The 60,948-nt window shown below is 37.8% G+C and overlaps 1 protein-coding gene across 1 annotated transcript; it reads left to right on the top strand.

Moving 5' to 3' along the window:
• Positions 1 to 2,291: 2,291 nt before the first annotated feature.
• Fhl5 (four and a half LIM domains 5) lies at positions 2,292 to 36,998 on the top strand. The gene is made up of 7 exons (XM_051198653.1): positions 2,292 to 2,497; positions 3,075 to 3,158; positions 23,772 to 23,942; positions 25,151 to 25,325; positions 27,121 to 27,290; positions 32,495 to 32,681; positions 36,763 to 36,998. Exons 3-7 carry the CDS (start codon positions 23,778 to 23,780, stop codon positions 36,924 to 36,926), a joined length of 861 nt encoding a protein of 286 aa, XP_051054610.1. The 5' UTR covers positions 2,292 to 2,497; positions 3,075 to 3,158; positions 23,772 to 23,777; the 3' UTR covers positions 36,927 to 36,998.
• The last annotated feature ends 23,950 nt before the right edge of the window (positions 36,999 to 60,948 follow it).

The raw sequence follows: 60,948 nt of genomic DNA, 5'->3' as shown, positions 1-60,948 counted from the left end.
GAAACACCATCTCATTGTAAGTGTTATTGCAGCCATTATTCACTGCTGCTTTACAGATAATATTTTATTGATTCTGAAAGTCTCAGTATACTAAGGAAAACCTACAGGGCTAGAAGAGTATAGATAATCATGGCTTTCTGCTACATGTTCTCTGTTTTCCTACCCCTAACACCCTGCTCCCTCCCTGTCCAATTATAATTCACAGCTAAACATTCTTCAACAAACTTAGGCAAAAAAAAAAAAAAATTATTTGACTTTTTGAGACTATGAAATTTCCAGGTCAACTAAAAAATGAATTTGTATGTGGGGGTTTGGGGATTATTTTTGGTGGGGGGATTGAGACAGGGTTTGTGGTGTCCGGGAACTCACTTTGTAGGCCTCAAACTCACAAACATTCACCTGCCTCTGCTTTCCAAGTGCTGAGATTAAAGATTTGTGCCACCACCACCCAGTTGCAGTGTTGGTTTTTAGAAGAATGCCCCCCCATAGGCTCCGTTTGATGTTTGAATCCTTGCTTCCCATTTAGTAGCACTTTTTGGGTAGGTTTGGGATTTGTGCACTTAATAGCAAAAATACGTCAGTGAGGGCAGGCTTTGAGGTTTCAAGAGCTGTATGCAATTTCGAGGCTCTCCATTTCTCGCTGGGTTTCGCAAGGTGAGGTCTCAGCTTGCTGCTTCAGTTACCATCCCTCCTGCTGTCTGCCATGCTTGTCTGCCATGATAGTGATGAACTCCTATCCCTCTGTAACTGTAAGTCCTTCCCTTTATAAGTTGCCTTGGCCATGATGATTTATTATAGCAATATAAAAGTAACTAATACATAAATGCTTTTCTCTTCTAACTTGCCTTTATCAGTGAACCTAGAAATGGGAATATTTCCATCATTATGCATAATGTAGTTGGTCTTTTCGACTAAAGTCTGTTGTGTAAACATATAATTTATGAAGCTATATGTAAACATTTATACAAATACCTAAATATTGCCTTATACAGTTAACATATCCACACAAAATTCTAGCAGATAAGTTAAATATTTAGGTTGTGCTAGAAAGTAATTTTAAATTCTATATTTTCAATTCTTCCAGGATTTAGGCAACATGCATTTTTATAGTTCAATAGAACACTTTAAAGTAAACTTTATAATAATATAAAGAGAAGATAAGAGGGAACCACACTGAGGCAGCGGCAACTGTGGTTGATAAAGCGATTTATGTAGTTATATTAAATCTAGAATGAAAGGATAATGATATGCCTAAGAATGTCATTTAATAAAGTAGATCCAAGAGAATCTGTAAAAATAGAGGCTGGTGGAGACTAAGTGAGGGAACCTAAGATTTAAGATGACAGGTGGTTGCCAGCACCATGCCCTAAAAGAACATAGGAAGAAGATAAAGAGCTTCATTCAGGACTGAGATGGCAAAAACAAAATCTCAAAATCACAAAGACTCCAGTAGATCACAGGTACTACAGCAACCCAGCAACCTAGTACAGCCACAAAATATTTTCTAGTTGTAGCATGTAATTGTAAAGTGGCTCATACGGAACACCATGGAGAAACAGTAGATTGAAAGTGTAACTACAGGGGAGAGGGGAAGGGAAAAACCAGGAGAGTAACTTAGTGCAAGTAAGCAAACCAATTCAAGATTAGGCCTTACCAGAGGAAATTCCAATAAAAATATGACGCACTGCTGTTGGAAATTCTAGTCAACATATGTTATGATCCTAGAAACTTATTCTTTCTGGTGGAGAAATTAAAGCAAAAGACAAATTGAGGGAGTCAATGAAGCTGAATTCATGAGTATAAACCATCCTCATGAAAAGTATGTATGTAAACCAAGGGGGCAGTGGCCTCATAACTTAATGAGGACATAGGTGCTGTGACATCACCGAGACTGCTTCCTTTCTTGTAGGTGGAAGAAAATGCCTATTTAGCAAGTACTCAATTCTATCACTAAGAAAGATATAGTTTTGCTGATTGGATCTTGTTGCTAATCATAATGTTCCAACGTCATGCCCCACTTATCAAAACTGAGTGAATTAAAAAAGCAGTTAATTGGCTCTGTTTCCTAACCCTAGTTATTTGGTTGTATTTAGCTGAGTTTAACTTCCAGAAATATTAACATGTGCCCTATGGCTTAAAACAAGAACAGTGTAAGTTTGGTCAGGAAATAAATCAAATTATCACAGAATATTTCTTCTCTTATCCCACCTTCTGAACTGAAGGAATGATCTCAAATGGAAATTCTAAGAACAAATGCCATTTGTTATACAGGCCAGTGTGACCCACTGAGAATTCTCTAGATGGATTACTTCAAAACCAAGCCTGTCTTCTGATACAGTCAGCTTCTCGAGCCACTTTTCATAGTTTGAGGTTTTCAAAAGACCAGATGAGATTGAGCCCAAATGAAGTCACACAGTGTGGATAATGACATAACAATTGGTGCCGGCATCTGTGGACACAGACAGAAGTCCATCCACATTGCAAGTGCAGAAAGCAGGTTACTATCCTGAGTTAGTTTATTCAAGTCCAACACTCAAAAGTTACTCAATTTCCCAAGAAATAAGTGACAGAGGCAACAAGCAACATCTCAGCTGCTCTACAAAGGTGAGAGTCCTCATCTCTCCCACACAGATCAACAGGAAAGATCTGCCCTTCAGATGTTTCCTGCTCATAGGAGGATTCTGGTAGCTACCAGGAAACAAAACCAAAAATGGATTGAGTAAGGAAATATACCACCTTTCAGAGAACTTTTTTTTTTTCAATTATGATCTTAATTGAGATTAGTCAGTGGAAATTCTCAAGTGTGTGTGGCTGCAAAAATGTTCTAGATTTTAAACTTTGGGGCTTAGCCAGATACTTCAGCTTCTAATACTGGTCAAATTTCCCTTTAAGGAGATTCTGAAGGGAAGTTTTTCCTTGTGGTTTTGAATAGAAATTGACAAGGAGTGGTTTTTGGCTGAGTAGGAGTCTTGTGTGTATGTCACAGAGTTGGAGGAAAGTGCCTATTTTTGCCTACAAAGGCTTGGGTAGGGATGCTGAGATAATGCTGATGATCCCTTCTGTTCCTTTTGGAGTTGACATGCCTGTGATTGAGAGGGGAATCCACCACCTGTTTTTCCAGACTCTGTAGACCAAAGGAAGAAGCAGCTGAAGAAAAAGTGAGTTTTCTCCCTAATGCTTCCTTTGTGTTTGTTCATGTGGCATTCTGAATTCTTAAAATTTTTAAAGATGAGATTATTTATAAACTTTCCAGGAAATGCTTGGAGGGTGGGTAAACATTTGCCTGGAGGGTGGGCATATAGCATGAAGCCTTAGCAATGGTTACTTGATTTTTTTTCTTCCCTGAGTTTTACAGATTTCTCATTTTGATGACACTCATGGAGGCAACACAGTAGCAGATAACTGGAATTGCCTCCTGGGTTTGTAATTGTCTTAATACAGGGACATTTTCATTTTCATAAAAGGAGAAGAGATATTCAGGGTTTTTTTTCCTTCTTAATTTATTTTAGTGAATAACATTATCATTGGGGATATTTCATGATATTTATACAGAAAACATTACAGTCTTAGCCTTTAAGTAAAGGGGATAATCAGAACCTCCTATTTTCTAGGAAAATCTTGCTACTTTCTAGAAGTAGGCAAAGAGCAATTCTTAATCTATTTCCAGTAGTAAAATGCTCCTATACCCCACCCACACAAATATATGATACAGTAATCTAAAGTACTTTCCTTTGAAATGGAGATGCCATTATTTAGGCAAAAAGTACTCATCTGTTTCCCCTTTCTAGTCACCCTCTCTTTGATAACTGTCAACCATCAAAAACCAAAGTCGGCATGTTAGCTGTTTGGGAGTATAGAAATGTGGGAGCATAAAATATGAATTAAATATGTAATTCTTGTATCTATAATGAGAGAAAATATTTGAGCCACTTTGGCCACTATTTCTGACTGACAATACTGTCATGTATAAATACTGGCAAATTTTTAGCTCAAAGATGTATGTCACAGAAGATAATTCTAAGCATATGTATTAAGATCTATGCGTGAAGCTGTAAGCCAAGTTGGAAAATGAGGAAGGTAAACAGATATCTGCTTTCTGCTTCTAAAGATTCCCATGTTGACCTAGCTGAGCGCCAACTTTCTGTCTAAAGTAATGTCACCTCCCAACAAGTTTTCTCTCTTCCCTAATGTGCTTGCCCACAATGGTATTTTAAGTAAAGACTTGATAATTTGGATTAGGCAAGGGTAAAATATTTTCTGCTTATTGTACTTATATTGTCTACTTATAATGAAAATGAGTTTTATAGAACACTTTAGAGAAACTGATTTGTTCGATGGTTTTCAATATAGAAACCATGATCTCTTTAGGAATGCAAACTAATAACAGTTTGAATCAGTTGTCAGTTGAAATTTGTATTTTATTACTCTTGTAAATAACATCTTCCTGTCTGTTCTTGGATAACCACTGGTACCATAAAAGGGCCTTTGAGGATAAAGAGTGGGTAAGGGATGTTTCCCTCAAAACCACAACTGCTTTCAAAATGATCAGCTTGAAAATGTACCTGCCTCTACGTCAGACTACAGTGTGCTCATGTGTGACCAACAGATGATTCTCAGGGTACTAATAATAAAACAGTGAATGTAGTTGCAGGGCAGGGGACACTCAGGGCAAAGCAGCTGGGATCTGACAGGGACAGCACTGGGATCCCTTCCAGAATGACCTAGTAATTTATGTATTTCCCTCCACTGCCTCTTTGGTCCTGGGTACATCTCTCTCTGGTTGTCTGACACATTCTCAAACCTCACACAATCCAGCTAGGTACTTCCTTCTGCTTCATATTGTATTTCCATCAGGTATACTCTTGTACAATCAAAGACACCATGATCCAACCTGTGACTCAGCCCAAACACAGGGTAAAATAACTTCTTTCCTTCTCTTACTCCCATCTTCTGTCACTTGATTGACATTAGCCCTTTACCTGACTCCCTGCCCCTAGCAGAAGGAATAGCTCCCCTCTGCCCACCTCTTGTTGTGGCTTCATGAGCCCAACCTCCATTGGTAACAATTTTGCATTCTGAGTAAATTCTGGGGATGCTAACAGTCTACAAACCTCACTGAAAGGCAAGGAGAACTCTTGGACTGGATGGGCTGGTTCTCAAATAACATGTAGCAGCATCTCTGGTTGTCATTGCACTAGACATAAAAACATTTGAACACCTTAACCATTTTTTTCTGTAGTATTAAACTTGCTTAATCCAGTTGATGAGTAAATGAACTAATAATAGACAGATGTTCAGATTGTAAGCAGGCATAAGTTCCTAGTTCTGTAAAAAGAAAGTGTTTGTACTCTTAAAAATATTAAGTCCTATGACTATAACGTGTAATTAAGTTGGGGCTCCTATAGGGAAAGGGTTTCTATCCTAAATTTTGATTAAATTCCTGCCAGTGTGGAACTAACAGTGTTACTAATGTGTGTAAGTTCTCTTCATGTGAAAGTTAATACTTCTTTAGTAGCTATGTGGACATAACTGTCATTTCGGGAAATGTCAATGCAGCTGACATGAAGCTGCCATGTAATCTAAATTAAGATTCTGTTTTAAAAGTGATTTCTAATCCTACAATTATATCTACTTGCTTATTCCAGGAATATTGTTATAATTATGCTATAACAGAAACCCCTAACCTTTGACCAATAACTTTTCTAAATTTAACAGCTGTATTCTAATTTTATCTGATATTTCTCTTATTGTCAAAGTGATACTTTTCAGTATATGATTTCTTGACATCAGTCAAGAGACTTAGCATCTGGAAAAGTTTTCTTCCTTTGTTTACTTTTAAAAAAATATTGCTATAATTGATATTTAATTAATGCTATTTGATTTTCACTTAAAGCAATATACACATTTTGCCATTCTGTTAAATACCTTTACAAACTTTATGTTGATGATGTCTAATATTAATATTACAATTCAAATTCTAGTCAAACTTAAGCTTATTTTAACAATAGTTCAGCAGGCTATAATTCAAAGCACAAAATATATTTTGAAAATGTTAACCATTGGTCAGCAAATGTTTTATGTAAAGAGCCATTTGGACCATTAAAAAACTACTGCCCCTAGTGCTGCAGGTGCCAGGTGGCCAGTACAAGCCTTCAGTGCCTGAGCATAATTGCATCCCACTGCAGCTAGCCAGTGTGTTGTGCACAAGTGTGGCTTCAGCCCACTGTAATTAGACATATGGGCAGGGTTATTTCCACCAGCACTAGACAGTGTGCAAATGTATGTGTATGGGTACACTGCAACTATACAGTGTGATAAGGCACATGCATGGCTGCCTTCCACTGTAGTCAGTGTGATAATATAGTGTGTGTGATAATATAGATAATATACAGTGTGATAATACATGGATGTGGATGTGGATGAATTTGAATGCAACTTTCTTTATGAAACAAATTTGAGCTTTATATAACAAAAATGTTCCTTTGCTATGATTTCTGTCATTTAAAACTATCCTCAGAGCTTCCAAATAAGAGAAATTTGTGCAACAAAAGAGAGGGGGATAAAGCTTTTCTCATAGAATCTTTGATTCAAAAAATGCATTGTGGGTCTGTCTTCAATATTAATTACATATGAAAAGTGTTCAAACATGAGCAACATAAAAAACTTTAGTTAACCTGTCATTGACCTACTTTTTCAGAATGTCTAAAATTGGACAAGAAGAAAATTGTGGCCTAGACTGTAATTGTGGCTCTGTGAAGCTGATATTTTAAGGTTCAAACAGTGGAAACAGCTTTATTTGTAACCATCTGTTATCTGGGCCGGGCAAGGAGACTACCAAAAGCACTTCTGTGGCTCCACTCGAGTCATTGTGACCTACATTCACCCACCCCACCCCTCTTTTCCACAGTCTGTACTGTAGCTGCCCTGGGCATAGCAAACTCAGTTTTTCCAAGTCTTTCTACTGTTCACCTTCTAAGACATAATTCTGAATTTTACCTGGAGTTTTTTAAAAAAATTGTTGTGACTTCCCTGACCACACTGAAAGTATTTTCAAAGAGTTGCCTTCCTTTTTTTTTTTTTTTTTTCTCACTCCCTTTCATCCACAGATACCAATCAGGCTCTTTGTGAGCTGATAAGACAACAGTCACCAAGAACCTGGCTGAAATAGGTTTTACTCTGCATTTTCAGCAGAATGGGAAAGGCTATTAACTGGAGGTGATGAGAGCTATGGGTGGTAACATATGGAGAACTTTGGGCACATACGGCCAGAGTCGACTCTAAAAGATGCTGTATCTCCATTCCCCATGGAGGGATACTCCCTTAACCTAGAGACAGGAGAGAAGTCGTAGTCCCTACTTCAACTGACTTGACAGATTTACATGACCCCACCTGGATAGCATAGCCCTACATGTGGAATGGGGGTGGAGGGATGGGAGGGGAGGGTGGTCAGGGTGCATGTGAAAGGAAAGAAAGGGTAAGTGGGAAGGAGGAAGGGAGGTAGGGGGGAGGGGGAACTGGGATCAACATGTAAAATTAAAAAAAAAAAAAAAAGAAAGAAAGAAAAAAAAAGATGCTGTGTCTCTATCCAGGTTTGGTTCCTATTTGCTCTGATAAACACAGTGACCAATGCTGACTCCAACTTCATCTAAATTGTTGAGAGCTAGAACAGATAAAGCATAAAGCTGCATTTTAAATATTGTTCTGCATTTACTATCATCTTTATAATCAACAAAATTTAAATGATCTAAAAAGAATTTGCAACTATCAGTATTATCAGCACTATCAGCACTGTACAGGCTATAGTTGGATTATTTTTAAACATATTCTGGTGGGAAGTAGAGTAGGCACCTCATATACATATGTCACAGCCATGTTACTTCAGGTTATGAGCCAGAAGTTAACACAAAATCCATTTTTGTGTCTTATTTAGCCATAGTAATTATCACAATAAGCAAAAACAAATATTAATTTTCATTGGATATTGTATGGGACTTGTGTTTCCTTTTGAAGATAATTGCTCCACTTTGTACAGCTGCCAGGTTGATTTCAGGTTGAAAACCTCTGCATTTATCCTGTTACCTGGCAGCAACTAAGACCTGGAGAGGGACACAAATAACAGCTTTTTTCTTTTTTTCCATCTTTTTCCTATTTACAGAAGACACATCTGTAATGCAACCCATCATTAAAAAATAAAAAATATTTAATGTAAGAAACATGTAATAAAAACAACACAAAATAAATTATATTTATTAAGTCTATTAAGTGCCAGGAACCTGAACTATACTGAAATATTATTGCTAAATACTATGTCAGTGTAAAAAAACAAAACAAATCAGTGTGTTTCTCCAAACCCAGTTTCTCCTTTTGTTAGATGAGAGAAACAAAGCAGAGAACAAACCAAGGACTTCAAAGCCTTCTGGGCCCCCAAACTTAGTGGTTTTGTGAAAGTAAGATCACAGGGACACAGGCAGGCATGCTTTAAGGGGTACTAAGAAGCTGTGTCTCTGCCATCCAGAGTCCTCCCATCAAGTGTCTAAGTGCTCCCCTAGCCTACTCTCCCCTTTCGTCCCATTTCTCCTTCTCATCCACTTAGCTATGAGTTTGATTTTTTTTTAACATGGTATTGCATAGAATATTAATTAGCTATAAAGCTGATTTGTTGCAGAGTGGAAATTCTTTCCTAGGGATATAATGTCACACAAGAGATGAAATAACCATTTGTTTAAAGTGATCAAAACAGTAACAAGTGTTAAGACACTCTTTAGCATCTAATTTGAGCTGATCTTAGGAAACCCCTCCCATTCTTAGCTACTCAGTTAACCAAGCTTGGCCCTCAATACATCACATATGGGAAATTTCTAATGTAAAGCAAGGCCTGTTTAAATAAATTTGAAGTAACAATATGAAGCTGTCCTATTGAATGTTTGCAAAATTTGATTTAGAGGTGCATTCAAATTTCCTGCATGCCCCTGGAAAGAGGTCTGAAGGCAGGGTAAATGCCTTCTTTTTAAGTTAGTTCCCATATGGAACACAATGATGTTAAAATGAACTGAGCTTTTCCATTCCACTTTCAATACCAAGAGACTGTGTACAGATATGTGTTGAGATTTAATTGAAAATTTTGATGCAGGCAATTCCTGAGCATGATATTAAGTTCCAAAGCTATGAACTGTACTACTGCAAATGAAAACCCTGTGTCTCCCTGTTTTGTTTTCACACTGTTCCTTGTGGTTTCAATAATTACTCCATTTTTAAGTAAATTATGGATTGACTGGACTAGAAACCAATGTAGATTTTGAGCAATATCCAATGTTAAAGAACAATTGTGGTAACATAGCACACACATACTTAAATGTTTCCTGTCTAATCATGCTGTATTCTGATATGCTTTCCCCCTCAACAATTTTTACATTCTATAATTACTGGTAGTTTTTAAGATAACCTGATACATGTTATCTAATTTGTTCCATTAGTGTATTATAAAAATTCAGCATGTTTTGGCATGTATGTATTTACTTTTGTCAATACACATATCAGTGTCAAAATATATGATACAATGCTGATCATGCATTTTGTATAGTATTGCTGTGAGCCATCACCCCTCCCCATGCCATGAAAACTGTCAGCTGAGATTAAAAGTTTGGAAGTTGATTTGAAAGTTCATGACTATAACAAGGATTTTATGTGGCATAAGATAAGCCCTTCCTGGTGGCTTGTCTCTCTTCTCAGAGGTGCCTAAAGCTGGGACTTCCTCGGGTCTGTGAAGAGCTCTAGTTACCAAAACTTAGCCCTGTGCTGCTCAGTCCCCTGCAGACTCAGAAGAGTCTGAAGACTTCAGTGGCCAACATTTCTGAAGAAGAATGAAAAGGTGTACAACGTGAATCTGTAGTTCACACCTATGCCCATCAGCAAAACCTCTGCCAGACTTGAACAAAGGCAAGGTTTTACATCCTGTGACTTAGAATATCCATCCCCAGGAAGAGAAGCAAGGTATCTGCAGGCTTCTTGAGGATGGGAGAGAGGGGAAGAGGAAGGGAGGGAGGGAACAAGGAGGAAGGGAGGGAAGGGAGGGAGAGAGTAAGGAGGAAGGGAGGGAGGGAGGGAGAGAGAGGGAGCTGGGATCGATATGTAAAATAAAAATAAAAAAAATAAATTAAAAAAAATCAAGGAGAATGTACCTACCGAACCAACAGAAGAGCTTCTTCATACATGAAGGGAACATAATGGCATCCTTCATAGAACATTCCAAAGCTGGAGGTACCATATCCTATTTTGTGGTCCTTGATAAATCTGATAATGTAGGAATCCTTCAAAAACTGCCATCACTTTTGTCTAAGACATTTTAAATTACCTTGCTGCAGGGATGCTCTGTCTGGCTGCAGTCTAAAGGCCAAAGTGTAACTTGCTTATCCTGAGCTTAAGCTTTGGTTATAAGAGATATAACCCATGCTGAGATATGTACAATACAAGGCATACATTTAATGTTTCTAAGAGAATCATAAATAACTGTAATTAAACAGATCTCAAATCACATAATTTCTGAATTTGCTCTCATAAACCTTTTAATTGAAAAATGTTAGTTTTCCTTAGAAGGACCAGAAATTATTTCTTTTATTCTTGTGTTTATAAGATCTCAAGCCAGAATGATCTACTGTACACACCAATGCCAGGAAATGTTATTTGCCTAGTGTGCTACAAGGTCAGAAAAGAATATGTGATTGGCTATAAAAGCTTATGTTGCTTTTTGTTGATTATTTGAAAGTTCTTCCACGATTTTTTTTAACCTGGAGTTCTTGTTTCAGTGAATTATGAATTTAAAAAACTATTCTGTGGAGACTATTAAGTAAATATATATAAACTATCATTAAAAATTATTACAGACTATATTCTTCACTTAACTACATAGCTTCCCAATACTATCCATATCTTAAAGAAGTAAAAATTATTTCTTATATTTAAAGGCATTTATTTTTTTAAAAATCATACAAGATAATTTTTCTTTGATCTATATTATGAGATTTTTTAAAGCTTTGTAAAGATTATTTGGTGTTAGGATAAACCAACTACAACATAGTAATTAGAGCCCTGACTCCCTGGAATAGGAATTATTAACTGGTCTGCTCTGAAGCAATGGCTAAGATGAGTACATTTGTCATCTTGTTCACGGTGACTTAATGGAATGAGAATTGACTTTTCTCATTACTCACTAGTGACTGAAATTATTTCAAAATATTGGGGAAATGAAAAATCAGTTTATTTTCTAGTACTCACATCTTTATGAGTTATAATTGATATCACTGATGGAAAGTTCATGGAAAGGCCATAGCTTCTGTTTCTGATCCTGTTTCCACAGACCATGGTAACTTCCTATGACCCACACACCCAATTGCCAGTCTTGGTGAGGGTGGTCCAGTGGCTTGCTCCTTCCTCAGTAGTCTTAATTCCTATAATGCCAGATGAAACTTTTTGCTGAGCAACTTGCATTTGTCATTGAGTGCAAGGGAAGACATTAAGAACAGTGTGGAGTGGGCAGATTGATGACTGTCCAGCACTTCTAACTAACTAACCAGCTGCAGTTAGGAATACGATGAAGCAATTTCAAGCTAAAAAGAATGACCAGAAACAAAATAAAAATTAAAGACCTGACATGATTAACAGCTTTCTGGAATTTTACAGATTCCTTGCTGACTATCCAAGGAGCATACAGAGATTAAGGACACTTGCTAGTATGTATTAGATTTGCCCTGATAGACTCTATCACTGGGAAACAGAGTTGCATTGACCCCTATAGACTCTGAGCTTGTGTGATACTATTAGATAAACCAGCTCTTTAAATAGTTCCTTGTCTTTAACAAGGCCTGATGCTAAGATTTACAAATAGGCCTCAGAGAGACTAAGACAACCCAGGAAATGGTTTTGCTTTTCTAAAACATCTTTTCCAGGAATGACCAAGCAAGAACACAGGGAGTAGAAGGAAAGGTTCCAATCAAATCTTGTGAAATGTCCATTATTCCTTTTGTAATGATGGGTTAAAAGAAAGCTGGGACATGGGTAGTATGTGGAGATCTAGTTAGCTTAAGGGCAAGATTCTACTTGTCTAGAGAGTTGCTTATACACCAGCGGATTAGAACTCAAGGGAATTATGAGGCCTATGAATTGTTAGAGTCATTTGCTCTGAAAGAGTGAAATGTCTGAAAAGTGTTATTTCATTGCCTTCATGAGAATGATGCTTTAACTGTTTGTTAATGGGTATCATCACAGCACCATCCTAAAAATAATTTCTCTCTGAAACCACACAAAGTGCCTTTTTTTATTTGTTCATCTCCACAGAATAAACTAACAGATGGAAAAGTCTAGTCAGCTTCTCTCTTTCATGGGAGAGTACATCATTGGCTCTTGGGAGAATTCAAGTTTGAACTCTTCACACAAAACATCGAGCTTCCAACAATCTGGACTTGCAAGGATTCCCTGGAGACTAATATCAAACATTCCAGCAAAATTCTTTGTTGCTTGTTTTAGATTATTTTTGATTGATGCCCCAGAGTTATGGCTTTGGTTATTTTAAGATTGTTGAGTTGTTTTTTCAGTAGAATTTTGAGGAGGAAAAAATAGTTACTCCTTTGAAATTGTGAAGTAGTTCTAGCTATAGGTTCTCTATTAAGTGAAGCAACCTGCAGCTGACTTAATATGACATTGCTGTTTTTATATCTACTTCAGGTATGTCCACAGGCAGCCAACAGGATTCTCATTTTGTGGTTAAAAAAAATAGGGGCTGATGGGGATTGCATAACTGTCAAATGACTACTGCAATAGCAAATTAAAAGCTTGCACTCAAGTAAGTGATATGAGAATCTTTAGATTCTGATTTCCAAGCCAGCATTCTTCTTATGTCTTAGTTACAAGCAAAAAAAAAAAAAAAAAAAAAAAAAAAGAAAGAAAGAAAAAAAGAAAGAAAGAAAACAGAAAAAAGAAAAAGGAACTTCTTATAGATTTGCCCATTCTCCAAACCAGTTAAAATTGTGAAAGAAAAACTTAAAAGCAGAACATACTTACTAGTCTTTCTAACTCTTTCATGGGTTTTGTGTGTGTGTGTGTGTGTGTGTGTGTGTGTGTGTGTGTGTATGTATATGATGGGTGTGGGTACTGGCAAGCCACCTGAGGACATCAGAGAACACCTTTGTGGAAGTGATTCTGTCCTTGCATAGCCTTTTACTGTGGAGGCCCCTGCACAGCTGCAAACAGCATATATGTGAACTGTTCTGCTTAAGAGCACATATTTGTTTCTCTGCCCTGATGTGGAGGAATAATAACTTTGAATCTCATTTAACTCTCCTAAATCTTGTCAAATTAAATAGCTCATCAAAATTAACAACACTAGCACTAACTATATTGGACCTGGTGGCAATCATGTTGAAATTCTGGCATAGTCATGGAGTCTCCAAAGTCAAATGTGAAGGACTCTTAACAGAGAACTAAAATATAAATATTTGCAAACTTTTTCACTGGACCTCATCTATGCCCCTAAGTTTAGAGGGAAAAGTCTTTGAAATGTAGTGGCCATGCTTCTGCTATTTTATTAAAATAAATTTATCAGCCAGTGTTCAAGGACACTTGAGAAGATTTCTTAGCCAGCCTTGTAGGAACAGCAGAAAAACCGTCCCTGCCCTTCTAGATTCTGAGCCCCTTGCCTTCTACTCTGTAGTCTTCATTGTTATTATCTGTCACACATACCTGTGTATGAGTTATGAATCAAATAGAATCCTCTTTACACTTGTGCTTTTGTCACCACTTGTCCTAGACCCCAGCTTTGACATTCATTTATTCAGTTGTACTGTTTTTGCTGAGACCCTACAGTGCCTTCTGAGATGCACAGTTGATGTGAAATGTCTTGCATTTGAGGAGCTAACAACTCAGGGAGACACACTAGAAGGAGGAGGAGGAGAAATGAGCAAAACGTGGGGAAAGAAGTGTAACTATGACCCCAAGAGAGAAATTTCTGACCTAAGAGATTAAAAGTGCTTCACACAGAGTGGGTTTTTTATTGAACCATGATTAAGGAGGAGAATCGTTATGTTGGACAAATCAAGGATTTGTATGCTGTTGTTTTACAAGGAGAGAAGCACATCACAGAGAGTCATGTTCAAAGGCCTGAGAACATAGTTTATCTGGAGAGGAGAAAATCATGACATTATTTCAAGATAATGAGAAAATAATACATGGTAGTAGAGAATTTCTGTGATGAGTGGATTTGGGCTTTATAATAAAGAAAATCTTTGAAAATAAAATTTAACTTGAGAAAGAAGACAGTAAGTCTGAGCCAGCTTCCTTGAGCATTGTAGAAGGTATTCTTAAACTCTTTGGAGAAACTGCAGTAGAGAGGAAACACATATTTAAATTGTGTGGCTTTATTCAGGAAAGTACATGTATAGAGGGTGCTGAGAAGATATTAGAGCACCTGAAACATCCACCTCAGCAAGCACTGTGTGTCCTTAATTATGCAGTATAGATGGTTTCTATGCTTTGTAACGAGTAGTGCACACTGTATGCTGATCAGTGAAGTCTCAGCATGCTCTTGGCTGCTCATTTACTCCTGCCTGCCCTTACAGCAAGTTTTCAAAATTAAAACTCTAAATGAGAATATGACAAGTCAATTAAATGAAGCACAGTTTAAATTCAGAATCTTCTTCTCCAAGCATCATACATAAATCACATTTCATAGTTCAAAAATTTTTACTAACATTTTCCAAGAGCATTTTAATATTGTTTACACTGTTCTTATTTGAATAATGTTTATGCCTAAATAAATCTAATAAAACAAATGAATCCATGAAAGACCTTGAGTGCGCAATCAGAATAGTTCAGCATCAGCCCCAGAAACTGTTCTGAAAAAAAAAATGAAACTTAAGCCAGAAGTCCCAGCATAATCTAAAGAGTGCATATGTTATGAGAAACTTACAGATTATGCATTAGAGAAGAAAGTCATCTTAAAGGCCATTTTCTATACATTCCCCATATAATGTAATTGCTGTAATTATTTTAAAACAGCATTACTACTTCCACAGTGAATTGGAAGATACAATCAAATCAATGGGGTTAACTTATAATTTAGTTTAAAATAGAGGATGTAGTAGTTCATTCTTCTGTTCAGTCAACAAACTTCTCCCCATCTTCCCTGTTAGTGTGCCCCCTCCACCAAGTACCATTAGCATGCAAAGCCCTTCCCAAAATATGCTCCATTCATCTGAATTATTGCCACTGTCAATATAAAGAATAGACTAGATGGATAGTTTAGTAATCTTATTCCCTTTGATTTATCATCTGCTGTTTTAAAGAAAAGTAAAGATTACACATACTGAAAGGAATATATGTGTAAAATATAAAAATGACAAATCAGCTTTATAAAGTAGAATCCATTGTATATTCAGAGTATTTTATCTAACTTATCCTCTTTCAATACCAAAAGTTAAATTTAAAGTGAACTCTGATGTTGTATATTTATCATGACCATACTGTTAAAACGTTATTTTATCATATTGTATGTGCATCCATTCATTTTATTCTTGTGAGTGTGCACATGCACGTGGTGTGTGTGTGTGTGTGTGTGTGTGTGTGTGTGTGTGTGTGTGTGTATTAGGTATTAATTTCCTGATGACTTCATTTGGCTGATTGGAACTTATGTGAGTGACACAGATTTTATGGAATCTTTTGTTAAAGCCCACTTCACAGAATGTGAAGTTTGTTATTTTATTACCATATGGTGAGGTGGCATAGGACCATATTTTTATTTATGTGTCCTTTTGTGCTTCATGGACACTCAGACTGTGTCTTTATATGTGGATAGTCTATTGTTCTAAGCATGCATATATAATTGTTATAATTTACCTGTTAGTATGGTAGAACTTGCATAACTCATTCAGTAACTATGGATTAAACTAATAGTAGCATTTTGGCTCTCCTCTAATCTTTTTCTTGGGTCTTCCTTCAGCTGCCCACCTTTTCTCCATTATGAATTTATTGGGCTCCTTTACATTCTCAGTGGTTAAGCAACTTGAAAGACTTTCTTTGACCCTTTGGCTTATTTTTACTAATTTGGTTTCTTGACAAACAAAAGTTCTTACATGTAACTTAACATGAATTCCACGTAGCTAGTACTTTTTTTGTCTTAGGAGCTTTTTCATATCGACATGCTCAGATAGTCTGTATAGTCAGTTTCTGTTTACCCTGCCTTATAATCTGGCAAAAACAATATGCTCATATGAAGGGAAATAGTACCTATCTAATGTAATGCTTATTCACCCAGAAATTAAATTGTGCCCGGGCTGTTTGCTGAAAAGACTATTTTGTTCCTCATCACTCATCTTGATCAAAAGACCTTTCCAATTTGTTACATGCAACACTGTTTCTTCGGTCACTCCTCTATATGGTTTAGTCTCTGAGCCCCATTATGTCCCAAGGAATCTATGTGGCTAAAGCTGGGTTTATGCCACAAGTGTGTTGCAGTAGCCCTGCATGGACCTTACATCTGACTCTGGGAGCATTCTTGTTCTTGTTTTTGTTCTTGATTGAATGTAATTCTATTATTCTCGGGCTTTGTGTTCCTATGTAGGCTTTAGAACAAATTCATAAATGCCTCCCAAATTAGCCCAACACTGTTTTTGTCTGATCTGCTGAACAAGTAGAGAAAAAACAACACATTCAGAACAAAGAGTCTTCTACTCCATAGATATTTTGTATCTCTCCACTGGGGTTTCTCTGTTCCCTCAAAGTTTGTATAACTTTTTATGTAATGACTGCATTACGCAGTAACTGAGCAGTTATGACATTTCAAGATCACTTTTGATAATTTTGCTCTCTGATTATTGAATGATAATAGGATGGATTTTTTTCACCTATGCATTTTATCCATTCTAATAATCTGAAGACAGAATACCTGATTCCACAGTAAGATTACCAATAAACAATACATTTGTTTCTTTCCATTCTTGTTTTTGTTGTTGTTACTGTTTTTCATTTTCTTTGGTGCAGTTTATGACTTAGGGTGAAACTCAATAGAAATAGCTGCCTCAGGCATGCTTTGCTAGTTTCTGTTCTCTTCTCAAAGCTGTTTTCCCAAGCTCCCAGGGTCCCTTTTTATTTTCACAGTTTCTGTTCTTCCTCTAGTTTATATACTCACACCTGAAGATTTAGAACTAAGAACCACAAGAAGCAATAAACAGTACTTTTCTTATCAAACGAATTCCAGTGAGATTGTGTTCTCAATGCTTTTAAATCAAACTTTTAATACCAATGACTATTACTTTGTTGTGTAGAACCAATGCTGTTTATTTGTGACTGCATTATCAGCCAATATTTTTCTTTTCTGTTCTCTCTTTGACCTTCTTTTTATTGTGGGATTTTTTAGGCCTGGAATGACAAAGAAATCCTCATAAAGTGTGTGTGTGTGTGTGTGTGTGTGTGTGTGTGTGTGTGTGTGTGTTTAAGCCAGGTCCTGGGCACTACCAACCAAATTCATGTTGAGTTAGTCTTTTTTATATTTTTCTTTTTTAAGGTTTTTGTTTTGTTTTGCTTTGCTTTCTTATTTTACATATTGATCCCAGTTCCCTCTCCCTCCCTCCCATACCCTCTGACCTCACTCCCATACCTCCTGTTTCCCCTCCCACCCACCCCCACTCCACAGGAAGAGTGATGCCTTTCAGGAGGGATCATCAAAATCTGTCAAGTCATTTGGAATAGATACTAGGCCCTCCCTCCTGCCTCTAGGCTAAGGGAATATCCCTCCATGGGGAATATGCCCCCAAAGTCCTTTCATGCACCAGGGATACATCCTGGTTATACTGTCAGAGGTCCCTTAGACTACCCAGGCCTTCTAACTGAGACCCACATTCAGGGGGTCTCAGTTGGTCCAATGCTGGTTTCCCAGCTATCAGTTTGGGGATCCATAAGCTCTCCCTTGTTCAGGTCAGCTTGTCTCTGTGGGTTTCTGTAGCCAGGTCTTGAACCCATTTTCTTATCACTCCTCCCTCTCTGCAACTGGATTCGAAAATTTCGGCTCAGTGTTTAGCTGTGGGTGTCTACTTCTGTTTCTATCAGCTACTAGAGGAGGGCTCTATGATAGCATATATGTTAGTTATCAATCCCATTATCAGGGAAAGGAATTTAAGGTAGCCTTTCCACTATTGCTCAGATTGTTAGTTGGGTTCATCCTTGTAGGTCTCTGGACATTTCTCTAGAGTCAGTTTTCTCTTCAAACGTATAATGGCTCCCTCTATTATAATATCTCTCTCTTTCTCTCTCTCTCTCTCTCTCTCTCTCTCTCTCTCTCTCTCTCTCTCTCATCTATTCATCCCCCAACTCAATCTTCCTAGTCCCACATGTTCTCCTCTCCTCCCCTTCTCTCTCTTAACTCCCTCTCCACTCACTGTCCCCCCTCACCCACTCCCAATTTGCTTAGAAGATCTAAGCAAATTTCCTTTCCACTTCTGTGAGGGACCTTGTATGAATCTCTTAGGTTCCTCCTTGTATCTTAGTTTATCTGGCAGTGTGAATTATAGGCTGGTGATTCTTTGCTTTTTGTCTAAAATCTATATAAGAGGGAGTGCATACCATGCTCCTCCTTTTGTGACTGGGTTACTTCACTCAGGATGGTTTCTTCAAGTTTCATCCATTTGCCTGTGAATTTCAAGATTCTACAAAACTCTAAGTAGAGAAAGAAGGAGGTACCCTTGAACAAATTGGTATATGAGACCGTTTCCAGAACATAATACCAGTAACACAGACACTGAGATCGAAATAAATGGGACCACCTCGAACTGAGAAGCTTCTGTAAGGCAAAAGACATAGTCGACAAGACCAAAAGGCAGCCCACAGACTGGGAAATAATCTTTACCAACCCCATATCTGACAGAGGCCTGATCTCCAAAACATACAGTGAACTCAAGAAACTAGTCAACAAAACAACAAATAACCCTATTTAAAAATGGGGTAAAGAAATGAAGAGTGAATTCTCAATAGAGGAATCCAAAATGGCTGAAAGACATTTAAGAAAGTGTTCAACATCCTTCACCATCAAGGAAATACAAATCAAAACAACTTCTGCCAGAATGGCTAAAATTAGAAACACCAATGATAGCTTATGCTGGAGAAGATGTGGAGAAAGGGGAACCTTCCTCCACTGCTGGTGGGAGTGCAACCTCGTACAGCCATTTTGGATATCAGAATGGCAGTTCCTCAGGAAATTGGGAATCAGTCTACCACAGGACCCGGCAATCCCACTCTACCCAAATGATCCATATCCATGCAACAAAGACATCTTTTCAACTATGTTCATAGCAGCATTATTTGTAATAACAAGAACCTGGAAGCAACTTAGATGCCCCTCAATTGAAGAATGGATAAAGAAGATGTGGCACATTTACCAATGGAGTACTACTCAGTGGGGGAAAAAAAAACAATGAAATCTTGTTTTTTTATTCTTAGAAGAACATTTTTGTGCATGTAATTTTCCAAACTTACAGAAATAGTCACCTTTGTAATTAAAATTTATCACTGAAATCTGGCATCAACTAATATATGAAAAATACCTATTTTGAAATTTTCTTTTGCCCATATTGAACTTGTCCTTAACTTGCACTAATATATTCCCTTTTAATGTTCTTATTTCCTTTGTCTACCACAACACAATGGCCCTTTCCTGATTCTGCTTTTTTTCCTTCACACTGCCCAGCTTGTTTATCCATAAGCCCTTTACCTTTTCTCCTTTTCGGTACTGCAACTTTCTCTGACATCATCCAATATCTTAGTGTCAGTTTCCCCTGCAATTTATTGACCATCAAATGGCTCAGCTATAACAAAAGCTAAACTTGCTTTAATGCAACACTCTACTCGAAGCATGTGGACAGACAGCCTGATGCTTCTCATGTCCAGAGTTCTTCAACATCAGTGCACGTAAATTTGAATTGAATCTTGCCTCTCAATTAGTTTTCTTCCATGCCAATCTTCTGTGACACAGTACTCCTACCTAGATAGAATGCAGATGTGAAATCTCAGGATGACTCTTTCTGACTCCTAAATACATTCAGTTAGGTCCTACTGCATCTTGATTCACCTTCACATGGCTCACATTATCCTCTTCTAAGATGGACATCACTTCCAGACTGAGTACTTCAAACACTCTTTCTTTCCCTCCCTAACTGTCCATCTCCCATGCTTCTCACAGTCTCTAAAACCTGGCTCACTCTCTCCTGTTCTCCATTTTATCAGAGTACACAGTTGGCAGGATATAGTACACAGCCTGTGTGTTTGATAGACTGTACCATCTATACTTGTGTAAACAAGCTCTAGCCATTACTACAATAATGGAATTGATTAATGACACATTTCTCAGAACATATCCCTGGTTGTAAGAAGATATGGTTGTATAAATCATATGTACTATTTTTGCCACGTGGCATAAATTTCTTGTACTTGTCTATGAATGCCTCATGTGTACAAGTATGATAGCCCCTAGTAAATGCCTTTCCCCATAACTTCAAAGACAGAGAGGTTTATGCAGATACTGGGATCCAGTTTCTGAAAGGTACAGATATGAGTTTCTAGATTTTGCATTTCATCATACAAATGATCTTGGCTCCAGAAAATAAGTTTCTTCACCTGCCAAATGAAAAACAATAATAGGCTTTGGGAGATTTCAGGGAAGATGAAAATCTATGCACATTTGTTAAAATAATATCCAGCTTTCAGGAAACTGGAGTATTCCACAGCATTGCTAATATTTCCTATACTGTATGATACATTACTTCACTCCTAAACCATCTTCTAACTCTGTTCTGGGTAATGATAGAATTGAAGCTTAGGTTTTATATCAGCTGTGAGAAGACTTTGGAAGCTTTACATGGTATCTCAATTATATACCACACATGAATGGCTAGCCATGCCTACCAACATGTGTTCAACATAACATGTGGGGACACATCAGTAACACTAATGGTTATTCAGCCTTCTAATTACAAATCAGGTTTTCTCTAGCATTTAAAATCTTTGAAAATAATTTCTCCTGCTGTCTTTGACTGGTCCTTGAAAAGTCATTGCCCCTCCTCCACCCTGCAGCTTTACCAATTGTACAGTGATCACAAATTGGCTGATTAACTTGTGTATGGACACAGTTTTCTTATTGATTAAAAACATAGATTCCATAGACAATAAAGGGAAGAGAACATAAAATCGTGTTCAGAAAAAAGGTGTTAATATTTCATATAGCTGAAAAAGATTCATCCACCTCACCCAATTTAGAGGTCCCAAAACTTTAAAAGTTCAAAATGTTTTCTGTATGTCTTATCTTCCCCAGTAAGAATCCTAAGAATCCTTTCTCAGGATTCAGCAATCTCCTACATGTTTTCTCTTTCCTTATAAACTAGGAGTGATTGCTTCTTTCCTTCCTTCATTCCTTCTTTCCTCTTGTCTTTCCTTTCTTCTCTTCTTCCTTCATTTCTTCCCTCCTTCCTTCATCTCTTCCCTCATTCTTTTCCTTCCATGATTTGCAGATTTCTGGCAGCTTAACACCCCTAAAATCTTCCTAGGGAAGTACTTCCCCACTGGCCTATTGGCTCCCTAAGAATTATGTATGATACAAAAAAAAGCAAGTTATATTCTTTCTGAAACGATGATCCTTTAGTTTTTTAATAAAATATCTGAGCACATTTATACATTCATAACTGATAGACATCCTTAAATGAGAACTGAAATTTTAATGTGATATTGCCAAGAAGAAAGTAAACATTTAGTTTGTTCATTACTTCAGACTGTATTCACAATTCTCTAGGTTAGCTTGAGACTTGGTAAAGGGTGGAAAATCAGCTACCACTGAGTAAATATTCAATATAGTCTTATAAATGCAGAAATCATAAGATTTTTAAGATATTAGACCAATCACTTTCTTTCCCTACTCAACTCTGACACTGTTTTTACAAAAGAGAATGAAATGAGAGATGCCCTTATTCTTTTAAAAGCTAAGAAAATATGATCCAGTGTGTTTAAGACATTTCTATAGAACAGAGGCTGTCATGTAGTCAGGAAGGGAGGATCATGTATTCTTGTCATTGCATTAAGTCCAACAAATGAAATTATAATGTTGTACATAAATTGTTGTTTTAAATAAACTATTGAAGTAGTATGTATTTTGAAATATTTTGTCTTCATTTTTCTAACATACTAAAACTTCATAAAATGGAAGTCACCTGAGGGTTCCCAGTCCAGGAGGGAACTCACACTTCATGGTGGTACTGTATGCACTTTAAACTAAATACATATTCACAATGAAAATGACATTTCCATGCTAAGAACTTAAAGGTATCATATTTACTGTGGAGATTAAACACTTGATCACTGCAAATGTAATTTAAAATATTTTTAACGTTTCAGGGGAATCTGATCTCTTTTCCTGCTGTTTTCCAAACCCTTTGAATATGTTTGTATTCACTAGGAATGAACATTTCTGTGAAATTAATCAAATATGGAATTCAATATCCCATTGGGAATTTTCTGGTTTGAGTTTGTGTCTTCCCTAGGAAAGACCCCTGTGTTCCACATCCTCATTCTTTCCCTACTTACTGGATGGCATTGCCCTACATATGGAATTGGGTGGGGGGGATGGGAGGGGAAGGTGGTCAGGGTGCATGTGAGAGGGCAGAGAGAGTAAGAGGGAGGGAGGGGAAGCTGAGATCAACATGTAAAATAATAAATTTAAAAATGCACAGAGCAAAGAGAAAAAAAAAAGAAACGTGAAAATGGAAAAAGAAAAGAAAAAAAGACTACATTCCAACAAATAAAGAGATTACAAATTCCATTTTTTTTCAACAAAAATTAGTGCTATTGTTTTTGGCTATAATGAAAATGTCTTGCCCACGGTTATTCTGAATTTATACAATAATCCAAAATCTTACCCTAGCCCTAGCTTTGTATTCTTGTCAGTTTTCATTCTGATGGAGGCTGTTGCACTGACTCATGCCATAAACATCCCTTTTTTGCCCCAACACTTAAAGAATCCTATGGTTTTCTCTGAATCCCCATACCTGGAACATTGTTCAACCCAAGTCATGAAAACCTAACATATAAACTGAATCTTACCCACAGAGGACTTTTGTGTTTTCAGCTTGGTGGGGTATTTAAATACAGAGTTTCAGATGACTAAACATAGCAGGAAGCAGTTTTTACAGTCATCATTATAGAATAGCAGGTAAGAAGGTAGAGAAGGACATGTATAGGAAGGCCTGGGATTAATATGCAAGACCCATATTAGGAATCCAATAAAGAATTTAGAAATAAAAATTGCAGTAAAAGTAGCAACATGCTAATTACTAAACTTTGAATAAAAAAAATCATTTCTATCAAATTCCACTTCCAGAAGTCTCTTGAGATAGTTATATAATGTCAGTTTTAAATAACCTTTCTACAGGTCATATTATTATGTTTGATGTGGCACATCCTGAACTTATTTCATTCTCACTGGTTTCCACATTGAAACATGGTGAATAAAAGATTTTGTCTCACAATTTGGCTGCTTTTACTTTTAAGAGAAAAGAAAGACAAAAGAAATGCCAAGATGGGAGAGTAAGTAGCCTGTCCTAAACCAACATTACTACAAACAACTACCTAAGTTTGTGAGGTTATTGCCTAGTAATATATAAATTCAAGCACTTGACCCACATTTTATAAAGGTCTTACCATTTGTAACAAAACTTTGTTTTTATGTACAAGAATCATTTTCTTATCCACAGGATCAAATGGAAATGACAAGTGCTCAGCTTGAGTGTCAATATTGCACAGCATCCCTTCTTGGGAAGAACTATGTACTCAAGGATGATAATCTATACTGTGTCTCCTGCTATGATCGGATCTTTTCGAACTATTGTGAACACTGCAAAGAACCAATTGAATCAGACTCTAAGGTAGATATCACTTCAGTTGACAGTTACTGCTTACGAACAATAGGTGACAATTTCAGAATGCCCCCTTTCTCTCCATGTTGACTTTTACCCATTCTTTCTACCATGTTATCATATCAAGTCACAATGTGTAGTACTGTGGCTGGGAATCCAGCATGGGACTGACTCAGGCCCCCTGAATATGTGTCTCAGCCAAAAGGACAGAGCAGTCTAAGAGACCTCAGACAGTGGAACCAGGATGTATCCCTGGTGCACAAAAGGACTTTGCGAATACATCCCCCATGGAGGGATACTGCCTTGACCTAGAGACAGTAGAGAAGTCCTAGTCCTTACTTCAAATGACCTGTGAGATCTACATGACCCCACCTGGATGGCATTGCCCTACATGTGGAATTGGGAAGGGGGGATGGGAGGGAAGGGTTGTCAGGGTGCATGTCAGGGGGCAGAGAGGGTAAAAGGGAGGGAGGGAGGGAAGGAGGGAGAGGGAACTGGAATCAACATGTAAAACAATAAATTAAATAAAAAAAGGAAAAAATGTGTAGTACTGTGAAATGCATGTTTTAATCTCACACTATCCTTAAAACAACTTTTTTCTTTTAATATATGCACATGTGTTAGCTTTTAGGATAGGTAAAAAAAAAAATTAAAGAAGTTGAATTATTTCCTCATAGTTTTACAACTCAATATTGAATTACTTCTGGAATAGCTACATAAAAGAATTTGGAGGCATAAAAAATTCAGAACTTGTTCTTTTCAACTTAAAAATATACCTTATCTCCCTTAGCCTCCTAAACTCACCTTCTATCACAATTCCTCCTTTATGCTTGTTATTTGCTTTCTTTCTTGCCTTTGCTTTAACTAAGTATTGCCATTTGTTTGCTTGAAGTCTCAAGGGATAATAAGATACTGTAACCTAAAAAGTAAAATTATTCCATGTAAAACATCTCTTGTAGGTTATAAAAGTAAAATAGAGAAAACTGACAAATTCCAGTGAGGTTATTTTTCAGTGGCTTTTAGTGGTCAAACAAACCCCAGGCCTTTGCTCTTAATCACCACAGAAATTCTTTCTGCAGATAATAGTATCAACAACTTTCCCTCAAGCTGGTGGTACAACGGCAGGGCAATAAGCCCCAAGAGTGTTCCAACTTGTCTCAGAAAATGGCTTGTTTTGTTGCAAGCACATTTAATTAATTTTACTTGCTGTTTCAAAGGATCTTTGTTACAAAAACCGTCACTGGCATGAAGGATGCTTCAAGTGCAGCAAATGTCATCACTCTTTGGTTGAAAAACCTTTTGTTGCCAAGGATGAGCACCTGCTATGCACCGACTGCTATTCCAACGAGTGTTCCTCCAAGTGCTTCCACTGCAAGAGAACCATCATGCCAGGTGAGACCTGAAAGGAGCTGTCACTCTTTGTGAAGCACCAGTGGCTCTCAACACTGGTTTGAAAAAGACAATGTTCTTGTTTGCTTTCTCTGGTTCCCATCATCTATGCTTCTCAATCAAAATAAATTGCAGTGCTCTGTAATTTTGTAATTTTATTACAGTACTCAATATCTTTATTTTCATAAAATCTAATTCATAGAAACATGTTAAGTCAGAGATAAAACTTAAGGATAAAGCTTGCACCAGAAATGCAACTGAAAATTCCATGTCTTGGAAATAATCCTCATTTTTTAAATCAATTCATTCATTCATTGTGTCTTTGTTTTTACAGTTGTGGGAAATGTCAGAGGACAACTTTTGTGAGTCAGTCCTCCCCTTCCACCAAGTAGAAGGGATCCAGGGATCCAGGGATAGCAGCAAGCCTTCTTACCAGTTTTGCCTTTTCACTTGCCCAAGATGTGGCCTTTCATAGCTATGTACAAACTGGTATGAGGGACATGGCTTTTCCTTAGGGAAGAAGAGTCCATGGAAATAACTTCACTTTAAAAAATAATTTAATTAAAATACACTTACATTATTTCCTCTCTTCATCTCCTCCATCTTACTCCTTAAGTTTCTTCCTTTCTCAAACTTGCAATCTTTTCCTCTTTAACCTTTGTTGTTACAGACATAAAAGCAAATAGGCATATAAATGATCCTGCAGAATCTGTTCAGATTTTCCTGCAGGTGTGTGTGCTCTAGGACTGATGTGTAGGGTCAGATAACTAATCAGCAGCTCATCCCTAGGAAATAATAATCCCCCTCTAGGCAGCTGTTAACTGTAGCTCATCACCAAGGGCTAGGGCCCCATGAAATTTTCCACCTCTGTGTTAGAACATGAAGTGTTGTTGAAATTGTTCGGGTCTTATTTAGGCAGCCATGATGTTGAGATGATTTCATGGGTATCACTAACTTCTCATACTAAAAGGCACAAGCTCACTGGCTCTTAAAATATTTCTGCCCTCCCTTTGCCATGTTCCCTGGTTTTTTTTTTTTTTTTTTTTTTTTTTTTTGTTTTGTTTTTGGTCTTTCCTATCCCTGTGGAAGAAGCATAAGAATTTGAATCAATCAACCCTGCCTCATATCCTTTTAACCATGATTACTACTACCATTACTATTATTACAAAGTCAAATAAATTCAGAAGCCATTCCCACAATATTTATCACAGGAGTAGTGCCCTGGGCATTTATAATTATGCCTTAATGATGGCTATGACTCACGACTCACTCTGTCTAACTGTGAACCATTCCAAGCCTCTACATGCAGGACTTCCCTGTAGCTTTTGCAGAAATTGCAGGAGATTTCTGAGTGTTTCACTCTTATTATAGCAGAACTGTAGCCATTTTTCTTTTCTCTAAGGAATATCTCAGAAACTACAAAAGGTTTCTTTTTTTTGCATTTATTTATTTATTTATTTATTTATTTATTATAACCAAGTCCATTTAAATGAAAACAAACATTTATAGACAATATTTGGGAATTTGGGCGTCGTTCTTTCCAAACTACTTCCTGCTGGTAAGGGGCGCTGTCATGGGGGATTCTAAGAAGATGCAGAAATCCTGGCTGTAGTCTGTAGGGCTGCTTTGTCCAGCTGTTAAAAAACGTTTCTTTAAAAAGTTTTTTACTATTTATTTACATAGTAATACAGTTTATTATGATTATACTTAAAATATTTTAAGTCGTTGAGGTATGTTTTCTTAAAGAAAACACAAGTATGCCTGGCTTATTCTAACAGAGTCTTATTTTGGGCTCCAGGTTCTCGAAAAATGGAATTTAAGGGCAACTACTGGCACGAAACCTGCTTTGTGTGTGAGCACTGCCGACAGCCAATAGGAACCAAGCCTCTGATCTCGAAAGAGAGTGGCAATTACTGTGTGCCATGCTTCGAGAAGGAGTTTGCTCACTATTGCAACTTCTGTAAGAAGGTAACTATCTAAAGAGGGCAAAGGTATGGAAACTTCCAGAATAGTGGCTTTTAGCTGCCATATATATATTTGGAACGAAGTGACCCATGCATGATGTAACCTTTAAATTTTAACACATCCCAAACTAAAATTCTTGTAATGAACACATCTTACTGTTTTTAGTAGCCATAAAATTCCACCATGGATCTAATATTCAATAATACAGGTGATTTTACCTCCCAGTCCCATTCACTGCCTTAGAAGAACTTTGTACTGGAACAGGTACGTTTCTCTTTGCTTCCTCAAAGACAATTTTGATCCATTTAGTATCAACTGTTTTAGGAAAATATGATTTTGCCTCTCAGAGTAACTAAAGGGAATGGGTACTAAAAAACCTGCCAATTACTTTCTAGTAATTGAAATCTCTTCTGGTCTTGAGGCTTTGTGTTATCAAAAAGAAGATTGAGATGAGATCAAGAAAAGAGATACCATAATAAAGGGAGCCATTATAGGTTTGAAGAGAAAATTGACACAAGAGAAATGTTCAGAGACCTACAAGGATGACCCCAATTAACAATCTGAGCAACAGTGGAAAGGCTACCTTAAATGCCCTTCCCTGATAAAGAGAATGATAATTTATATGCCATCCTAGAGCCCTCATCTAGTAGCTGATAGAAACAGAAGCAGACACCCACAGCTAAACATCGAGACAAACTCCTGGAATCTAGTTGCAGAGAGGGAGGAGTGATGACCAAGAGGTAAAGACCAGGCTGCAGAGATCCACAGAGACAGCTGACCTGAACAAGGGGGAGCTCATGGACCCCAGACTGATAACTGAGAAAACAGCATTGGACCTACTCAGGCCCCCTGAACATAGGTCTCAATTAGAAGGCCTGGGTAATCTATGGGACCTCTGACAATGGAATCAGGATGTGTCCCTGGTACTTGAAAGGACTTTGGATCACATTCCCCATGGAGGGATACTCCCTTAGCCTAGAGACAAGAGGGAGGACCTAGGTCCTACTCCAAATGACTTGACAGATTTTAATAACCCCTCCTGGAAGGCCTCACTCTCCCTGTGGAGTGGGTGGGGAATGGGATAGGAGGGAGGGGCAGGGAGCATGGGAGGATGGGAGGGAGAAGGAACTGGGATCGACATGTAAAATAAGAAAAATTTTAAAAATTAAAAAAAAAAAAAAAAGAAGATTGGTAGGCTTAAGTAGGTGACAGATTGTGAGGAAAGTACAGTTGGTGTAAAGACACAAATAAGCCCCAAAGCTGTAATTTCCTCATTTCCCACTCTAACAGAAAAGCAAGCACACTCTCTCACTTGTTTTTCCATTCAAATTAAGCTTTCCAGCAGGGAAAAGTCACTTTTTAGAACTTAAGATGGCCTAACATTTCATCCTCTGTGCTTTTATGTGAAAAGTAACTCATGTACATCATCTTAATGAATGAAACCTGTTGGTATTCATAAAATATGTACTGATATTCTCAAAGAAATCTTTGACACATGAAGCACCATGAGTCTAAAACTGCACTGTGAATTGTAGAACCCTGAATCCTGACAGTGGATTGGCACTGCCTCCTGAATACTGAGATCCTTTAACTGTCTTAACAGCTCTCGAAACCACTGTGGATTTTTCATTTGGACAGCTGGAAAGCTCATTACACTTTCTCCAGGTGCATACACAAGCATGTATGTTTACATACGCATATGATATAGTAATCTTATGGTCGTTTTGGTAATACCAGTGTTGCTTATGGAACAAAGCCACAAATAAACTTTACAGAGTTATAATTATTATGTTACATCCTAATGGTAGCTGAGAGCTGCATTGAATAGAAAAGAGATAGGACATCATCTACTGAAAGTCTCTGTTACTTCAGAAATGCTGGTTTCTAAAATGACAATAATAGCAACAATAAAACTGTGTGCCATGACCACATGACATAAGAAGCCTTATGATTTCCAGGTTCACTGGCATTTACAGCATATGCCAAAAACAAAATAAGTATATTTATCATGTTCTGGGAAGCTTCAATCTTAGGTCTCAGCCTAGGCTGAGTTAACAAAACTTGTGGAAGTGTCATGAAATTTATTTGGTCACAATAGAGTCTTCCTTCCAGTATTGTTATAAAGACTCAAGATGCCTTGGACAAAGTACTGGGTTTCCCATCCTATGGATGTCATTAGAAGCTTAAGAAATGAGTTGTAGACATGATGGCTCAGATTTTTCTTTATTTGTTTATTTTTATTTTACATATCAATCCCAGTTCCCTCTCACTCCCATGCCTCCCGCCAAATCCCCCATCCCACACCCCTTCTACTTCCCAGGAAGGGTGAAGCCATCCATGAAGGATCATCTAAATCTGTCAAGTCATTTGAGGTAGGGCCTAGGCCCTCCTCCATGTCTCTAGGCTAAGGGAATATCTCTCAACAGGGAATGGGATCCTGAAGTCTGTTCGTGCATTAGGCTTTCTATTTCATTTTCAAACTACTCTCTTTAAGAAAAGCTAGCTATAAATAATTGTAATCAAAGCTAAAGACAGAGACTCTGTCCAATTCAAACCCAAAACAAAACTTGGCTTGAGTAAAACTAAGCTTCTTGACAACCAGGTCTTTAAGTTTCCCTGACCATTTTCATATTGTTCCACTAGAATTTTCTACTAAGAACCTGGTGGCTCAAACTGTAAGGGCTTAGGATTTGAATTCTTCAAGGCAAAAATAGAAGTGAATGTGTTCTTACTGTCAGATTGGGGAAATGGTACTGTTGGGGAGGCTGCCATATAATCACAGACAGATGAGTTCATATCCCAGCACCAACATAAAGGCCAGGCCTGGATGCACAAATCTGTAAGTAGAGCCAGTCCAGAGAAAATGGAGAACTCAAAGTTCAGTGAGAGACCCTCTCTAAAAAACTAGGTTGGAAAGTAATAAACAAGGACATTTAATAGTAGCCTCTAGCCTCTACACAAATACACACTCACACATCCACACTCACACATACACATACACAGACACACACATGTGCACACACACACACACACAAAGATGCATACACATGCACATACACACAGACATGTGCACACACACAGACACACACATAGATATACACACATGTAGATACAAACACACGTGTGTGCGTACACACACAGACATGCACAGATACACACATGTGCACACACAAAGACACACAGAAATACAGACAGTGAGAACACACACACAGCCACACACAAGCATGTGTAGACACACAAAACACACACACAAGCACACACAGACACATGCATACATATACATACACTGACAGCACACACACAAGCATGCACAGACACAAAGACACACAAACACACAAACTCAGACATATGCACACATACATACACAAACACACACACATGGGCACAGACACACACATTCACACACACATAGGCGCTACTTCACCAGAAAAGAAACTTATTCTAATTCCAGGGTCAACCTAGACTTAGATATTAGACTTCATCTTTGCTGCCTACTTCTTCAAAAGGAATATAATCATGGGCAAACTTTTTTAAATGTTCCAGAGCTCTAGGATATAATATTTTGCTGGGAATCCATTTTTCAAGTTTCAGATCTTTTAAGCACTGCCTACAAATCATTTGGCCAAACAAATCAAAGGAAGCGTGATTTTGCCTGTGCCTGCTGTCAAGTATTTGAAGTCAGTAGGAGGCATTTTAAATTGCTTTACTTCTCATAAACCACTGTGTTCCTCATTTACTTATTCAGAACAGTAAGTATGCTTTTTCCTCCTAAAAATCAATTCCTATCAAATATCCTTAGTTTCTGAGAAACTTGATATAAGGTCAAAGTGTGTTTAGAATGTTTTTTCTAAGACCTGTACGATAGACAAGCATTATGCCTGTTTGTCAGCAAACAAAGATGACTTAGTGGGCTTACATTTTTAACATCAAATAAAATTGATACAGAGCTGTAGGAGCCATCTTGAACATCACATTTCCTTGCCCTTTGTAAGAGACAGACATGGACATATTCCAGTTTCCTCAGCAGCTCTATGAGGGCAATATCCATGAATTTGACAGAACAGATGATCATAAAGTAGCTACACAGGAAGTCTTAACCAGTATTTATCAACCTGGTTCTCAAAAAGATGTTTCAACCTTTCAAAGAACATGAGGATTAAACTGGTTTTTAAAAGAATGTATTATAGGCTAGCTAAGTGGTAAACTGTCCTCCTGGCAGTACTACAAAAGCATTATGAAGAAGCAGTGTTAACTCACGCTTTTAATGCTAGCACTCAGAAAGTAGAGGCAGGTGGATCTCAGTGAGTTCAAGGCAGCCAGGTCTGTTATACAGAGAAACCCTGTCTTGAAAATGAAAACAAGCAAATCCCATAAGCATGTGAGACTCAATAAATGTTATAGATTCATGACTTCATACTGAGCTTTTATGTTCATACCAGGTATCTGAACTCTGTGCCCCATTTGAGACTTGGGGTTGAAAACTCACCCACTAGCTGCAAGCAGTTTCTTTTTAAAGTACAGTAGTATAATGTCTTTCCAACATGGTTGAGCACACAGATGGTAGAGCACGTGCAAATTCTGTGACACCTATCAGTGGTTGTAGCTAGTAAGCCCGTCATCCATCACTGAATGATTGTTCCTCTGCAGAAGGACTGAATTTATGCAATATTGAGCTGTTGAGAATATCTGGAAAAGGTCGACATAACCCTTTACTGCGGATGGGTATAAGAAGTGAGTCTTTGCTCATATTGGTGGTACTCATCAGCTCCACCCAGGATCTCCACAACTGAGTCTTCTCAGACATGCTGTGGGCTTTCTGTCTTGTTTTATTATGTTTTTCAGCATTCTTCAAGGCCAGGTATTGATATAGATGTGTAGGGTAGAGCCACATTAGCTCTAACCAAAGATCTTTGGTGATAAAAATAAGAAGACTTACAAAAAGATGAAGTTAATCAAGCATCTGCTTCCTTTATGATCTTCCCATGCCCAAGGGGTTTCTGTCTCTTTTCTGATGCACTCCTTAAGAAGACTGGACTTATTTTCATTTTTGGTTTCTCATATAGTTTCCTAAAAACTATATGGAAACAGCTTCCTACCGCAAGGTGGTACAGAGTTCAGAGCACCAAATGTGGGCACTGAGAAGAATTGTGAGATTGTCTGAATTGCTAGGGACCCATACTCATTGCCTTCTGCTAATACTTTGGCAGGTGATAACTTCTGGTGGGATCACCTTCCGTGACCAGTTATGGCATAAAGAGTGTTTTCTATGCAGCGGCTGCAGAAAAGAGCTTTGTGAGGAGGCCTTTATGTCTAGGGATGACTTCCCATTCTGCTTGGATTGCTACAACCATCTTTATGCTAAAAAGTGTGCAGCCTGCACCAAGCCCATCACTGGTAAGTACTTCAATGGGTTCTACCATGATGAAGTTAGAACAGTATAAAATGCCACCTGGTTGAATTAGGAAATGCAAACTAAAACCATAATTTTTTCCTACCACATTTCCTTTTGAAATGAACACAAGTAGATACTTACTAATTTTACATGGACCCCCCTCAAGGAAATTATTGAATGTAATTTGGTTGTTTGTATATAGTAAAAAGTAAATACTAAACCTAAGGTATGGTTTCTAAGGACAATCATAATCCAAGGAAGGAGAACAGATAAGCTAAAGGTCAGAGAAGGTCCCAATAAGGAGGCTTAATTTGAGACTCAGAAACTGAGAGGGCAGAGGGATATTATCGAATCAGACTCAATTCCAACACAAGCCAAACAGATTTAAAATATAAAAGGTTTTAATTAAACCATTCTGTAAAATAGCCACAGCTGTAATTAGAATAACTTACAGCAGGAATCAGTTTAATTTCTTTTAAAGATGCTTTAAACAAATGTATTACTCCTTTCTCTGTACTCACTTGCAGCAACTTGATTAAGAAAGAAAACAATGTAGTATTCTATCAAAGTAAAGTACATGAGACATGGTTTGAAAAATCAATCCATGCTAAGTAGCTTCTCATAGGGTTGGAGGAGTGCAGTGTGTTTTCCTCAGAACCATCTCTAAAATGTTAATCCTGTGGTAAAGAGGCTGAAGCCAGCATGAGACTTGACAAACCCAGAAGTTAATCTTCCAGGCAGCTTATTGTCATTAATAATGTGGCAGAGCTAAATATACTTCCACTTTCAAGTCAATCACACTTCAATTTTTAGCTCATTTTGCATAACATCTTTTGTCCTATGACCTCAGATATCTATTACGGGGTAGGTCCTCTCTATTCCTCTGCCCTTCAGCTGCCTTACCTCCTTGATTCTGAAAAGTTCTACATTAACAATCCCAGGCTATTGGGCTTCTCAGCATGTGTTCCTAACCACTCTGCTCTTCTGTCTTCTATTCATTTGGCAGCTCCTACAAGGGGAGGCAGCTACCAGCTCTATCACTTTTAGTTAGAACATGGGACTCTCTCGTGTTTAAAAACACTAGGACTCCAGAATATGTTTAGGAAACCCTCCCATACACTCTGCTCTAATTTCATTTGAATTGAGCTAGAAAAAGAGGTCCTCTAATGAGGAAATTACGAGTTTAAATGATTCAATATTTTTAGAGTACTTTGAGAACTCTAACAGCTAATAGAGATAACAAAGACTCTATACCAGTCCTGAACTTCATGGGATTCAGTTCTGATCAATCACAGACCCATGCATGAAAATGGTGTATCTGCTAAATCTTGCATCAGTCAACAGCACTAAGCTTCATTCCGTATAGCAGAAACCAACAGTTTTTTAAAATTAATTTTTTGTTTAAATAAAAAAACAATCTTATTTTAATTGTCAATTCCGGTTCCCTCTCTCTATCATTCTCCCATCACCCCACCTCCCCATCCCATCACCATCCACTCCTCAGAGAAGGTGAAGCTTCTCATGGGGGCATCGTCAATGACTGTCACAACATTTGGGGCAGGGTCTAGACACTCCTCCCTGTATCTAGGCTGAGAAAGTATACCTTCAGTAAAGTGGCAGGATACAAGATTAACTCAAAAAAAAAATCAGTAGCCCTCTTATATACAAATTATAAATGGACTGACAAAGAAATCAAAGAAACATCACCTTTCACAATAGCCACAAACAACATAAAATATCTTGGGATAACTCTAACCAAACAAGTGAAAGACGTATATGACAAGAACTTTAAGTCTTTAAAGACAGAAATTAAAGAAGGTATCAGAAAATAGATCTCCCATGCTCTTGGATAGGTAGGATCAACATAGTAAAAATGACAATCTTACCAAAATCAATCTACAGATTCAATACAATCCCCTTCAAAATCCCAGAACAATTCTTCACAGAACTTGAAAGAACAATACTCAGCTTTATGTGGAAAAACAAAAAACCCAGGATAGCCAAAACAAACCTGTATAATAAATGAACTTCTGGAGACATCACCATCCCTGACTTCAAGCTCTAGTATAGACCTATAGTAATAAAAAGAGTTTGTTATTGAAACAGTTTTACACAAAAACATCAATGGAATCTAAATGTGATAGTATTTAAATGAGAAGAGTGAATCTAAACGTATTTCTATTCTTAGTCTTAAGACTGAAATGACTGCAAAAACTGCCAGCTCATTCAAATATTTCTTAAATACTAGCCCTGAAGTAAGGCTTTGTTAAAATAAACTATCTGGACTAATACACAACAGGGAACCCTGGGAATACTATGTTACGAGAAGTTTTCCCACCAGCCTGGTCCCAGAACCGTGTCAACCCCAAATAACACACAGAGATGCTGTATTAGATATAAAGCCATTGGCCTGTTATTAGCATTTTTATTGGCTAGCTCTGTCCTAAATATTAACCCATTTCTATCAATCTAAGTGTACATAAATTTATTGAGTCTATAATACATTTATGTATACCTTATATTAAAGTATTATCCCCTAGCATATAAGCTTGTACTATTTAATGAACTTCAACATAAGAATGTTATATTAACATATAATGTACTACAACATGACTGTTAGTGTCTACATTAAATTAATACTTTAAGATAAAACTGCGTTATCTTACATACACCATTTTCGTCGTACCCCTGCTGTTTCATATGTCTATCTCCTTCCCCATTTGGCTTATAATTTTACCATCCTCCAAGAAACCAGCAACCTGCCCACCTCTGCCCCTCTTCTTTCTCTGGGCCCATTTTAACTTGGGGAAAACTAATGTGAAACTTTATCAAACATCTGGTTCTTACTTCAGGGCCATTGAATGTTTTATCGTCCATATGTTCCCCTTAAATAAGATATGATAACAAGAATTCAGATCCAAGCATCCATATTGTAACACCTACCTGTAAATTCTGTTCCAATGGTCCCAACACCTTTTTCTGGTATAATGAAGCACCTGTAAATACACAAACATAGATACATACATAAACATGTTTAATGAAAAAAGGTGTTAAAAGCCCAGTTTCATTTTCAGAGAACTTATTTGGAGTAGATTCATAGCCACAGTTTGTGATTCTTTATCTCATAGAATTGGGCAATGCCTATGAGACAGCACAGGAAATACTTTCATCTCTCCATAGGTGAACAGCAAATCACTAGTAGAGCCATAACATGAACACTACTTGGAGACAGCTTGTCAAATATCCAAACTATAGCATTCCAACAACTTCCCAACTTCTAGAGCTTTTCTTTTACAACTAGTCAACATGATTTTTAAGCTGGATCCTGAAACTACATTAGACAGGGGTCAGTGTTTTTGATAAGTGCTTTAAAAATAGTTTAGTTCAAATAAAGCCAAACCCTAAAGTGAAGGTTGAATGCCTTCATAGAATTTATCTCTAAATATGGTGACCAAATATCACTAGTGAAGAGATTCCTTCATTTACATTAGAACTTGGAGCTGTAGTTGCTGTATAGTGTGGTACTGAACAATAGCTCTATGATACTCTGGAAGAAATTCTAGACTTGAGTCTTCAGAAAAGTATGCTTCAAACCTCCCCTAATAGGATTTACTCCAAGTAAAATTAAGCATGGGAAAATGAGGAAAAGAAAGGGAAAAATTAAAGTCACTAAAACACATTCCTTTCATTGTGTTTTCAATTTTCAGCTTTGAAAACTTGGCCACATGGAAAGCAGGGTAAAATGCATTCATGTTTGGATACTGTGGGCTTACATCTTCCCACTGCCCTGTAGTTTCCTAACTATCTTTCAGTTTTCATTGGCCTCTCCCCCTAAACAATTTAAAAAGCAATGAATATCTAGATTCATATTCCTTCCCCTGGAATAGCAGAATTAAGCTAGAATCTTATGGGGCTGAACTTCTCAGCGCCACCTGAAGCTAGAGGGACACACCCTGTGGGGTGACTTGTGTCTACATTGTCTTGCTCACCACTCTACTCAGTAGTTTCTAGAGTTTTTGCTGACTTCTCAATCTATGTTCATGGGAAAGAATGGATTACGCTTTACCTCCAATTTGTTTCCAGGTCTCAGAGGTGCCAAATTCATCTGCTTTCAAGACCGCCAGTGGCACAGTGAGTGCTTCAACTGTGGAAAGTGTTCCGTCTCCTTGGTGGGTGAAGGATTCTTAACTCAGAACATGGAAATCTTCTGCCGAAAGTGTGGCTCCGGGACAGACACTGACATGTAGGAAGAAACAGTCTTTCCCCACCTGAAACCCACTTTGCCTTTGGTCTCACTAAATTGAGAACTCAGCGGCAGTGACATTTTTATTCCTATTTTATAAAACATTTTAGTGTGGGGTATGGAGCAGAAAATATTTAGTGCACTTTACAAATGAACGCTATAAGAGACACACAAAATCCACAGTCTAATAGAAATGAATATCTAAGCCTCAAAGCCGTATCTCTTTGCAAAATACTGCACTCTGCTGTTAGAAACATAGGCGACACCTTTTTATTGAGTATATGGGTAACATTTAGTAATTGCTCATACTACTAGTGAAGAACATTTTTCAAAACTGCAGAAGGAAAACAAGATCTAATTGAAAGGTATACAAGAGACAAATGTTTGCATTTTAAGCTACCTGGATATATATGTATGTATGTATGTATGTGTGTGTGTGTGTGTGTGTGTGTATGTATGTATGTATGTATGATATATATGAATAGCAGAAGAGCAAGATTTATGGAAAAAATCAATTAGTAATCACCACATTTAAGAGCCTTATCATTTTAGAATCATTCTTTGTACTGAATAAGAGCTGAAAAACAAAGCTGTGTGTTTTCCTCACACACAAGGCTTCCACCATCAGCTGCCTGCTTAGTTAACCATGGTATCTTTATACTTAAACACAAAAGGCATCATCCCTACCTGGGGAGAGCCTAGGATTTTGATTAGACTTAGATTACAGGTTCATATACATTTTAGATTAGTTTTTTCCAAAGCCCACAATGTCTTTTCTAAAGGCTTACTGATTTCATCTATTCTTTCAAGTAAATCTAATGAGAATAATTGTTTTCCCAAAGGCAAACCTTTAAAGTACATAAATTATTAAATTTTCACTCATGAAAATGAGTATTAGGGAAGCAGTTTAATTATAGAAAATGAGTTTCATCCACATATCTAAGGCATATATAAGAATTCATAATTATTTCTAAGCATCACACATTTTGCCTTTGAAAAATACATAGATAACTAATGGTCAAACATAAAAATGGACTTTAAAGAAAGCTAATTAAAGTAATAACTTAAAGACAATACTTTACTGTTGATAATTCGAGACCTGCAAACAAACACAACGCACCAAAGTGGGATGTAGAGGATCCCTCCTCAGTAGTTCTGCGACTGAACCATCCCCTGTCCTGAAGCCAGCCAAGAAACCTAAGGGCTCCAGTGTGTTGTACAGCCAGGACTTTCAAACCCTAAGCAGCCAGACCAGAAATTAGTATTTATTCTTTCACACAAGAAGCTGTAGTGGAAATTGTGCCACCATCTAAACAACTTTTAAGTACCAATTGGTCATTGCTCTCCCTGGCATAGGTCAAATGGAAACCAGTTTGTGCTCTCAGTGCTCAGTCATGAGCCTCAGATACAGAGGTTCATCTATAGAGAGAAAGATCAGGAGAATTCTCCTGAATATACCAAATGTTAAGATTCTGAGTTAAATAGGATGAAAGGCTGCACCAGATGACAATGGTTAAAATTGCATCACAGGAGATTCTATTACAATTGCTATCAGCACAATTTAAATAGTGTGAAATAAAAGGGATGTTCAGAGATATTAATTCCGAGAAGTGAATAAAAGATCAGGACACATAGACATTTTGAAAATCACAAGTGCACTTTTGAATTAACAAAGGTCAATATATTTTCTCATATTAGCATTGTGATGCTCATGGCAATTAGAACTTGATTGCATTAAATGAAATTGCACAGGTAAAATTAAACATGCTGATTAATCTGTGATCTAGAAAATAATTTCTTTACAACTGTAAAAGTCTAAATTCATCAAAATTTATATGAACATACAAGATATGTTATAATCATGAAGCACATGATATTTCCTAATTAAACAATTAAAACATCAGGTATGTTTGTTGTGGTATATGGGGATGAATAGAGCAAGAGTTGCATTTAATTTTTTTATAATTTTTTAATTTAAATTAGAAACAACCTTGTTTTACATGTCAATCCCAGTTCTGGCACCTTCTCATCCTCCCCTGTTCACCACCCCACCATTCCCCATACCATTCCCCTTTTTGCTCCCCAAGGAGAGTGAGGCCTTCCATGGGGAGTCTTCAAAGTCTGTCATATCATTTGGAGCAGGGCCCAGCCCCGCCTCCATGTGTCTAGGCTGAGGGAGTATCCCTTTGTATGGAATGAGCTCCCAGAGTCCATTAGTATACTTGGGATAGATACTGATCCACTACCAGAGGCCCCATAGACTTCCCAGTCTTTCCAACTAACACCACATTCAAGAAATCTGGGTGGGTCCTATGCTGTTTTCCCAGCTATCAGACTGGAGTCCATGAGCTCCCCCTTGTTCAAGTCAGCAGTTTCTGTGGGTTTCTCCAGCCTGGTCTTGACCCCTTTACTTATCACTCCTCCCTCTCTGCAACTGGATTCCAAGAGTTTGACTCAGTGTTTAGCTGTGGGTGTCTGCTTTTGCTTCCATCAGCTACTAGATGAAGGCTCTAGGATGGCATATAAGGTAGCCATGAATCTCATTATTGGGAAAAGGCATTTAAGGTAGCCTCTTCACTATTGTTTAGATTGTTAGTTGGGGTCATCCTTACAGATCTCTGGGCATTTCCCTAGTGCCAGATTTCTCTTTAAACCTACAATGGTTCATTATGATATCTCTTTTCTTGCTCTGCTCTATTCTTTCCCTGACTCAATCTTCCTGCTCCATCATGCCCACCTCTCCCATCCTCTTCCTCCTAACTCCCTCTCCCCTCTCTCCATGCTCCAAATTTGCTTGGAAGATCTTGTCCCTTTCCTCTTTTCCAGGGGACCATGTATATCTCTCTTAGGGTCCTCCTTGTTTCCTGGCTTTTCTGGCAGTGTGGATTGTAGGCTACTAATCCTTTGTTCTATGTCTAAAATCCATATATGAGTGAGTACATACCATGTTTGTCTTTTTGCAACTGGGTTACCTCACTCAGGATGCTATCTTCTAGTTCCATCCATTTGCCTAAGAATTTCAAGATTCCATTGTTTTTTCTGCTGAGTAGTACTCCATTGTGTAAATGTACCACATTTTCTCCATTCTTCAGTTGAGAAGCATTTAGGTTGCTTCCAGGTTCTGGTTATTACAAATAATGTTTCTATGAACATAGTTGAATAGATGTTCTTTTATGAATGTGCAGCTTTTGGGTATATGCCCAAGAGTGAAATTACTGGATATTGAGGTAGACTGATTCCCATTTTCCTGAGGAACTACCATACTGATTTCCAGAGTGGCTATGGTAGAGCATTTGACTGCATTTAATTTTTTTAATGGTACTGGAGATCAAACCTTACACCTGCTGTGCAAAGACTCTATCACTAGAATATATCCCTATTCCTTTGAATTTAATATTAACAATTAAATGCATGAAATCACTTTCTAAATAAATATTTTACTATCTTTCCTTAAGCTTAGATTATAAATATATAGAAACAGTTATCTATCCTTGTACTGCTTAGTCACTATATATATATATATAGTGTGTGTGTGTGTGTGTGTGTGTGTGTGTGTGTGTGTGTGTGCTCCCGAGAATTAAAGGTCATGCTTCTGGGTCTTTGAGGTGGGGGAAGGGCAGATAATCTGGTGTAAGGAGTAAGGTTTTTCCTCCCACTGCCGCCTGCCGTACCAGCCAGCCCCAAATAACACACAGAGACTCTGTATTTGATACAATGCTATTGGCCCGGTACTAGTTTCTTATCGGCTAGCTCTGTCTTAAGTATTAACCCATTTCTATGTATTTCCACGTGGTTTCACCTACCGGGGAATGTGGCAGGCATCTTGTCTCCCTGGTCTCTCTATGCTGACTCTCCTTCCTACTTCCTCTTTCCTCCTTGTCTCCTAAATCCCTCCTATCTTCTTTTCCTATTGACCAACAGTGCTTTATTCATTAACCAGCATGAGAAACATTTACAGAATGACATCTCCCATCAATCCGGGTTCAAAAATATGGAGGTCTTACTTCAAAGACCCTTTCCTCATATTTAAGGAAGGGCCACTGTAGATACAGCATTTGTATGCAAAACAACTAAGAAAGACTTCTTCCCAATAATACACACATGGGCAACTGTGGAAAGGATGGGTGGTTTATTTGATTTATAAATGGAAAAAGTATCTTATTAAAAAAAATGGAATGGGCTGCCTCAAAAAGCAGTGGACATTCATGATTCGGGTGACATCAGCATGGGCAGGAAAGTATTTAGAAGCAAGTCTTTCACCAGATGGCGTAGTAATTGTAGAGATAGTGTGCTATAGAGCAGGGAGAAATGATATTACTCCAAACAAAATGAGAGGAAGTAGCCAGGCAGAAAGTATAAGCAGGGCTACCAGACTAGGAGAATTCTGGGAAGAGAAAAGGCAGGAGCAGTCACCAACGAGAAACAGCATATAGCTGCTGAGGAAGAAAGGGGACTAGGCATCACCCGTAAGCCCAAGACCATGTGGAAATAAGTAGATTAATAGATATGGGCTAATTATTAAGAGAGAGCTAGCCAATAAGAAGCCTGAGCCATCAGCCAAACAGTTTGTAATTGATATAAACCTCTATGTGTTTATTTGGAACAGACGGAACAGAAACTGATGTTTACATGCATGTGTGGTTGGTGGCTGCAAAAGTGAGAGAATAAGCAGAAGTTCAAACCTAGAGCTGTAGTTCCTGATGTAGGTGACTGTACACATCTACAGATCAAGGTACTTGACAATGTTATATTTGGAGTTGAAGTTAATAAAACAGGATCTTTTCTATCAAGGAAAATGTGTAGGATGTCCAAGGGCTCAAGTTTTAATTAACAAAAACATTAAAAACTTTGAGACAAATTAGCAGCAGTGGATAAATAAGGTATGATCGTATCACAACCATGGTTAACAACTCAGTTAATATGGCTTTAGGAACATCACACTGTACATTGTAAAAGAAGTTGATCATGACGAAAAATGAGTGCCTCTAAGCATAAGTGACCTTCATTAAAAATCACTGCAGAAAACCAACATGGAAAAAATCAGCCTCAAAACATTTTTGATATTGGTATCATCACTTTTTAATGTAAGTGTAAAAAGTACTTGGCATGCTGACATATTTTATGTGTTAAATTTAAAAGTGAATATTATACTATGATATGGTTACATTTCACTGAGCTTATCAGTTATTCTCCAATGCTTTAATAGACAGTTCATATCTGTAGTTGCCACAATGCAGTTTTTTGTTTTACAATCAGTGGTTTTCAGAAGCTTTGTATAATGATCAAATACAAATTCCACATGGTAGATATTCTTGAAATGGATATTTGAGACCTTTTTGGTATTAGCTGTGCTGTAAACACAAGTAGGAAAACTTTTAGAATTTCTTCTATTTCATGGTTTCTTGCCTTATCATTTTTATATATGTTAGTACATTTGAGTATCATCTCAAGGCACAAATAAAGAATACCTTAACTGAGTATTGATCTGAATGGAATGTCTCTACTTCTAAATAAACTTTGCACTGCCTAGCTCTTTTTTTAGAGTGGTCAGATTTAAAAGCTTCTAAATTAAAATCATTTTTTATTTCTAATTACTCTCTGAGACCAGGAGAAGATCTCACTTTGTATTTTCCTGGCACAGCTCAGACTCTTTTGCTAATATTTTTTCGGAGTCAGAGGGATTGTTAAAACTCTGGTAGTTTTAAGTTTTTATCTATTTTAATGAAAAGAAAACTTTTGTAGCACAAAACTTTTCCAAATCCACATAGTTTCACTCTATACTACTTTATGAAATAAATTTAACATTTGAACCAATAAATATTTGAAAAAAATACCTCTAAACAGGTATTTCTAGTTCTTCTTTTAGTTGATTATTTTGAAAAATTATGTTAATTGTGACCCTTGAGGGGACAAGGAGATCAAAGTGGGATTGGAATGCATGATGTGAAACCCACAAAGAACCAAAATAAGTAAAAAGAAAGGATGAGGAAATAAAAAGAAAGAAGAATGAAAGAGAAAGAAAAAGAAAAGCCATGTTATTTATACAGTCATATGAAAGTTAAAACTTAAGCCTTGTGTCTTCAAATATTGTTTCTTCAACAACAGTCAAGCTGTCACTGGCATTATGGGAGGTAGCATTGCCTTGATCCTGAACTTCCCCCCAAGGAACATTGAAACTTTAGCTCTCATTAAAATACCAGGAACATATATAGCATCATTGTCAAGAAATGTCTGAAGGCTGAAGAGATGGCTCAGCTATTAGAATCACATGTTACTCTTGGAGAGAACTGGGGGTGGGGGGTCTTACCCTAAAGTTCAATTACTCATCAGCCCCTGTAATTCCAGCTCTAGGGAGATTCAGTGCATCTATGGTCTTCAAGCACCTGTACTTACATGAGTATACACACACACACACACACACACACACACACTTAAAAATAAATCTTCTTAAAAAGTAAAAAGAAAGATGAGCTGGATAGGGAGCTCCTGTGCTTGTATTCCTTGGAACCAGAGAATAAAGGATTGGGACAGGACATTGGAGCCCAGAGCACTAAGGCCTGACTGAAAACACACACACACACACCAAAAAAAAAAAAAAAAAAAAAAAAAAAAAAGTTCAAATGAGAAATCACTGTCTCAAAAATTGAGGTTCTTCTCTTATCCCTGTAATACTTAAGAAAGTATACCACGAGGACAGATGTTAATGCAGAATTCAGAAACTATGAAATATGAATTTTATATAAATTATATATTACCAACACAACAGAAAGATTCTGTGGTGATTTGTGTGTGTGTGTGTGTGTGTGTGTGTGTGTGTGTGAGCTAATAAAACTTTCCTGGAGATCAGAAAAGCAAAGCAAAGAAAGCAACCACTAAAAGTTCTTACCTCTACCAAGGCAGGGGCAATCTTTTCCTCAGTGTAACTGTAGACTGAATACAGACTGGTATGGATTTTGGTTTATTGATACAAATTTAATGTCAATTTTGTTGTACATATATTTCTACTCTTCTTTAGGCATTATGTTTATAAGCTCTTTTTGAAATGTAATCTATAATTAAATACAGATTATAAATTGTCATCTAGAATAGTCAAAACATAGTTATGCTAAGTTTTCTAGATCTAGAGAGATACATTTCAAATGCATAGGTATTTTTCAAAACCTTTCAAAGACTTTCAGAATACGGCATTTAAAATGGTTTATTATGGTTTTTCATGACAATGAAACATGTCTGCTCCTGGCAGCCTCAGGGAAGATGATGGGCACTAAAGAAACTCCACATGGAGTTTACTTTCTTTGTGGCAAAGGTAAGCCATTGGACAAGAAAGTGCCCTTGCCTTGACTGCTGACAGTATGCTATACAAATTGGACAAACATGACACCAAAGAGTGTGACGAAATCCTTTCCATAACAAGGCAGTCCAGTCCTTCAGAATATCCTGCTTCACGGATATGTTTGTCAGATATACTAGGACTATATGCCAAAGATGGATGCCCCAACATTGGAGAATAACCTTGGGAGACTATCCAGGCCGTCATCTATTTTTGTCATTTCTCACATTTTTCAGAAGTCTCTAGCTTACACTTCCTGTTTACTCAGTTAATATTATTTCCTTCTCAGGTCTCTGAGAAAGTTGAAGACTAGATAGTATAGTTATAGTTTTCCTTGTTTGCCAGACTTAGTAAAGAAACTGACTAAAGATGTGTTAAGTATAATATATTTGAAAGACATTAAAAGATAATTTGATAATGCAAATTAGAATAAAACATTTTCTGTAAATTTGTCAAATGCTAATGGACTATTCATTGTTGATGTACTTACTGTCTGTATGTATTGTATATAGTTATTGTACTTGTTTATAGTTTTTCTTCTATTAGTTATAACCTTCTTTTAAAATTTTAGACACAAAAGGGGAATATGTAGTGATATCTTGTTTGTACAAATAAAGCCTGTCTGAGGGTAAGAGAATGCAGCTTGCCACTAGCCAACCATCGAGGTCTGGAGGTCTGTACAGACAGACAGGAAGTGAGATAGCTGGGTAGAAACAGATATAAGCAGGGAGAAAAACGAACTTGCTGTCTTCTCTGCTAAGAGACTAAGGAGGTAAGGTGTATTGTGGCTTACTCCTTCTTCTCTGATCTCTCAGAATTTTCCTCCATATCTGACTCCAGGTTTTCATTACTTAGACCAATTAAAAACTCCATTTACAGTTATTTCTAAAATTGGAAATCATAAAGGAGATTTAAAAAAGAACACAAAGGGCTCAGGCTCCAGGTTTACGCACTTTAAAGGAAAGCCAGTTTGTGTGTATCTGTAATGACAGGACTGCATGCATCTGTGTTTGAGAAAATAAGCAGCACATTTTGATAGAATTATAGCCCACATGGGAGGAAATTGCATATTAAAGTATTTTCCCAACAATGAACATAAACTTATGGAGCAGATGTTTATAAAAGTTGTTTGACTCAGTAACATTAATGAGCTCAACAGACATCCACCCAGTGACAGAACAGAAAATCTAATTTAATGGATATAGAATGTAATAGTTTTCTCTTTAAATCCTGAGCTGTGCCTGGAATGTCATTAACCAAACTATTTTCCCAGCAGCTCCACTGATGGGGGATGTCCTTCTATATATATGTTTCTCTTATTGGTTGATGACTAAAACACTGATTGACCAGTAGCTAGGCAGGGAGTATAGGAGGAACTACCAGATGAGGAGAATTCTGGAGAGAGGGATGCAGAGAGAGGCTGCCAGGAAGAGACAACATGTAGCTACTTGGAAGATAGGATGCTGGAAGTTCTCCTGTAAGATAAAAACCATGTAGAAATACATAGATTAGTAGTAATGGGTTAATAATTAAGAGAGAGCTAGCCATTAAGAAGCCTGAGTCATCACCCAACAGTTTAATAATTAATATAGTGTTCATATGTTTATTTGGGGCTAACCAGCTGTGAAACCAAGCAGAACAAAAACTTCCATCTTCACTCCACCCCAAGGCCTTGGGCAGAGAATGAATGTGTGGACAAAGGGTAAATAGGAGGGAAAGGAGAGTAGTTGTTTTAAAAAGTGGCATTCATAAAAATATAGGTTAAACTTGGACTCCAATGAATACTGTTTTCCTTATATAATAGAGTAAAAATCTACCATAATTACATGAAATTCAAAGGAACCAAAATATATAAGCAAAATGTTAAGAAAATTTTAGGCATGGTATCTACATTTTAATATCTCTTTTCTGTGGAAATCCCTCAGATGCCACCAGCAGATACACTGATCTCTTTACATACTGCTATGAGGCATTTGTTATTGTTGACTTCTCCTTACTTCTCCAAATTCTTTCTTGTGATGGCATCCATGATGTCACCATCTACTTCTCTGTCATCATAATTCCTTCACTGTAAATGGACAGGAATGATCTTTGTTGATTGAGAAGAAAAATTCTAAACCTGATTTATGGAGGCTGGACAAATAGTAAGAGCACTGGCTTCTCTTCCAGAGAACCCAGGTTCATTTCCCAGCACTCAACAGCATAGCTCACAGATGTAATTCCAGTTACAGGGGATCCAATACCCTCTCTGGCATCCGTGGGCACATAGTACACAGAAATACTTGTAGGCTAAAAACCCACACAAAATTTTAAAAATTAATGTTCTTAAACTGATTATGGGAGTGTATACATATATGAAACTGTCCTCATGTGTTACCATGTACAATGAATACATACATACACTAGGAAAACTGAAAGTAGAAAAAAAGCATTCATAGTGATGATGGCACTATTTTGTAAAACTAGTAAAAATAATTTATTTGTACAATTAAACTGGACAAACTCTATGATATATAAACTATATCAATAAAGCTTTAAAAACTACCTGTTTTCATTTTGTCTCCTAATAACACAACATCTCAGTTGTTCCCTGGAATCTCTTCTCCAATGTCACCATTCCCTATTTCTGTATTCCTACCCAACTGCTTTCTTTGCCAAAGATTTCTGCTCTCACTTGCCTGTCAAATTTTTAAGTTACATCAAAAGCAAAGTCAGATTTACCTCATCTCGAGAAAAATTTAATGTTTCTTTAGTTTCTTGTATAATTTTTAGAGACGTTTAAACATCTTGGTTTATTATAGTTAGGAATAAGAATGAATAAAGTTTATAGCAAGAAAAACTGGGTTGTATTCTCCAAGGTCCATGACTTCACTAGTTGGCTATGTTTCCAGTACTAGGCATAATTTCTTTCTTGTTGATCAGATCAGTCCAATTCGGGAATTGTTGGTTACCACTAAGGTATATACATGCCACAACTGCATCCTTAGGGTTATTTGCCATACTGGTGGTGATTAATTATACTCACATAAGTATAGTCATCATCCCTCAACAAGAAAACTCTTTGCAACACATGGAGCCCATTAAAGAAAACCATAAACAATCAAAATACCAAGTTGGGGAACTCAATCCTAGTGAAAACATCTTTATGACAACTTAGACACCTAAGGCTCAGGGATCATTGTGGACAGATGGTAAGATTTTAAGAGCCAGAGGATCAGGATTTTGCTGTGAGACCCTGTCTACTAGTAATCTTAGAAGCCACGAATGTATGAATGTATGAATATACAGTCTTACCAATACTATTACCTAAATTTGAGCTGAACAAGGACAACAATAGATATGCCAAAGTAGATGGAGAAAGCTCCTCAACTCCACACAAAGTACTGCAAACAACTTAGGAATACTGAGAGAAGGAGAAATAGTCTTCCTCAAATGATTATCCAGTACTAAATGGTACTACAACAATTCAAATAACTTACAGACTAAGCCCATTATAACTGTGAATATATACGCATATACATACACATATGTTTGTAACAACTATTTATGAAATAAAAGGCTGTAGATTTAAAGAGAGCAAGAAGGGGTTGGTGGGCAGGTTTGGAGAGAGAAATGAAAAGGGCAAATTGTATAATTACAACCTCAAAAAAATAAACCAATCCCAGTCGTTCCACTTCCTTGCTGGGTTACATTTAGTGAAGTACTAAAACTGAAGCTGAAGTCTCAGTTTTCAAGTGAAAATCTATTTTACAAATCTTAAAAAGCTGAGGATATGAAACTAGATATAAGAAACCTAATTCAAATCTTACTGGCATTTTCCAGCTTATTATAAAGTTTCTGAAGATCAGTTAGCCCTTTTGTGTCCTGTATCATATTTGTATTTCATAAAATTAGCACTTCAGTAAACATCTGAGACTTGGTTGACACCCAGTGAGTACCCAAGTTACTTGTAGTTTTAGAAGCACTGTTTATTGCTACACTGATGTTCTTTCTATACTGGCAATAACCATGAATAATGTGTAAATAGCTTTAGCTTTAGTGTGAAAAGCAGCTAGATGGCAAATTCATACCTGCAACTTCAAATAATCCCTTAGGACCTTTCATTTTGATACCAGTGTCTTCTGACCATGTGAATTTGTATGCCCTTTCCAACCAGCATTCACATGGGTCCCTGAAGATGCCTCTAGGACCTCAAAGTTTATTACATATAGATAGCTTTTAGATTAAACCAGACATTCCTAAATAAGGAAGTGTTTGTCAGAAGTAGGAGAAAGCAAGGGGGAGGAGAGGAAAACACATGCGACTAGGAAGATTGAGTCCGGGTAGGAATAGAAGACAGGAGAGAGAACATAAAAGAGGGAGCCAATATTGATTTGAAGATAAAATTGAACACAAAGAAAGGTCTAGAGAATTACAAGACTGCCGCCAAATAACAATTTGAGCGTCTGTGGAAAAGCTGCCATAAATGCCCTTCCCGGAGAGTGAGATCAACAACTAACTTATCCATGGAGCCCTCATCTAATGCCTGTTGGAAACAGGAGCAAACACCCATACATAAACACTTAGTCGAACTAGAACCCAGATGCAGACGGAGAGGACAAGACCAGGCTGCAGAAACACATAGAGACAGCTTACCTGAAGAAGCCACCAGACTGATAGCTGGGAAGCCAGCATGAGACTGACTCAAGCCCCCCTGAATATGGGTCTCAGCCAGAAGGACTGAGCAGTCTAAGGGACCTCAGACAGTGGAGCCAGGATGTATCTCTGGTGCACAAAAGGACCTTGCAAACACATCCCCCATGGAGGGATAACTGCCTTAATCTAGAGACAGGAGAGAAGCCCTAGTCCCTACTTCAAATGACCTGTCAGATCTACATGACTCCACCTGGATGGCATTGCCCTACATGTGGAATTGGGGTGGGGGGATGGGAGGGGAGGGTTGTTAGGGTGCATGTGAGAGGGCAGAGAGGGTAAAAGTGAAGGAGGGAGGGAGGGAGGGGGAACTGGGATCGACGTGTAAAATAAATTTTTAAAAAGGAAGTGTTTGTCACATCATGTGATTATAAACAACTGGAATTATAATTGTACATACCTATCTTTTTTCTTCTTTAAATTAATTTTTATTTAAATTAAAAATTTATTTTACACACCTATCCCAGTTCCCCCTCCCTTTCTTCCTCCCACTCCCCCCACAAATCACCCATCCCACATCCCATCCACTCCTCGGAAAGAGTGAGGTCTTCCATGAGAGATCATATCACTTGTGGCAGAACTTAGGCCTTCCCCTGTGTATCTAGACTGAGAGAGTATTACTCCATGGGGAATGTGCTCCCAAATCCATTCATGCACTAGGGATAAATATTGGTTCCACTGCCAGAGGCCACATAGATTGCCCAGGCCCCCCCAACTGGCACCCACATTCAGGGGCCTGGTTCAGTCTTATGCTGGTTCCCCAGCTGTCAGTCTGGAGTCTATGAGCTCCCACTTGCTCAGGTCAGCTGTTTGGCTTCACCCAGTGTGATCTTGACCCCTTTGCTCATCACTCCTCCCTCTCTACAACTGGATTTCAGGAATTTGGCTCAGTGCTTGGCTGTGAATCTCTGCTTCTGTTTTCATCAGCTACAAGATGAAGGCTCTAGGATGATAAGTTATCAAACACATTATAGGGGAACAGCATTTAAGGTAGCCTCTCCACTATTGCTCAGATTCCACAAGGGATCCCTGAATATTTCCCTAGTGCCAGATTTGTTAAACTGTATCCGGGTTATCATGTATTGTCAGTTTGACACACCTAGAGTCATCTAGAAAGAGGGAACCTCTATTGAAGAATTGCCTCAAATCAGGTTGTACTGTGGCCTTGGTTAGTCAATGGATTGATAGGATCCAACCCACTGTGGGTAGCAACAATCCTAAAGATGTGGACCTGGGCTAGACAGGAAAGCTAGCTGAGAGATAACCAGAGAGCAAGTCAGCAAGCAGTGTTCCTCGGTAGTTTCTGTGTCCATTCTTGCTAGAGTTTCTGCACTGATGTCCTGTAGTGATGAACTGTAGCCTGAAAGTATAAGCTAAAATAAGTCCTTTCCTCTCTAAGATGCTATTGGTTGTGTTTATTACAGAAATGGAAAGTAAACTAGAACAAATGACAATGTGTATTTACTGAGTCTTCCCAAAGTACACTCAATGTGTTTTAACCCATTGCTGATTGTGGACAGCTATGAACATCTTAAATTTGATTATCATACTGGGACAACATTTACTGATAGGACCATCCTCTTATTCTTCCTCTGTTAAACTTTACCTGTCCCTTCCTTCCAGTCTTCTATCCTGCTAATCTGAATGTGCACTAAGCCTTGTTGGCTGGACATTCAGATAATTTGCATAATTACTTTGGATTGAATTCCAGAAAGTAAGTGGTTCATTAGTTTAGGTCATTACCTACTCAGCATCTCTGCTGCAGTGAGTTCAACATGAAAATCAATTCCAAAATATGGAGACTGCAAGAAAGGAAACACAAGACATACTGATACTTCCACTTTTAAGTCTCAGATTTTTCAGAAAATCTTTTATCCCTTATAACAGGCATGTTTCTAGCTGCCAAAATAAAGTTGTTGCCACTTTGCAGAGAGTAATATCAAAGCTAACTACTTTGATTCTCAAGTATAAAAGCAAAATGATAACTTTTAGTTTGTGACTTTGAGGGAAAATAATACTTTAAATTTTCTGCTAATTATCTCCCATATATGAAATCATCATCTAACCTCCCCTCAGTATACACCTGATACAAACACAGGCATAAAGGCAGAGGCAAGTTTATTGTTGCAGAGGTTCTTGTCCTGCCAGGTCCCAACACCTTTCTCATCCCCAAATAAGCACACAGAGACTATATTAATTGTAAAACTGCTGGTCAAATGTTAGGGCTTATCAGCTAGCTCTGTCTTAATTATTAACCCATTTCTACTACTCTATGTATTTCCACGTGGTCTTGGCTTACCAGATAAGGGTCCAGACCTGTTACTCCTTTGAAAGCTACATGGCATCTTCTCAAGGTCTCTTTCTGTCTATCTTGCCCAGAATTCTCTTGTCTCCTAGTCCCACCTATCTTCCTGCCTTATTGGCCAACAGTGTTTTATTCATCAAACAATAAGAGAAACATATATACAGAAGCACATCCCCCATCAGTTTGACTTAGTGTCTTTGTCTGCTTCAAACCTCCAGAGTTAAGTACTCATCCCCAGTAAAAATATACTTGTGTGCAGTTCCCTGAGAGTGATGCTTCATTCATATCTGATCATGAGCCAATCTTGTCTTTATGGCTCTCCTTAATCTCCATTATCTTACTTCCTGAATCCATCCCCTTACAGCCCTCCTTTTCAGCATTTTCCACACTGAATTAATTATACATTCTTGAAAATGGAATCTTCGCCACTGCCTCATAAAGAATAAAGAAAATATTTAGAAGGTAGTTAGTGATTATCCTGCTTTAGTATACTGGTGGTTGTAAATTCTTCAATATCTGTGACTTCATTAGCCCTGGGTAGTTGGCTAAGTTTCCAGTACCAGGCAAAATTTTCCTCTTATTGAACAGACCTTAGGTCAATTGGAAAACATTTGTTAGCACCGAGGTATGTGTGCCACTGCTGTGTCCTTGGGGTTACTCTGTGCTGCTGCCTGGGATTTCATTGTTTTGCTTTTGTTTTTAATTTTTAATCTTAATTTTTGAGATTATAAAATGGTTACATCATTTTTTATCTTCCCTTTTTTCATATCAACCCCTCCCATAAAGCCTCCCTTGCTGTATTTCAGATTCACAGTCCCTTTTGTCACTAATTGTTGTTAACTCCTGTCATAGGAAAGGCCACCTCTAAACATCTTTGTCGAAAGTAGTAGAAGTCAACACACATGAAATGACACTGGTACAAACAGGGATATTGATAGTTTTTTGGGGGGGTTGTTGTTCTTGTTTTTCTTTTTTGTTTGTTTGTTTGTTTTGGAGTTTTTGAGTCAGGGTTTCTCTGTGTAGACCAGGCTGGCCTTGAACTCACAAAGATTCACCTGCCTCTGCCTCCTACTCCTGCATGCTGGAATTAAAGGCAGGCACTACCACCACACAGTCGAACAATGACATTGAAAACTAAGTGTTTTGCAATGAATTAAGTCATTCCAGTAAACCTAGGAAGTATACACTGTCATTAGCAGAAGGAGAAACTGAAACACAAAGAGTCAGTATTTGTTCTCTATGTTCCCTCAGTTGAGTTAAAAATAAATCAGCATTTTAAGTCAGAGAGTCAAGATTAAGAACAAGATGGAAAAGAAAAAAAATGTAAAAACTAAATATAAGCACCTTTGACTGTATCACAAATCTCGTTAATCAATCAGAAATAGATGACTTGATTTATGTAATTATTAAGACAGTTAAAAAGCATTAAACATTAAGAAAAATAACAAAACAATAATTTTGTATTTTATTTTTTATTGGGGGAAAAATCATTTAAAGTTCAGCTGGTGGAAAGATTGTTTTACTTGTACAAATCCTTTCCTTCCAGTCAGAGAGGGATTCAATAAAGTCTCAATTTGCACTCTGAATTATCCACTAGATGGCAGAAAATTGTTAATGCCTGTAGCTCAGTCATTGGATCAGCACAGGCTGGGTTCTAAACCCCAGCAATGAACAATTCACTCTTCACTCTACCCCTAGCAATGCTGTCCTTCCATAAATGTCATTTTTATGTATGCCACTATTTTTTAAGCTGGGAAAGAGAAATCAGAGGTTTTCATGGCAATAAATGTTAAGTATGAACCTACATTGTGATTGCACAGTTTTGCCTTGAAGAACAACTCCAAGTCCATGGGAGAAGGAACCACGGGCACTGTCCAATCTGATGCTGGAAAGACTCAAACCAAAAACCCTGCGTTGCTGTCTGCATCTATCTGTCTTGGCATTTTGAATTCTCATGAGAGCTGGCTCCCATGTCCAGCTCACTGAAGCTCTGTTTATTTGGATTTAGTTTGGGATTTTCTTCTTGTTTTATGTTTTGTTTTTTGTTTGTTTGGATTTTGATTTTTGGTTTTTTTTGGTTTTTGTTATTTTGTTTTTTTGGTTTTTGTTGTTTGTTTTGTTTTGTTTTGTTTTGGTGTTAGTGATCAAACTCACAACTTCAAGCTAGGCAGATACTCTGCTACTGAACTCCATCTCCAACCTTCAACCACAAGCTGAGGAGTGTTGACACAGTGCTAATGTTTTAGATGGCATCTAACCCTGTGTCTATTACTATAAGTGCCATGAATGAAAATGCTGCTCCCATTCCAGATTTCTCGTGAATAAGAATTTGGTTACACTGTTCTGTGAAAGTCCAAAGGAATGCTCCATAGTTTATCTTGGTGTGCCTCACAAGTACATGAGAAGCAAGAGAATACAATGTTATGCATAATTTACTCATAAATTTTTGATCAATAAACTATATCCATCTTTCTGTGTCTATATAAAAATCATCTCTCAGCTATTATTCTTGCTTTATTCTGTATCTGATAGAGATATATGTAATAATATATCCTATGCAGACCAACTCCAAAACTATACCTACATCTCAGGAATAAATTGTGTCTAAACTCAACAAGGCTTGGCTAGTATTTTGAAGAAGAACAAAACAAAATACACAATGCACCAACTAGAATTTTCCATTAATTAATTAATATTCCTATTAATTTATTCTTTAAAGCCTTTATGAGTATAAATTTGACTCTAAGTCTCTTAGACATAGAGTCTAAACACATAATATACTCTTTGGCCCCATTCAGAGTCTCACTTTTTCCCAGCTATATCTGTCAGGTATCTGGATGGAGTGAGAAGGGCTTCTGTAAGGCAGCTGGAGATAGTATAAGCCCTTATCACATCATACTGCTTTCCACACAACCCCTTCCTGAAGTCCCCATGGCTTTTGCCAACATGGCTCACTGAATACCATCTGGGGCACAGGAAACTGGTAAGAAAAGTTCAGACTCCCTAACATTTTGGTGGTATGATTATGGGGCTAGTAAGGTTCAAGAAAACTACATAATTCTATGGGTGACCACTATAGGATGCTGCTTTAACAAATGCAAAAGCATGTAGGTGATATAATAAATATTCAAAATCTGCTTTCCAACTTTAGCTGTTAAATCCAATTTAATCTTTTACTTATACCTTTTATTTATACCCCTACCTATCCCTTTTTCTTCACACATAATTTAGTTTGACACAAACACCATATTATTATAGTATTAATATGTAAATATTTTAATTTAAAGAAATCTCTTAAAGGGGACAAAACCATTGAGTTATAAAAGAGTTATGGAAGAGTTTTTTGCAACAGCCAGAATTGACTGGTAGTCATGAACTAAAATAATTCAGCTGTGTCTCCCCACACCCCCTTGACTTTTACTTTTAAGAATACAAGAATTCCTCTTAACAAAAAAATATTCATATTATAGCAATAATCGTTAAGTTGTACTTTGAATATCTTGAGTTTGTTGTGTCCTCTGTGTATCAATGTTCTACTTGGCTGTTCTCTCTATATAAAACATGTAGTGCTCTTTGGATATGAACTCAAGCCTGCAGAATATGGGTGTTTATTACTCTAGCCTTACCTCTTCCCCCACTACATTTTTGGAGATGTACTTCCTACACTTGCCCTGATTAAGCATCTATAACATGCTGTCAGTCTGTCATGTAAGTGCATAGATGTAGCCAACAGACCTGCTTACATTTAAATCTTAGTTCTGTCTCTCACAAACTGTGATGACTTTGTAAAGCTTTACACCTCTTCCAGCTTTACTTACTTCATCCAAAAACAATGGGCATGCCATTAAGAAAACTTTACCCAAGGCATTCTTTGAAGAATTAACACATTAAAGCACTTTAACTGGCATGAGTTTAGTATATATTAACTGTCTAAGATAAAAAGTGAAGTGAGAAATTAATAGATTCCCAAAGACAAAATGATAGGATATATGTGTTCTGGCTAGTTTTATGTCACTTGACACAAGCTAGAGTTATCTGAAAGTAGTGAACCTCAACTGAGAAAAATGCCTCCATAATATCCAGTTATGAGGCATTGTCTTCATTAGAGATTGTTTGGAGAGGGGCTGGCACATGGAGGGTAGTGCTATCCTTGGGCTGGTGGTCCTAAGTTCTATTAAAAAAAAAAAAAAAAAAAAAAAAAAAAGCACGGTGAGCAAAACAATAGGAGCGAAATAGTAAGCAACACTCCTCCATGGCCTCTGCATCAGCTCCTGCCTCCAGGTTCCTACCCTGCTGAAGTTACTGTCCTGACTTCCTTTGATGATGAATTGTGACATGGCAGCATAAGCTGAAAAAAAATATTTCCTCCCCAAGTTCTTTTGGTCATGGTGTTTAACCATAGCAATAGGAAAATGAAGAAAATGCACCGTTCTCTTCCCTCTTTACCGCTTCTACCTATAATTCACACGTGCACATACATGTGCATTCACCACACGTATACATGTACACACACAGAGGAAGCAACAGAGAAAATGGTTGAATCAAAACAGCAGATAAATGGTCCATGGCATCGATCCAACAGGTAAAATGTTTAATTACACAGCAGCCAGAGCTGATGGTTGTTCACAAACACCAGCTGAATAGCAGCACTATTGATAGCATACTTCCCTGGCAGCTTGCATCGCATCTTCCTGAAGTAGGTTGTCCTTCTGTGTATATGGTTCTCTCATTGGTTGATGAATAAAACACTGTTTGGCCAATAGAGTCAGGAAGATGGGCGAGACTAGGAGACAAGGAGAATTCTGGGAAAGGTAGTCAGAGAGAGACTATGAGGAGATATCATGTAGCTGAGGAAGGAGTAACAGGTCTGGACCCTTCTCCAGTAAGATACGACCATGTGAAAGTACACCCACAACTAAACACTGAGCCAAACTCCTGGAATCCAGATGCAGAGAGGGAGGAGTGATAAGAAAATGGGGACAAGACCAGGCTACAGTAACCCACAGAGACAGCTGACCTGAACAAGGGGGAACTAATGGAACCCCAGACTGATAGCTGGGAAACCAACATTGGACCAACTGAACATGGGTCTCAGTTAGAAGGCCTGGGTGGCCTAAGGGACTTCTTGACAGTGGAACCAGGATGTATCCCTGGTGCACAAAAGGATTTTGGGAGCACTTCCCCATAGAGGGATACTCCCTTAACCTAGAAGCAGGAGGGAGGGCCTAGTCCCTACTCCAAATGACTTGACAGATTTTGTTGATCCCTCCTGGAATGTATCACCCTCCCTGTGAAGTGGCAGGGGGGATTGTTAGGGGGGTAGGGGGGGATGGGATGGGAGGGTGATGGGGAGGTGCATGGGAGGGAGAGAGGAAAGGAGGGAGGGAGAGGGAACTGGGATTCATATGTAAATTAAAAAAATAATAATTTAAAATTTAAATAATTTAAAAATAGAATTTAATCAGTCCTTTAAAAAATACATAGATTTATATAAATGGGTTAATAATTAAGACAGAGCTAGCCAATAAGAAGCACTGGCTATCAGCCAACAGTTTTATAATTAATATAGGTCTCTGTGTGTTTATTTGGGGAGGAGGGGAGGCAAAACCTGGTGGGACAAGAAACTCCAGCAACATCTTTGAGTATTATGAAAGACAGTGTTCAAGCAAGAGGCTTTTATGTCAGATCTAGCTTAAACCCTCCCAATCCCCTGTCCAAAAACTTGTTATCTTCTGCATCATGGACTTACCTTTAATTTCCAGCAGATAACCAGAGGCAACCGCAATAGTCCAATCTGTTGGACTCCTCTGAGCAACAACCATAAAGAAGGTTTTAGGTGCCTGATACTGAGATGTTTGTTACAAAGTTTTTGGTCCTTGGGAGTATTATTTTAAAACTACATATGTGCATGTGTGTTGTATATGAATAACATAATATATATGCTATTTTCATTTTTTTTTACAAATGAACCAAACATTATTAAAATTTCCCTATATGTGCCTAGTTAGTCACAGATGTATAACAAATGACCATTAACACATGACCATACATTCCCACATATATTACAAAACATATATTCCCAGCTTGCCTTCTGTTTTATTAGTAAAACAATGGATATCTAAGTTCTTGTTCCAGTGACAGCCCTGACATGCAGTGGGATAATATATGCTACCTTTTTTCAAGCACTAATGGAAAAGTATAATAAAATGCACATGTTCTATTTCAAATGAAGATTTTATCAGAAATTGTATGCCCTGTGAACATATGTGAACCAATGTTAAAATAAAACAAATCTCTTCATAGTTTTGTTAAAAATTACATCTTTATCTCATTTTCTATGGAAGACACCTATTTTTCTTTTTTGTTTGTTTTCTATTTTGTTTTGTTTTACATATAGATCCCAGTTCCCTCTCCCATCCTTTGGGCCTTCCTCCCTCCTATCCTCCTCCCCACCCCCCCATGACTACTATCCCAGCCCACTCCACTGGGAGGGTGATGCCTTCAAGAAGGAATCAACAAAATCTGTCAAGTCATTTGGAGTAGGGACTAGGCCCTCCCTCCTGCCTCTAGATTAAGGGAGTATCCTTCCATGGGGAAAGTGCTACCAATATCATTTTTGTGCACCATGGACACATATATATCCATTGTCAAAGGCCCCTTAGACAGACCAGGCATTATTACTGAGACCCACGTTCAGGGGGTCTGAGTTGGTCCAATGCTGGTTTGATTAGCTCCCCCTAGGGTCAGGTCAGCTGTCTCTGTAGGTTTCTGTAGCCTGGTCTTGTCCCCATTTTCTGATGACTCCTCTCTCTCTGCATCTGGATTCCAGTTCGGCTCAGGGTTTAGATGTGGGTGTCTGCTTCTGTTTCCATCAGCTATGAGATGAGGGCTCTATGATGGTGGATAAGTTAGTCATCAATCTCATTATCAGGTAAGGTCATTTAGGGTAGCCTTTCCACTGTTGCTCAAATTGTTAGTTGGGGTCAGTCTTGTAGGTTTCTGGACATATCTTTACAGTCAGTTTTCTCTTTGAACCTATAATGGTCTCTCTCTCTCTCTCTCTCTCTCTCTCTCTCTCTCTCTCTCTCTCTCTCTCTCCTCTCTTTCACTCATCTATTTCCCCTAACTCAATCTTCCTAGTCCTATATGCTTCCCTCTCCTGACCTATTGTTTCTCCTGGCTCCATCTGCACATACTGCCCCCTCCCCACCCCCAATATGCTCAGGAGATCTTATTCCTTTCCCCTCTGTTAGGGACCTTGTATTAATCTCTTAGATTCCTACTTGCATCTTAGTTTCTCTGGCAGTGTGAATTACAAGCTAGTAATCCTTTTGCTCTATGTCTAAAATCCATACATGAGTGAGTACATACCATGTTCCTCTTTTTGTGACTGGATTACCTCATTCTGGATGGTTTCTTCAAGTTCCATCCATTTGCCTGTGAATTTCAACATTCCATTGGACCCCCCCCCATTGTGTAAATGTGCCTCATCCTCTTTATCCATTCTTCAGTTGAGTGGCATCTAGGTTTTTTCCAGGTTCTTGCTATTACAAATAACGCAGCTATGAACATAGTTGAACAGATGTCTTTGTTGCATGGATGTAGATCATTTGGGTATATGCCCAAGAGCTGGATTGCCGGGTCCTGTGGTAGACTGATTCCCATTTTGCTGAGGAACCACCATATTGATCTCCAAAATGGCTGTATGTGTTTGCACTCCCTCCAGCAGTGGAGGAAGGTTCCCTTTTCTCCACATCCTCTCCAACATAAGTTGTCATTGGTATTTCTAATTTTAGCCATTCTGGCAGAAGTAAGATGGCATCTCATTGTTGTTTTTTTTTTTTTTTTTTTTTTTTTTTTTTTTTTGTATTATTTAATTTTATATAACAAAGTCCAATTAAATGAAAACAAACATTTATACACAATATTTGGGAATTTGGGCGTCATTCTTTCCAAACTACTTCCTGCTGGTAAGGGGCACTGTCTTGGGGATTTGAAGAAGATTCAGATATCCTGGCTGTAGTCTGTAGGGCTGTTTTGTCCAGCTGTTTTGAATGTAGGATCAGCTTGTACTCTGTTTCAGGCAGTCTGGCGTGATCAAACCACATTAGTCTGGAAGGAATCCACATCTTTTCATTTTCTGTGGAAACAAAAATGGAAATCCTTTTCCCCAGTAACTTGTCCTTCAACTTAAATTTTGGAGTCAAAGCATTTTTTTTTTAATTTAATTTATTATTTTACATGTCGATCCCAGTTCCCTCTCCCTCCCTCCCTCCCTCCCTCCCTTCCCCTATACAGCAAACCAACTGCCAACATCAAACTGAATGGAGAGAAACTTAAGTCATTGTTGTTTTGATAGGCATTTCCCTGATAGCTGAGGACTTTGAGCACTTTCTTTAGTGCCTTTCAGCCTTTTGATTTCTTCTTACAGAATTCTTTCTTCAGTTCTGTTCCCCATTTTTAATAGGGTGTGTGTGTGTGTGTGTGTGTGTGTGTGTGTGTGTGTGTGTGTGTGTTGGTGACTAGTTTCTTGAGTTCTTTGTAAATTTTGGAGATCAGACCTCTGTCAGATGTAGGGTTAGTGAAGATCTTTTCCCAGTCTGTGGACTGCCATTTGGTCTTGTCAACTATGTTCTTTGCCTTGCAGAAGCTTCTCAGTTTAAGGAGGGTCCCATTTATTAATTGTTGATCTCAGTGTCTGTGATACTACTGTTAAATTAAGGAAGTGGTCCCCTCTACAAAATTGTTCAAGGGTACCCACCACTTTCTCTTCTAAGAGGTTCAGTATGAGGTTCAGTGTGGCTGTATTATGTTGAGGTCTTTGATCCATTTGAACTTGAGTTTTGGGCATCGCGAAAGACATGGGTCTATCTATAGTCTTCTACACACTATCATCCAGTTGTGCCACCACCATTTTTTAAGATGTTTTCCTCCTTCCCTTGGATACTTTTAGCTGTTCTGTAAAAAATCAGGTGTTACTAGGTGTGTAGGTTAATGTCAGGACTTTTGATTCGATTCCATTGGTTTACCTGTCTCTTTTTGTGTCAATACCAAGCTGTTTTCAGTACTATAGCTCTCTAGTAGTATTGTACAGGTTGTTTTCAGCTATCCTGGTCTTTTGTTTTTCCATATAAAGTTGAGTATTATCCTTTGGAGGTCAGTGAAGAATTGTGCTGGGATTGTGATGGGAATTGCATTGAATCTGTAGATTTCTTTGGGCAAGATTGCCATTTTTACTATGTTGATCCTACCTATCCAAGAGCATGGGAGATCTTTCCATTTTCTAGTCTGGAAGGAATTCACATCTTTTGATTTTCTGTGGAAACAAAAATAGAAATCCTTTTCCCAGTAACTTTTCCTTGAACATAAATTTTGGAGTCAAAGCATTTTTTTAATTTAATTTATTATTTTACGTGTCGATCCGAGTTCCCTCTCTCTCCCTCCCTCCCTCCTTTCCTCCCTCTCTCCTTCCCTTCTTCCCTCCCTTTTACCCTCTCTGCCCTCTCACATGCACTCTAACCACCCTCCCCTCCCATCCCCCACTGCAATTCCATATGTAGGGCAATGCCATCCAGTTGGGGTCATCTAGGTCTGACAGGTCATGTGAAGTAGGGAAGAGGGTTTCTCTCCTATCTCTAGATTAAGGCAGTTATCCCTCCATGGGGAATGTGTTTGCAAAGTCCTTTTGTGCACCAGGGA

Source organism: Phodopus roborovskii, unplaced genomic scaffold (genome assembly GCF_943737965.1).
Source record: "Phodopus roborovskii unplaced genomic scaffold, PHOROB, whole genome shotgun sequence".
Lineage (NCBI taxonomy): Eukaryota > Metazoa > Chordata > Mammalia > Rodentia > Cricetidae > Phodopus > Phodopus roborovskii.
This window is presented reverse-complemented; position numbering and strand designations above follow the sequence as displayed.

Bases quoted from the DNA above. Each gene is read 5' to 3' on its own strand.
- Fhl5 (XM_051198653.1), top strand. From the start codon at position 23,778: ATGGAAATGACAAGTGCTCAGCTTGAGTGTCAATATTGCACAGCATCC. The intron at 23,943-25,150 runs GTAGATATCACT...GCTGTTTCAAAG, and splicing joins CAATTGAATCAGACTCTAAG to GATCTTTGTTACAAAAACCG. The intron at 32,682-36,762 runs GTAAGTACTTCA...ATTTGTTTCCAG, and splicing joins CTGCACCAAGCCCATCACTG to GTCTCAGAGGTGCCAAATTC.